The sequence below is a fragment of the Mustela nigripes genome, chromosome 2 (assembly GCF_022355385.1).
Source record: "Mustela nigripes isolate SB6536 chromosome 2, MUSNIG.SB6536, whole genome shotgun sequence".
Classification (NCBI taxonomy): Eukaryota; Metazoa; Chordata; class Mammalia; order Carnivora; family Mustelidae; genus Mustela; species Mustela nigripes.
Window position 1 is genome coordinate 196516265 of NC_081558.1, and position 72089 is coordinate 196588353.

Genomic DNA, 72089 nt, shown 5'->3' on the forward strand with positions numbered 1-72089 from the left:
ATAAACATTCGGGTGCATGTGTCCCTTTGGATCACTACATTTGTATCTTTAGGGTAAATACCCAATAGTGCAATTGTGACTGGATTTGATCTTATATTAGACACACAAATTAAAGATAAGGATAAAGGTATGATTTGTTTACCACATGCAAGTATTTAAATGGCAGTGGATTTTACTGAGTATATATGGAAGATAAAGGCTAAATTGATGTCAGAAAAAATCTAATTGCTTATATAAAATGGTTGGTATTTCAGCATTGCTCCACGAAGTTAAGCAAGAGTTCATCTTGTTCTCTGGAAAACAGCATGGAGGTTCCTTAAAAATTTGAAAATAGAGCTACCTTTTGACCCAGCAATTGCACTACTGAGTATTTACCCTAAAGATATAAATGTAGTGCTCCAAAGGGGCATGTGCATCTGAATGTTTATAGCATCAATGTCCACAATAGCCAAACTATGGAAAGAACCTAGATGTCCATCCACAGATGAATGGATAAAGAAGATGTGATATATATATACAATGGAATACTATGCAGCCATCAAAAGAAAAGAAATCTTGGGGCACCTCGGTGGCTCAGTGGGTTAAAGCCTCTGCCTTTGGTTCAGGTCATGATCCCAGGGTCCTGGGATTGAGCCCCACATTGGGATCTCTGCTCAGCAGGGAGCCTGCTCTCCCTCCTCTCTCTCTCTCTGCCTCTCTGCCTACTTGTGATCTCTGTGAATTAAATAAATAAAATCTTAAAAAAGAAATGAAATCTTGCCATTTGCGATGACATGGATGGAACTGGATGGTATTATGCGTAGCGAAGTAAGTCAGTCAGAGAAAGACAACTATCATATGCTCTCCCTGGTATGAGGAAGTGGAGATGCAATGTAGGGGTTTGGTGGGTAGGAAAAGAATAAATGAAACAAGATGGGATCGGGAGGGAGACAAACCATAAGAGACTCATACTGTCACAAAACAAACTGAAGGTGACTGAGGGGAAGGGGGTAGGTAGGGCTATGAACACTGGGGAGGGTATGTGATATGGTGAGTGCTGTGAAGTGTGTAAACCTGGCGATTCACAGACCTGTACCTCTGGGGCTAATAATATATTATATGTTTATAAAAATATAAAAAAATTAAAAAATAAAAGAGTTCAGCTTGTTGCTCTCCATCATGTAGGCCATGATCTTCTTCTGCATCAGTAAGAATGAGTCTTTCATCTTCTTGTGCCAGCCCACAGTAAGGAAATAAAAGAGAGAATGGGTTATGTCATTAATATTCTGTTTCCATTTCCAATGTGTGGGTTTTTTCTTCCCAAACTACCAAGCAATTCTCAGACACTGGGTGGATGTCTTACAATTCAACTCAATTCTGATTCTATCTTCTTGGAGATATCATCAGATTCCAAAGCAGGGGCTCAGTCCTACAAGATGTCCCACACACTCTCAGACAACAATCATAAGTCCAGACTGCCACCTGTGTTTCTGACCAACTGGCTACAGATTTCAGTTTTGCATGGCCCCATCCTTAGGTTTGTTTAATTTGCTAGAGTGGCTCAAAGAACTCAAGGGAACATTTTTCTTACTAGATTACCAGATTATTTTAAAGGATATAGCTCAGGAACAGCCAGATAGAAGAGATACATAGAACAATGTCTGGGGAAAGGGTACAGAGTTTCATGTCCTGTCCAAGTGCGCCACTCTCCCAGCACCTCTACATCTTTACCAGCCTGGAAGTCTCCAAATGTCACACTTTGGGGCTTTATAGATACTTCCTTACAAGGGCATGATTGAATAAATCATTGGTAGTTGATTCAACTTCCATCTCCTTCCCTGGAGGTCTAGGGACGGACTGAAATTTCTAACCCTCTAATCATATGTTTGGGCTCTGGACAACCAACCCACAAACTTGGGTGGAATCTGTTTCTAATGTTAATATTATTAACATAATAAAGGACAACTTTGCCCCTTTTCTCACTTAGGAAATTCCAAGAGTTTTTGAAGCTGGTGCTGGGGACTGGAATGAAGACCAAATATATATTTCTTATTATAAGTCACAATATCATGCTCATAATATGACACTTCAATGCCAAGGCCTGGAAATGAAATGACCATTTTGGTCCACCCCCAGTTGGCCTGAACTCATTTATGTGACCATTCTTAACAGCAAGGAAAGTTGTGAAGTGCCCAGTTTAAACTCTGGATGGGAGGTTCATTGATTAAAAGGAAGAAATGGAGAATGCATGCTGGAAGGAATGTCATTATATCTGTCACTGTAATGTCTGGCAGTTTTAAAAGTCTCTGGTTTTTATATGTGTGGGTTTTATTTTGTTTTGTTTTGTTGCACTTTTTAGCCTGTAGTCTGTTCCCACTTAGAATTACTTGGAAGAGATTAAAAAATATTACTCCAAATCGAATTCAGAATGTTATTATCTGATTATGCTACAGTCAGTCTAAAACAGTTTCTAACTGTACTTCCGTTGTCTTGTGTGACTCAAGTCTTAGAGACTTAACTCTAATTGCCTTTTCAGAGTTACCAGTTACAATGTTAAACATATTATCCAGAATGAACTTGTTATACTTCCTATTATGTTTGGACAGTTAGTATTAGTATTATAATCAGGATTTGTAGAAAAGATAAACTGGTATAGAGGATATACTGTTTCTAATATATTATACAATTGGATACACTATTTCTAATATGTTTGTTTTGTTTTGTTTTTAGATTTTATCATTTATTTGACAGACAGAGATCACAAGTAGGCAGAGAGGCAGGCAGAGAGAGAGGAGGAAGCAGGCTTCCTGCTGAGCAGAGAGCCTGATGCGAGGCTCGATCCCAGGACCCTGAGATCATGACCTGAGCCAAAGGCAGAGGCTTTAACACACTGAGCCGCCTAGGCACCCCTATTTCTAATATATTACATGTAATATATAAAAATATATATGTAATATCTATATCTAGTACATAGAGAAATAGTGTGTTCTCTACATCAGTTTATCTCTTCTGCAAATCCTCAATGTAATGTTATTATATATAATTAATGTTTATAATATTAATATTAACTAATAATTAAATATCAATGCATTAATAATTATGCAATTAAATGATATATAATAATTGTAAATATAATATGATTATATTAGACAAAGAATGAGAGAGAGAGAGACAAAAAGATAGATTCTGGGAGATTGAGAGAGAGACCATCATAGATGCAGACATAGAAATAGACATATCTGTGAAATTGAAGTCAGGTTAAAAATATCCCACTTAACTCTAAATAACTTACAAACACCACTTTGCAAATATTCTGTTAAAAGCTACTTGTTTACTCAAATGTAGCCACTAATTAGTGTTACCCTATGTTACTTTTATAGTGATTTATTTTTCTACATCCTTAAACCCCCAAGTGTCTGTGTTTTGTGTTCAAACATTTTAATTAGTTTTAGCTAAAAACATCAAGTGTCCTAGAAAGCTAGAGTTTGAAGAAGGCCTTATGAATGTGTTTGGCAGAACAAGATTTAAAGCCCAAGGACCCTCAAGGAGACTGGAACCATAATGGTATTACCTGAACTAAGCCAATAAAGAATGATAATCATGGCAAGAAAAGAAGAAAAAAACGAAAGAAAGGAATGGAGCTAGTGGGGTTCAATACAAATCCAAACCATTTGCAATGCTCCTTGCTGTGACAGAAGAGTCTTCTTTAACTTAAATTATAAGAAAAATTTCCTATTCCTAGAAGTGCAGCTGTATGTGTTGGGATAATTTGGGTTTTGAGGATGACACATTCAGTCCTATAGTGACTCTAGTTCTACTCCTCTAAGATCCTCTTCATGAGGCTACTTTATTTTTAGGTGGAACAACAACAACAAAATAACAGCTTTTAAAAGTTCTACATGGGGTGTGGGAAGATCCTGTCCAAAGTAGGACTTCCTTAAAACCCCCAGAAAATACCTTCACAACACACTGCCACAAACTGAACCATGAGCTCATTCTTGAACCAAACATGCCCAACTGTGACCTTACATCGCAGTTTCCCCCAAAATGTTACCTGTTTTCTTTCATAATTAAATAGCATCCCCTTTCATTCTTAAAAATGTCTTATTTTGGATAATAAATTATGTTGCTGTTCTACCTAAAGTCATACTGGTCAAATCCTGAAATTTGCGATGTGATCAGCTTTTATTGGGGCATAGGTGCCAGATGCAGAAGGGAGGGATACGCTGTGAAATCAAGGTTCTTGATGAAAGAGGAAAAATATGAGAGTCTGCAAGAAATCCACAGTGTCCTACCAGGTATCTTTTTCTGGATTATGGACTGAATTGTGTCCCTCCTAAACCACAGATTGATATGTTGAAGCCCCAACTCCCAATGTGACTGTTTTGGAAATTGGGGCACTAAGGAGGTAATAAAGGTGAAGTGAGGTCTTGAAGATGGGACCTTAATTCAAAAAGACTAGTGTTATTGTAAGAAGAGGAATAGACACCAGGAATCCCTCTCTGCTCACCATAGTAGAAGCTCTTTGAGAATGAGAAGTTGGCTGTCTACAAGCCAGGAAGAGTTCACCAGAAACCAACCCTGATGGCAACTTGATCTTAGACTCCAGAACTGAGAGAAAACAAATTGTTGTTGTTTAAGCTACCCAGTCTGTTGTGTTTTGTTAGGGAAATCTAAGCTGGCTAATGTATCTGCTATGTCTTTTTTTCTCTACTAAGAATATGGAAATTTACCTATGGTGCTGGGCACTTTCAACTGTGAATGCTTAGGGGGAACATGGGTTCTTCTTTTCTACTTTTCCCCCTTTGTCTACCTCTACATTTAGAATTCTTTGGTTCTTTAATTACAGAGCTAAACCCTCAATTCTGGATGAAAAGGCTGAATGTACACTTGGCCCACAGTCCCCAAACTTATAAAATGCCATATGCTGTGTATATATTCTGGAATAATTGTGACCCATTTTCGATTTCCCCTATGGCCCACTTATGAGTTGACTGAGGTGTGGTAACTTGGATGGGCTCAGCATAAATTTCATCTGACTTATAACAACAAAATTAAAACAAGCAAACAAAAAAAAAAATCCAAGAAAAGGAAAGTGGGTTTTTTGTTTGTTTGTTTGTTTGTTTTGGAGGAAAGCTTCTAATATGAGATCAAAGAATAAGAAGGAGAGTTAAAAGAGGTATATTTAATCAGAATTGTAGTGAAATTCATGGTGCACATTTTAGAGAGAGTTTTTTTTTTTAAGATTTTATTTATTCATTTGACAGACAGAGATCACAAGTAGGCAGAGAGTTCTGCACCCTGAGATCATGACCTGAGCCAAAGGCAGAGGCTTTAACCCACTGAGCAACCCAGGCGCCCTAGAGAGAGTTGTTTTTTTTTTTTTAAACCTAACCTTAACTTGGATCTTCTTCATGTTTGTTCAAATGTACCTACTTCTCTCATTTTTTTCCCTTCCTAGTTGAAAATCCTTTTTGATAAAGAAGAGGATTTCCTATATGCTGTATTTGTCCTTAAATAAATAGAACTTCAGGTTAAATTCCCTTAAAGCTGTATTAGATTTGCTCTTCATCAAGTTTGTTATTAAGACACATTTACCAAGGTAGTGACTATCTAATCTAGGCATTCATTTTAAATTTAATGTACAAGTTTTAAAAAATGCCAGTCATGAGGGGGTGGACAATTAGACTGGACTGGGACCGTCACCATCTAATTTTTAAGACAGCAGTTCATTGGTTTCTAAACATTCTGTTTACACACCGCTATTGAGGATACATTATTTTTAACATGCCCAGGAGGATCTGAGAGAGCAACTTGGAAAAAAATACTTTCTGGAGCAAAATGTGAATATTCACACTAAGTATTATGAAGATCGTAAGGTTAATTCAAGTCAGCTTTAGCTTCGGAAACAACTTGGATCGCTTGAATTTGTAGCTGTCTGAGTTAACAGAAGAATCTTTTACTTTCTGGGGAGTTTTGGATTTCAAAATAGAACGAGAGGTTACAGACCCGTAATATCTTCACAACCCAGTTTTATGAGGAGGAAATTGAAATACAGAGAGTAAAAACAAAAACAAAAACAAAAACAAACAAACAAACCCAGTGTTCCACAGCTGGTCCCTGACAGAGGCACAATTCAAGTCCCTGCATTTCAGATTCTTCAAGTCATCTCTTGAGACAGGTAACAAACCAAGAGAAATCCTACTGTCTCATGGGGTGAGGAAGGTGTATTAGTGGAGGTGGCAGTTGAGCTTTACTGTGTTGGATGTTTTTAAGTGCGTTACTGACTCAGTATTTTTCCTCACCAAGTAAATTAAAAAAAAATTTTTTTTTTAAAGTGAATAAAAACACAGTCAGCATGGGAAAGAAATTCAAACGCGATCTTGACTTTTGCATGAGTTTGGAGGTGACAACAGTTGGAAATGGGATGAGAAAGGATGAAGGACCAAGTCATAAACTCTACACATTCAACTCATGCTTGGAAATCCAACACAACCCTGAAAGTAGCAGAAATATGACTGAATGATGAAAAGGTATGTTTGGAGTTGTGGAGGATTAATGAGTTAACAATACATGGATGGAGAGAAAGGAAGGAATTAATTGAACACCTTCATATACATAATTCCAAAACAAAACAAATGTACAGTCCCATTAAACCCTGTCCCCCCAAATCAATGCATAAGTTTACATGATTTTTTTTTTCTATTCCCTTTAACAAATCCAATCTGTACTAAGCTTCCAAATATTAACTTATGACATGACCTTTTCCACATAAAGCTGGGTACAGTGTGTAGTAGAGATTGTGGTACAAACATGGCGTGTGCTCCTTTAAACTGTAAGGTTGGAGCTAATCTGAAAGAAATTTTTTATAAAATTCTAGTCAGGGGTGCCTGGGTGGCTCAGTGGGTTAAGCTGCTGCCTTCAGCTCAGGTCATGATCTCAGGGTCCTGGGATCGAGCTTCACATCGGGCTCTCTGCTCAACAGGGAGCCTGCTTCCCCCTCTTTCTCTGCCTGATTCTCTGCCTACTTGTGATCTTTCTCTCTGTCAAATAAATAAATAAAATCTTTAAAAATAATAATAATATCAGAAAAAAATTCTAGTCAATGTTTGGTATTTAGTTAATACTTTGGTTAGTTTAAGAATTCACTATTAAAGATTTTAGAAATGGTATTATGGGGAAGTGTCTTGAGATAACTGGTTATTTTATAAGCTCCAGGTTGTAATCATAGGGCATAAACACAACCAGTTGGATTGATTGGAGGATTTTATGTAAAGCTATCACTCACTGAGTCAAAACAATACACTGAGTTACCTAAAAATGTAGTGTTTATTTATATTTACAAAGTAAATAGTAAATATCCTTTCTCAATATATTGAAGTAAATCAAGATTGAGTACAGAAAGGGAGTCAGGCAAAATAACGTGCCAAAATCTATAATAAAATATCAAAATTGTAGAAAGAGTTAATAAAAATGTGTTAGCTGCAGGTTACAAGTCACTGTTGCTTTTGTTATCAGTATATGAGAGAATTAAGTATAGTAGCACTCAAATAACACCAGGATAATTAAAGTTCTGTCAGGATCCCTATTATAAAGCCCCGTCTTTCATGCTCAACTATGTAACTTGCCCCAAAGATGAAATTTAGGGCACAGCTGAAGGCTAAGAAAGCTTCTAAATGGATACCTTGGGTAAAAGTGCACACATTACATATGTTGTGTGTGCATTTATGTATATATATATATATATATGAATATCTGTGTGTGCATATCTATGAGTGTATATACATATATTCTAAAAAATTAATTTATTTAATATAATATTTTTGAAAGTTAATTTACTGTGGAAACTTCAGGAAGTTTAGTCAGTTAACTAGTAGTCATCCATTTGTCTATGAGCTACTGATTCTAATTTTTTGTTTTTTTCCTAGAAATCTTTATTTTTTCGTGTGACATCACTTCCCTTAACTATTAAGTTTATTTGCAGAAATTCATCTTCCCTAGTTTGTAATTATGCTTTATCCAATTCTACACTTAGCTTCTACTTGTCTCTTACTTTCCCCACCAACTCTAAAGAGTGTTTTGAATTTAAATATTAAATTGCAAGGGCTGTTCAACATTTGAAAGGTGCAGAAAACATTTCAATCATCCACAAAGGCTAACAGACCTTTGTTAAACCTAGAACTGACCCATCTCATAAGTCATGCTTATGTATAACTCATTAAAGGATTTTTTTCTAAGCCTCAAGTTTATTTTCATGTTTCTGCTCTTCATTATTGTTTTTTATTTTACTGATTAAAAAAAGAAATGCCTGGAGTATAAAAAGTATAAATTTTGTGATAAAAATTGATATGGACATACAAGGTAAAAGGCAAGATATAGGCTGATTTTTTTTTTGAAACTTTTTTTATCTTCTGTCTCAGCCTTTACAAGAGAATAATTGGAAAGGGAAGAGTAGGAGATTCTTCTTGCAACGTCTTAGAGTCATAATGTGTTTTTGCAAAGCTAAACTGTTTGACTATGTTGAAATTTAAGTGCTACCTAAGTATAATTTCCAAATGAGCATATTTATACATACTATCCTTTACTAACTTATGTGCATTATTAAATAAAAAGCATTTCCAGGCACCCTGGCATGAATTAAAAATATGAATGCTACCCTACTATTTGTTATTGTTCTAAATGGTTACATAAATACACTAAGAATCTTTCAATGATACACCTTGTTCTTCTGAAAATGTTTCAATTTTGTACAAAATTCATAAACTATGTCTACTGTTAGAAGAATAAGCGTTTGTAAAACGCTATTTCAAAGATGGTTCTCTATCACAATAGTAACAAGATTCTGTTATAGAGAATGCATCTCACTACTATTAATAATAACAGTCTCTACTGTAAATCACATTCCTGTGTGAGAATTTAACGTTTGCCGTCTCTAATTTTCACAGAAGTGTCCTGTTTGCTAAGCAAGTTCAATAATTTCAATCGTGATACTATTATTGAAAATACATTAATAAGCAAGCTATTGTGCCAGGTGCAGGAGAAACTAAGTGATAGCACAAATATTTCAGAACTCTGACCTCAAAGAACCTATCAACTAATTAAAGGAGATAGAGAGAAATGATGTCTACCAATTCAAAACACTCTCCTTATGATGCATTAAATAGTTTAGTATCCTCCTAGCTAATTATTTCACTTTTATATATCAAAAAATGCAGTTTACACAATATATATGTATAAATGTGTCCAAATTTATACACAAACTTAAAAGTAATTACTTTTAATATAATCAACAGATGGATCTATATTACCCTAAAAATGGGAATTGAATTATATTTAATATCCAAGTTTAAAAATTCCATATGATTTTCTTAGAGAAAACAGGGCACCAACATTCATGGTCTATAATTAGGGTTGCTAAGATAAAGAATCACTATTGAAAAGGAACTATATCAAATATAATGGCCCTTATTTCCACTCAGAAAGTAATCATTATTTCCAAGCTACATTGGGCTGAATTTCTTGCTAACAAATGTGATAATATAGAACTCTATGAAAATTAATGTTGCAATGAGAGCTTCAAAAATGATCTCCTCAAAAAATAATATTAGTGCATTAAAATAAAAAAATTACACATTAAGTTCCAAGTTAAGCCCTCATAGAATTAATACAAAAATAGGCTGTGATATACAATTTTTTCCTTTTAGACCTTTTTTAAAGTGTTGGAAGATGTTTAGAGTAATGTATCTATATACCAAGATTAAGATCATAATGAAGCTCATTTATCAGAAATGTTTAGAGGGATTTTAAACAAGTAAAGCAAAGAATTTCAGAAATAATATTTAATTTCCATTACTAATATAAGACATCCTTTTTTACTGTTATTGATTATTTCACTTCTTTTTTTTTTTTAAATTTGAGTATTCAGACCATTACGGTACTCAGTTTGATTTTACTTGAGCCATCATGTGCTGGTAACTTACTTTTCTTTGTCTTAGAACCACTGTTTTCTTGTTCTTACTTTCTTTTTTAAAATTTTACTTTAGGGGTGACTGGGTGGTTCAGTGGTTCAAGCCTCTGCCTTTGGCTTGGGTCATGATTTCAGGGTTCTCGGATCAAGCCCCTCATCAGGCTCTCTGCTCAGCGGGGAACCTGCTTCCCCCTCTCTCTCTGCCTGCCTCTCTGCCTACTTGTGATCTCTCTCTGTCAGATAAATAAATAAGAAATCTTTAAAAATTTTATTTTACTTTAAATACTTATTAGATTTCATTTGGAACATTCTGTTTGATTTGGAAATGAGCCAGAAAGATACCACTCTGGAAAACAAATACCTTTCCCTATTCTTTACTACATAACTTCCCACCTGTACACATAAACTTCTGTACAAGTGGTTCCTGCTCTTAGATTATTCTAGAATAAATGAAGTATAAAGTAGTGAAAGTTTTGCATTAAAGACACCAGTTCTATTTATAAATATGCAGAAAAGAGGGAGGCAGAGAAGAGGCCATGGTGATGCATAATCAGCAGCATCATGAGCTTTTGGGATATGATAGTCTCTGCTGAAAGGTCTGTATTTACTCTCCATGCACTAGCATAGCTGTGCTCAGTGACCAGTGTTCATTCTGATTTATTGATGCTCCATTTTAACTGGTTGGTACCCAGCTGTACAAGTCGTTAAATATTTTAAATATCACCCTTCCTCTGCTGGTGAACTTGGGCAAACTTATCCTTTCTCAGCTTCAACTGTGAAACAAGAAATTTGAACTGATTAGTCCTCCAAATCCCTTTCTGTCATTACAGTCTATCACTTGGAACTTAACTCCACATGATGAGCAGAAGTCACAATGCAAAGTGAGAATGCCATAGAACAAAATTTTGAGAACACTGCAACTTGACCACTGGGTTGAAATATATAATATCAGTTGTTAAAATAGAAATTGAGAGTAGGCACTCCAGGGTCTTGTGGAGATGATTTTCTCAATTAGACAACATGGGCCTATATGGAGATGGAAGCCAGCTGGTTTTGTAAAACTAAGCCTCGAGAGTACAAAGACTAATGTTAAATATGCTCTTCTTCTAGAAGCTTGCCTAGCAACTGAAGCTTTCTTGAACAGAACTACAGAGCCAGAAATTTCCAAAATACTAAATCTACACATTTCTCTTTGTGGTTTGTTAAAAATTTTGTTTTAGTTAAAAGGTGGATAATGAGTCTACTGCCTTGATTAATACAGTGGATATAAAAACATTTCAGTAATGTAAGTATACTAAACAAATATTAGTAAGTTATTATTTATCATAAAGTATCATGCTTTTGTTCATACATACATGATACAGCCTTTACAATATCATAAGCATTGTGATAATGAACTACTCGTACTCAAATCTTTTTGGCAAAGTCTGCCTCTGGGAAAATCTAGCCTAAGTCAGGTAAGTGTATGTGTGTGTGTGTGTGTGTGTGCATGTTCTTATGTACATGCTAATATGTTAGAGCAGGTTGGGAGGTGAGATGTAGTACATTCCAGATGGCTGGAATACCATACACAAAATGATGGAGATAGAAAACAGAGAATAATTCTAACAATACCTAATAATTCACAGATTGACAGAAGGACATAACACAGAGTGGTAAGAGAACATCCTGTAGTGGATGTTAGAAGCAAGAATATAAATAGCCTATGAACAGTGAAAGGAATCTGTACTTGCTCATGAAGACCACTGGGAACTTGCTTGGGTACAAGCGAGTGGGTACAAAGGAATTTGTTGGGGTACAAATCCTATTAAATAAGTTTCCTGTATCCTTTTACAATAACAAAGAAGTTTAAATGAGCTAATGAGAAGATGATTAAAGAGTAAGATACAGAAGCAATAGTTACAGAGTTGTTTAATGTCCAGTTATTTTATGCTGATCAAAGCATATTGGTTACCAATGGGAGAAAAGCAAAACTGAACTTCTACTCTTCCATCATGTAACAATAGAGTAACATGACTTATACTGCCCTGTGTTCCATTTAACTGATCCTTTCTTCTGTTTGGTCTAGCGTATTGTTGAACTGCTCTACTGAGCTTTTCCTGTATTATACTGTTGAACTTCTCTATTGAGATTTTCATCTAGCTCTTGTATTCTTCGGCACTATGATTTCTGTTTGAAACTTTTCAATATATTTTTATTTTTTAAAAGATTTTATTTATTTATTTGACAGAGAGATGTCACAAGTAGGCAGAGAGGCAGGCTGAAAGAGAAGGGGAAGCAGGCTCCCTGCTGCGCAGAAAGCCTGATGTGGGGCTCAATTCCAGGACTGTGAGATCATGACCTGAGGCAAAGGCAGAGGCTTTAACCCACTGAGCCACCCAGACACCCTTATATTTTTATTTATTTGATGAAATTATCACTTTCTACGTGTACTGCTCTACTGACCCTAGTGAGCATCTTTATGACTGTTATTTTGAACTCTCTATTGAGTAAATTGTCTATCTCCATTTCATTTAGGTTAGTCTCTGAATATTGATATTGTTCTTTTGTTTGGAACATATTTCCCTAATTATTCTTTTTGACTCTCTATGTTGGTTTCCATGCAGTAGATAAAACAGCTAACTCTCCTAGTCTTGACAGAATGGTCTTATGTAGGAGTTGAATCTTGTCAATTAGCCTGGCCTGAGATTTTGATTGTCTCTCAAACCTTGATGATTTGTCCAAGCCATTTTTTTTGTTTCTTTGTTTGTTCTCAGAAGCTTCTAATAGTTGAGGTGTACCAAAACCCATCATTGTCCCAAAACCCTAAGAAATGCCCATCTGCTTGGTCAAGATTCCAGATATAATTGTCTCATCCTTTGGCTCTCCAATGCAGACAAATTGGAAACCTGACTTTCAAGCAGCAGTGGACGTGAGATAATGCAATCTAGCTCCTTTTCAGGGAGAAACTAAAACTGGGTGTGCGTTCACTAACACTGTGCTGACCCAGAGGGAATAGTTGCGAAAAATTTTTGTGCTCCATAATAGAACCACCTCTTGGTTTGGGTGATCCTGGGAGACTGTGGCTTGCTGAGCCTCATCAGCTTCCAGAGCTCAGTGATCTGGGATCCAGTTTCTCTGACTGAAAGTGAAAATTGGAGTGCTATATATGTGGACAAGCTTCTTCTAGGGAGAAACTGAAGACTTGGTTATTCTGTTGGAGAAATGTGTATGTAGGGTAAGGAAGAGACAATGGGGGACATCCCCACAGCTCATTCAGGCTCCAGGGAAGATCCCAGCCAGGTCCCATGTGCAGGGTGATTAGAAACTGGAACTTTTGCCAGCAGCTGGGAAAGTATTCAGTCAACTCATTTCAAGAAAAATTGTGAGATGGGAGCTTTTGCCTTTGTCCTCTGTGCTGAGCCTGGGTGGGTAGTTGCAGAGTGTTTGTGCACTCATTTAAAAACTGCTTCTTTTTGTTCTGTGTGACTCAGGAATGCATGCCTTACTGCCCATCAGAGATAGATAATTGTGGGGAAGACACCATTTGGGTGGCAATCCTAAATGTTTCATTACTGAATTATTAAATGTTATGAGTGAGATCTTCCTAGGATGAACCTGAAGATTCGGTCTTACTGTTGAGCAAGACAGAGGGAAGATGGGGCCAACTGGCTCCTTTGGGTTCCTGGAAGGATATCAATCAGCACTAGATTCAGGCTAATTAGAAATTTAACCTTCAAACAATAGCTAGTAAGGTATGCACTCAAATGCTTCCATGGAAAAACTGAGAGATGGCTTTTTCCGTCAGCTCCCTCTGCACGGAGTCTAGAAGCAATAGCCAGAGGTAGTGCTGTGTGTCCCTTTAACAACTGCTTATGTGTTTGTCATTTTCCTGTGACACTCATGAATATAATCCTCACTGACTAGGAGAGCTGGGTGATTTGGGGACCTGTCCCTTAATTGGCAGCCTTAAAAGTTGGGGAGTTATATGTGTGGTCCAAACCCTTTGCTTGTCAGGGAAAACCTGGGAGTTGGGAAGGCCGGTTGTAAGGCACTGTGCTGGCGTAGGGTTTATGGTGAGAATGTCTTATTTATTTCTACTTCTTTCAGTGTGGGCATTTTCTCAGTGTCAGTGTGTAGGAGCCATTCAGATCTGGCTTCTGGATTTCTCTCTGTGGAAATTGCACCATGTGTATCTGTGTATTCTGTGCATCCATGGGAGGAGGGAAATTCAGGAACCTCCTATGTTACCAACTTAATGGCATCACTCTCTTCCCCTTTTATTGAATACATTTGGAAAACTGTGGAATATTGTTTCCTTTATTTAAGTAGATTTTCCAGGGAAATATGAAAAGAAAGGGAAGAAAATCCTCACCCTACTAGGATGCACAATGTTATTAACAGTCTCCCTAATTGCAGCCTTGTAGTCTGTACTGTAATTATTGTTCATAACTCTCCCCTGCATCATCAAGATAGGTTCATGGCAATTCTTATCTACCTAGTTTGCCATGGCCACAGGTCAGCCTCCATTCTGCATATTTTACTACTTTTCCAACAAACTGTAAACTAAAGTGCAGTAAGCTTTTAATATTTCTTTTTTTTAATGTTGTGCATATTTTGTCAGTGTAAAGATGTACATGAGCATGGCTTTTCTCCAGAAACCAAGAAAGAACACCCTTCAGCTTATATCAGCTACACCACACTGTCCCCTTCGAATTAGGACTCATCAAAGAGTACTGGATGGAGATCCTTGTTATAAAATGTCTAGTTGAAATTCAGATATCTACTTAGTTCTGAAAAATTACTGGGACAGAGCTGACACTTAAATTTTTGTGAACAATTCCATTGTATCATTTAGATATTTTTAGGCTGAGATTATTTTTTTCTTAAATGAGGCAGTAAGCAAAAATCTCAGTGTGCCATGTAAAAATGTATTAATTTTAACATGGCCCTTTGTCTCTATTTAAATATTATATCCATTTATAAATGGGTTACTGAACTGATGAGAGAATAAGAAATGGTCTCCCAGATATTCAGACATATAACCAAGAATGAAAATTTTCAGCAGTCTTGGTTTAAAAAAATATGATATGGTGAAATCAGGGGTGCCTGGGTGGCTCAGTGGGTTAAAGCCTCTGTATTCAGCTCAGGTCATGATCTCAGGGTCCTGGAATCAAGCCCTGCATGGGGCTCTCTGCTCAGCAGGGAGCCTGCTTCCTCCTCTCTCTTTGCCTGCCTCTCTGTCTTCTTGTGATCTCTCTCTCTCTCTGTGTCAAATAAATAAATAAAATCTTTAAAAAAAATATATGGTGAAATCAAAATAATTTCAAAATTTAGCGTGTAAAAGAATTGTTTTAAGATTTTGAATCAAATATTCAAAGTCTTTGGAGTCATATCGGTCTTTGGAGTCCTATTGAACTCATATTTTGGGTAAGCCTAAAATTATAATGTAGCAGATATAGTATTACTGGATTTTTTTTTTCTTCAGTGTCTCTCTGCCACACCCTTAAATCTCCAGGTCTGACATTTCTGCAGGGAGAATACATTAAAGTCCCAGAGTAAGGGGCGCCTGGGTGGCTCAGTGGGTTAAAGCCGCTGCCTTCGGCTCAGGTCATGGTCTCAGGGTCCTGGGATTGAGTCCCACATCGGGCTCTCTGCGCAGCAGGGAGCCTGCTTCCCCACCCCCACCCCCACCCCCGCCTGCCTCTCCATCTACTTGTGATCTCTCTCTGTCAAATAAATAAATAAAATCTTAAAAAAAAAAAAAGTCCCAGAGTAACAATTATATAAAGAGAGCCTGCTTGGAACACAACGCTAATAAACTCGACATTTCGCTTATCCATCTTTCCGGCACACTCCATTCCTAAATCTCTTGTTCATAGTGTCTTCATGCTAAAATAGTTGATACTCCACTTCTGCGATTCACTTCCCACTTTTTTCTTAGTTATCTACCCATTAAAAATTTGATTGAACAATTATGCATGACTTCAAGGGAAGTGCACATGCGTGCGCGCGTGCACGCACACATGCACGCACATAACAGCACCCTTAGATAAAACAAACATTTGAAGTAATTATGTTACTCTCTCAGGTTGTAAAACTGAAATTAAAACTCTATTGGTTTGCTACTTTTTCTCAGTTTTTTTTTCCCCCAGAGTGATTAGCATCTTATTCAAATTTATGAGCCCAATATTATTTATGTTATAAGAATTATGCTAAATATCAGTCATTGAAGGTACCGTAGTCAGTGTTGGAATTCTGCTATAATATCCTGTCAAGTTATCATAAAGGAACTCATGATATTAAGAAAATCCATCCTATTTTTATTTGTATACTTCTCAGAAAGATCTTATAAAGAATCCAAAACTACGACTATTATCTTTCACTTATTGCTATTATTTCTACCTATGGGCCACACAAAACAAGTCTCCTTCTGAAAAATGTTATCTGTTTAGATATTTTCAAGGTACTATGATTTCTTAAATTAACATTTTCTTTTCAAGATGATATCCATAATTCCGTGAACTATTCTTATGAAATACTTTCCATACAGCTCAACAAATCTGTGATCCCTTATGCCACGTTCATGCTTTATGGTCTCATATTTTTCCCCCTAACATTACAGTACCTACAATCATGTTAGTTTTCTTACCACTTATTCATTGTCTGTTTTCAAACATTGAAATAAGTTCCCTGGTAAATGAAACCTATCTGCCCTCTTCATTATTAAAGTCTTAAAATATACTACAATTCTTAGCACATATTATATTCAATAAATATCTTTTATATGAATAAATAAAAGGATGAGTCTTGTAGCTCTAAATGATCTTAGAAAATAAGCACTGAGTTTAAGCCTGTTGCTTGAGATATGGTTCTAAGCTACAAGAAGATGTGTGAATTGCTTTAAATCATACAGTTTGCAGCCAGGTTTGTAATAAAATGCTGGTCAGTTAATTCATTCCAGGGCTTATTGCTATTTTAACAGATGTCTTTACCCTGACAACTGGAATCTGCATAATCTCACTTATATTGTGACATTTCTAATTAGACATGATTTTTACATATTATTCCATGCAGCCTGGATAGGAATTATAGAATAGTTCTCATGATTGAAATATTTTAAATGTAGTCCTCTAAAATTATGTCAATTTTTAAAGCAATTGATGTCCTTGTTGCCTCATACTTGTGACTAGCAAGCGCTCCATGATTTTTAACATCAATTGGAGTCTGTGCATTTTCACACTTCATTTATCCCCATTAAGATGATAGCTGTTGGTTTCATCCCATGTTTCCAGAGTATTGAGATAATTCTAAATCTTTAATGCTGACATCTATGATATTAACTAGCAATTTCACATTTATGTTTACCACAAATTTGATTAAAGTGCATCTATGCTTAAGGATGCAAAACAAAGTCCCCAGGGCTGAATTTGATTCATGTAAGTATCTTCATTAGCCAGTACAGTTATTTTTTAAATGCACAGGAAGGTATATTAGTTTTCTAGGGCTGTTGAACGAAAATGTCAAAAAGCTGGGAAGCTTAAAACAACAGAAATTTCTTCTCTCCTAGTTCTAGGTGCTGAAAGTCTGAAATCAAGATGCTGGCAGGGTAGTGCTCTCTCTGATGACTCTAGGGGAGAATCCTTACTTATTTCTTCTAACTTCTGCTATTTGTCTGTGTAGAAGCAAAGGACAGATTGCCCTAAGTGCATCACTTTGGCATATTGATTGTTTTAAATAAAAGTTATCTAAGAGACATCTGTGAAGAAGGAATACTCAGCCTGTCCTCAATACCCCTGAAAGCAGGAAATAAATCTCCCATGTGAAGCTACCCTCCCTGAACCAGGAGGTACGGAAGAAATGAATCCCTTATCACTAGAGATAGGGACTTCAAAACAGAGAAGACTATATACGCACTTTTCACTTTTACCCATTTTCTTCCACAGCCCAAATTCTGTTTAGAATTCCTTACTAATTGAAATCCAAAGTTAAGTTTTTATTATCCTGTCTATTCCTCACAGATTTAGTGTCTCTGTTTAAAAAGCATAAGAACTGTCTGTCTTGGTCCATTTCTTTAGGTCTTGATGTCATTGTTGGGCTTCCATGGACACATAGAAAACTTTGATTTCTTTCTCCTATTAATCTGCCCCATGTAAATGTGATTCTTAATCCAGCTAGAGGAACCATGGACAGCATAACTTTTATCCTCCCCTGACATCTGCAATCCTTGTTGTCTCATGGCTCATTAAAGGCATCTCTCTAGTCACATGGCCATCTTTTCCCTGTGTGGCTTTACTTTGTCTTTCCTCATGGTGTGTCTGTCCCTGTGCACAAATTTCTCCTTTTGAAAAGTATGTAGGACATATTGGGTTGGGGCCAAATCTAATGACTTCCTTTTAATGTAACTACCTCTGTAAACCCTATTTCCAAATAAAGTCACACCATGAAGTACTAGAATTAAGGACTTTAACATATTTTCATGAGGGAGACACAATTCAACTTATAACAGAAAGCATTTAGATTTGTGATATCTATTCATAGTTGTGGGTATATATTATGCTATTCATCATATTATACAGATTATATCATGCAAAACATACATGTCATACATGAAAGTCCTAAGTGGATATATGTCCAAACATAGACTATGTATGGTGTGTTCTTGTATATGTGTATGTGTGTGTGTGTGTGTGTGTGTGTATAGAAGCATCAAGTTACAAACTTTTTAGTCTGCATAAAAAAAATTCTGCTTTGACAAAAGCTAGTGGTTAGAAATTTAAGGTAGTTTTTCAGTACATAGGATTTTTATCTGATTGACGTAATTGTAAAGTTAGTTTATATGACTTCATTTTACACACAATAATATCACAAGTCCTCATTCTTCTTTTCCATATGATAGCAGATTTTAAAATGGAGCAAAAAGAGGAACCTGTTTTCATCACCATGCTGAAGTGCTGAGATGACGCAATACCTAGCAATATTTCTATAGATCTAATAACTTCCAAGAGAAAACACAAATTTCCTTTAAACGTCTCTGAGGTTGACAGAAAATAGTTCATACATGAATGTGACTGAATTCAGATATTTTCCAGATAAAATAAGTAAGTAAGTCATTTTCTTATTTCTCTTATTTATAGCTTAATATTCAAAATAGCAGAGGTCATCAACTTGCATATATGTCACAGCTAAAAAGATAGAACGACAGTATATTCAATTAAGAGATTTATATTCTTACCAATGATAGACATGGGAAAATAGAGCAAAATGGATCATCAAATTCTAATTTTTTTAAACAGAACTATACATTTGTCTAATCAATCTGTAGAAAGTATTTTAAATAACATATGGGTTACCTGGGATTTGTTATGATGGGATGAGATATAATATATAGTGGAATTCTTACTTGCGAAAATCTTAGTTTAAATTCCAGACTTAGTTTCTTACCTCATGATCCATTAAAATCAAAGTGTCAATCTGATTTTACTCCTAGAAAATGCTTCCCAATTCACATTGTTCAACAGGAGCATCTGCTGGCTGTAAAGGTCACCACTAACTTCATGTTGGTTGGATTTCTACCATCTTGTAGGATCTAATCATCATTCTAGAGTGTGGTGTTCAGATGGAGGGTTGGATATTATGGGGAGAAATAATAGATAATCTAAAGGGCTTGAGTGAAGATTTCTTTAATAGTTCTAGTTTAATTTCACACCTAGAGAAAAATGAGGTCTTTCCATTCAGGGTTTCTATAGTCTTATTTCTTATGTCACATACAGTAACCAGCTTGTGGATGACTGTATGTTAGAAAGACATTTATGACCATTGTCTCAGAAATGGCTACATTATTTATAGATATGAAACATAGTTTTATATGATGAAATAACAGTCTTCATAAAAATGATTATAAATAAGAAAGAAAAATGTTCTATTGTGTACATCAGTATTTAAAAGGTACACTTTACAACATAATGGTGGTTATCACAGGAAGAGTAGAAAATTTGAAAAGAAGTCTTGAATCTCTTTCTTATTATTTTCAACATATTAATATTGAATTCCAAATACAAACTCTAAATATTATCCTAAGGCACAAATGATGTTTTTGATGTGGTATCTCTCAATGTAAGTAATAACTATACAGCTCACTGATAGGGATTCCTTGCCAACATTCTCTGACATAGACGATTGGTTTTCTAATAGGGATGTTCAGCTTGCCATATTTAAAATTTTGCCTCAGTAACACTTTTTCTACAATGAAGTTAAATTTACTTTAAGGAAGCTGAACTTGAAGATTTACTTTAGTCTTGGGATTTTTATTTAAGAAAAACAAATTTAAACATTCAGTATTCAGGAAAAGAATTTCTTCCTAATGCAGCATAGTATTCATACTGCAGAGATTAAAACTTTTCTAACTCTATCAAGTTATCATCTGGTTAGTTACTTCTGATAGTTTGAAGAGTTATAGCAGTAGAATCATTGTTTCTTTTTGTACCAGGGAGATATATACATATATATATATTTTGTTCAGCAAATAGTCATTCTCTCTTCCAGTGAAGTATGATTTGGACTTGAGCCTTACTTTTGCCAATGGATGGGTTTATATGCCTACAAAAATGTGAATACGTTTGATCAGAGCAGAGTTCTTCAGTATGCTCACATATTTGGGTTTACTTTTTATGCTATTAGGATGTATTAGGCACTGTTCCTTTAGCCAAAATAACACATTTTGAGGACCTGAACCCCATCTCCAACTTCAGAACCTAGCCAAGCAAAACTTCCCAGACAAACCCTTTCTAGGTCAACTGAATTTTTCTTAGGGTTTCACTAAATCTATCTTTACTGGTGCTGTTTGGTCATTTCCTATCCACCTGACAGCAAATCAGTAAGCACCATTCCGAGTTAATATTCTTACAGGGGTAATTGATTCTGGTTTTCATGGAAGGGTGGGTAGTTGCAACACAGTAGGAACAGGAAGGTGTATGGCTGGACCTGAGCTGACTCTTTGGGTCTCTTCTTGGCATATTTACATTGGGTAACAATCATAGTAACCATAGATTGATAATGGTATGGAAACCAGGGTCTCAATCCCTTGGTTTATCCCATGCAGTGAGCAAACTACACCTGACCAAATGGTAGAAGAGAACATGATGAGTATTATTTGTAGCCTCGGTACCAACTGCAACAGCGACTACTATGGATTTTCTATTATTTTTTCTCTTATAAGGTTTTTTTTCTCCTAAATAAATTGTGCTTTGCTGCCATCATGAAAAAGAAGCATTGGTACACAGAGAGAATTTATTATGAGAAACAGGTGGATCTGAGTGGCACAAAGGATGAACTTCTACAAACACTGTCAGCACCATTCCACTAGTGTGGTGCATTTATCATAACTGATGAACAAATAGTGATATATTTTTAGCCCCAGAGTCCACATTATATTTGTCTTGTACATTCTTTGGGTTTTGACAAATGTATAATGACATGTGTTCACCATTACAGTATCATACAGAATAGTTCCCCTGCCTAAAAATCCCCTCTTCTCCATCTATTCATCGCCACCCCCCATTACTGACAACTGATCTTCTTATTGTCTCATAGTTTTGTTTCTTTCCAGAATGTCATGTAGTGGGACCCACATTCCCCTTTTATTAAATGCTGAGGCTGTTATCACAACGAGATCAGAGACGTGAGGAGTGCTGCATTTTATCTTGAGCTGTAGAGTTAGCTCCTCAGTCTGAGTCTTTGGGTTCTTGGTATGAACCTTTGTTGAAAACTACAAAAGGTAGGAGAACCTTTCTCTTACTTCCAGAAAGTAAGTTATTCATAGATTTTCAACTGTTCTATTTACCTTCAATAGATACTTCAGCAGCAGTTGAAAACTGAGCGGCTTGCCCCAGAGAGAACAAAAATTGGAAAAAAAAAATATATATAGCCATAAATCTACCAAAAATTATGTGTAGAAAATCACAGTTGAGAGTTAGAGTTAAGTAGTAGGCATAGGAGCCATAAGTAAACAGGCTTTTAGGTTTGCTTTCAAATTCAACCTTTTCATGACTCTGCAAGTTAAATATTGTCATTAACCATACTATTTCTCCTAAAAAGTATTCTCCATTAATCTTTCTGGAGTGGTTTTCCAATATACCCTGTAGCCACCAACTTGAATTGGCCATAGTTGTTCTGCTACATGCGAGGCACTTCAATTTTTTAAGGGATTACATGTTGCACTACTTCAAAACATGATCACTATTTTTCTTATTACTTCATCTTTGCACTTGGAAAAATATAACCACCAAATTGCTATCTCTGTCTCACTTCTTTCTCTTGGTATTATAACCACAAGCAAAGCAAACAGATGTTTAGCTCACAAAAAAATGTAGAAAATATGCTAGGCCAAGAGAAACAACAACAAACTTAAAGTGCAGTTAACATTATTTTCTCTAATCCATTAAAGGTGATTACCCCAAAGGGTCCTGTTAATGCTACCCCTACATTTCTAGGAAGTTGCTGATTGATTACTTATTATATAGAACAATTGTTTTTCTTTGGTCATTCTGAATCTAGCATAATACTAGTTATAGATCGATGACCGACTTTCTGTGATACCCTAGCTACTATAGAATAGTGTGTGATTTGAAATTCAGTTATTTATAACATAATCATCAGTATTATCTGTTATTCCAGCAAGAAAAATATATACTGCATTTAATACTACTAATTTATGAAATAAGTCAAGTTTAAAATAATTCTGAACACAGTTAAAAAAAAAAGTAGAGGTAGTCACAAAAATGAACAATTTTATACACTCTGATCTTGTTAGGGGATTAATATTGTCTATCTCATTTAGATTGCATTTGGGTGATTATTGCATGTTAGCATACAAGACCTAAAGTCTAAGTTTAGAAGGTCTAAGTTATTGATAAAGGGAAATGTTGTGAAGTAATTATTTGAATAAAAACTTAAAGTATGAATATCAGCTATTTTTAAAGATTTTATTTATTTATTTATTTGGCAGAGAAACAGAAAGAGAGATACAGCACAAGTAGGGGGAACAGCAGGCAGAGGGAGAGGGAGAAGCAGGCTTCCCACTGAGCAAGAAGCCCGATGTGGGGCTCGATTCCAGGACCCTGAGATCATGACCTGAGCCAAAGGCAGACGCTTAACCCACTGAACCACCCAGGAGCCCCAAGTTTTGCATTTGTTTAAATAATACTTTCTTCCATTAGTATTGCTTTCAGTGTCTTTTTCTTATGATTATAAGAAATCCATGTACATATGTATGTATATATCATCTTCATTGCAAATTGCATGGTCTTAAGTCCTTCTCACTCATATGTTGAAGTATTCATTTTTTACTACTGATTTAAATTAACCTCTTTAGTAATGATTAAAGCTTTGTACATTATAAACCCTGACTGTTTTCTCCATTTTTATTTACTTTTCAATTTTGCTCATTCATCAGTATTTAAAGCACAGAAGTTAAAATGTTTGTGTGGTCCAGTCAATCAATCTTTTCCTTTATGGTTTCCGTGTTTGGTGGTAAAAAGTGGTTTTGAGGCAAGAGTTTTCATTTTCAATAAACTTTTATTGAGCACTTGTCCTAGCTTACAGGCAGAGAGAGTCAATTAAGTGCTTGTCCTGTTTGAAATTTCAATCCAGTTGTGGAGATAAAAAAATAAATGTACATTCACACAACATTAAGAAATGTTTTACCAACAGCAATCTACAAATAAATGCAAATTGATACAGTGCAAATTGAGAACATATGTGCTAAGAATAAAGGAATGGGTAATTGAATAGAATTTTACAAGAGAGGGAAATTGGAGATAATAAAAGGCACAGGGCTTTCAAAATTTTCATGACATCTTTTTCAGTGGTTTTTCTATGCATGTATGAATTATTCCACTTTGCCTATCTTGAAACAAGCTGGACATTGTTGAACAAATTTTGTATACTTTCTGCTAGGACACGAAGAGTTGCAATGCTATAAATACTTAAGTAGAAATGTTATTTTCAGCATCCTTCTATGAGAAATTGAGAGAGCTGAATATGGATGGAAAAGAAAAATTATTTCTCTTACCAACCATGAACACACTCCACACCACCTAGCTGCCATTCACCACTCTAGAAGCTTAGTTTCAAAGGTAAATATATAAGAGAGAAAAGTGTGAAGGTGATGATAGTATTATGAAATCACCAAAGGAATAAAAGCCACAAAATAAGAAAACAGAACTGCTTACTTTTATATCCAAAAATATACATCATAATCTAGTTGTCATCATTGGTGTCTGATGCCCATTTGACTGGGAAAAAAAGAATTGCAATTTTGGAGAAATATGTTAGTGAAATCTTCTCAGTACTTTCTAGTTATCACTTGATTTTGTTCTAACGTTTTCCAATGATTTCCTGGGGGCTGTCCGTGCTCTGCCTCCCTCCAGCAGTCTCCATCGCCCACTGCTGATGCCAAATGAAGCAGGAAGAGGTGATGGCATTGTTGACAGTGGCTTATTTTCAGTTCCTATGCCTGCTGTATACTTTACCTTTTAATTTTCCTACACTTGCACTTTGAATGATTCTATTCAGAGCCATAATTTTTATTCTTGATTAGAGCATCTGCCATGAAAACCTAAATTCCATAAGGTGAGCAGGACAGGGCCAACCTGGGGGAAAAAATCTCATGATGGTGCATTCACGTTATTTCTTTAAACCAGAGAAATTAAAATTATGCTTCTTCTTCTTATTAGCTAATTAGATCACTTGATACTGAATTGAACCCACCAATCATAGTCTTCTCAAGATAAAAATTCGTCTGGGCACCCAGGTGGCTCTGTTGGTTAAGCGAATGCCTTTGGCTCAGAACATGATCCTTGAGTCCCACACTGGGGTCTCTGATCACCAAGGAATATGCTTCTCCCGCTGACCTCTCTCCTCTCATACTCTCTCTCTCTTTCTCTCAAATAAGGAAAATCTTATTTAAAAAAAAAATAATAAAAATTCTCCTAAACCACAATATACAGTTTTGTTGTATCCTTCCCAAAAGCAGGATGGGAAACAGAGTATGAAAGGACATCTGCTTTCTTTCTTAGAGTAACATGTTTTGGTTCCACTGATTGTCCATTTCTTTTTTTTTTAAGATTTTATTTATTTATTTCACAGACAGAGATCACAAGTAGGCAGAGAGGCAGGCAGAGAAAAGGGGGTTGGGGAAGCAGGCTCTCTGATGAGCAGAGAGCCCTATGCAGGGCTCAATCCCAGGACCCTAAGATCATGACCTGAGCTGAAGCCAGAGGTTTAACCCACTGAACCACCCCCTGATTGTCCATTTCTAAGATGTGTAACTATTATATTAGAGTTCAGGGTTTCTGACAATTCCATGAAAGCTGCTTATTTCTTTCTTTATAATCCTTCTTCATACAGTATATATGATTTTTATGACCCCACCCCTACCCCTTGACAGAACTGCACTTAAAGCCTCTGCCTTCAGCTCCGGTCGTGATCCCAGGGTCCTGGGATCGAGCCCCGCATCAGGCTCTCTGCTCAGCGGGGAGCCTGCTTCCTCCTCTCTCTCTCTCTGCCTGCCTCTCTGCCTACTTGTGATCTCTACCTGTCGAATAAATAAATAAAATCTTTAAAAAAAAAAAAAAGAACTGCATTTAAAAGGGAAATATGGATCCACCAAAATCTCTTACAGTCATGTAAGGTGATAACTTACTTTCAAGAAGCAACATACCATAAAATTTGTCTCATTGTCTTGTGTGTTCAATTAGAAATGTGTCATTTTAGAATAAAAAAAAAGTGTACTGTGTTTGTTTTTGCAAAATTATATTTTGACTCATACTGTTTATTTAATTTAACCATGTATGTTTTAAGATTATGTTCTCTTACTCATTTTGACTCAGGAATTTCTTCTGAAAAATGTTTCCCATTTTAATAATGTCAATGAGAGCATAATATCTTACTACATTGTGATAGGATAAAAATGAAGGAAGAAGGGAAAATCTTTTTGGACAGAATATTTCATGTAGTTAATACTCATGAAAATAAACCTCAGAGGATCTTAATGTTGCTAAACCGTTCTGAAAGTATGATTGGTCACAATTCTTTATTCTTAAAAATCTTCCATGCCGTCTTGTTTGTTGTAGCCGTGCAATGTGACTCCAAGTAAAGAAAATCAGAAACTCAAAACAAATGCTTGGTAAATTTAAAAAAAAAAAAAAAAATTCTCCTTAAGGGCCTTGGAAATATTTGGAAGAGGAAGAAACATGAACTATTAAATAGAGGTAACAAAACCATCACGTTACAAATTTCTTAAAAAACTTCTAAACTACTATCCTTTCCAACATTTCTGTTTTGTCATGATTAATATACACCATCCCCTCATTACCCATAAGCATTGGTCTCACCTTGAACCAAGTCTCACATAGGACACTATGGAATAATAAAAAGTTATTCACCATTAAGGGGTCAGAAGACTGAAATAAATATAAATAAACTATAACAGTAACTCCAAATTTTGAAATTCATGTTAGTATAGGAGAGTCATTGTATGGAGTTAAAGAATCAGTTGTGCTGGAATTGTTATTTGGAATCAGATACAAAGAGAGCCCTTAGGAAATTTAAACATTCTTATACTTGATTCTTTGTGATTAAACTTAACCTGTCCCTTTGGTCTTATTTCTGGAAACTATACTCTTGAAATCAAAGTTCCATTTAAATTGAAGTCCCCTTTATTCCTAGAAAAACTCTATGCCTGCCCCCACCATTTTCCTGTGCTGTATTTTCTACCGGCAACTCTTCCTTTCACTCTCTTCAACCATGTAGTTCCTACTTAACCTACCAGTCTGGGATTTCAGAATGTTTCTTGAGCCTCCAAAGCCAGGAAGTTGCCATTCCCACTGCACCCTCTGGTGGTCATTTCCATTCCACCTTAGTTGATTAATTTAAGCCAACCCCAGTAAATCCCAAACTCTACACCCTGTGCAGTTTCAGAAAAAGACATGTGATCCGATTCTAGACAACAGAACCAGAAGTAATTCCATTGAAAGACTTCTAATAAAAGTTTCCTCATTCACAAAAGAAAGTCACAGGAAAATAACAGTATCTCTTCTATTTTTAAAACTCCACTATTTTTGCTTCTGCCATTCCTATTGTTGATGTTATTTTTTTTTAACATGATTTCTGGGACTGCTGCACTATCTTTTTTAACAGCTTGAAGTTGGAATCAACCAAAATGGTGGAATAATGAAGACATGAGAAGAAATTAAGTTTCTGTCCACATCGTGGTGCCAATACATCAGTCACATTTTAGTTCATTTTTAGAAGTTATTATTCCTCTTGTTTATCCAGCATCTGACTTGCTCTGTATATTTGCAGAATCTTCCACTTTTTTTAAAGAAGAACCCCAAAACTCACTACCAAATCCAAAAATGCCTTATGTTCTTTTCCTTAGCCTGCCTTGTATTGGAAGATTTTTCCCATGGATTTCATCCCTGTGCAGCTGGAGTCCCTTGAGCCAAAGTATGTAGTCAATTTTTGTGTATGGAAACAGTCCAGGATTTTAATTTTTTTTCCCCTTTTTTGGAGGAGATTTTCTTATATCCCAAGATAATATATGTAGATATGTTTTCTCTCTCACTCTCATGTCTCCTTATATTCTGCAATAAAGATAATATTTCTGTTGCTCTTTCTTTCTCTGGAGGGGAGGATAGACAGGTCATGAGCTGTCCTACATAAGATCAGAGTTTTCTCATTCTGACATTTCCTTCCTGTGAGGCACCTCACAGCATATGCAGATAACTTCTGGCTCTCATATTTCCCTGTGGGAACTGATGTGTAGGGAACAAATATGAGTGATAAATGGTGTTTGTCTCTGACCAAGGAGTCATCTGCATTTTATTAGCCTACCATAGGTATGAATTCAACATTCTGTCCCAACACTCAACAAAAAGAATGGACTCGGCATGGCAGCATGGTCCTTGACATTTTTTCTTTAATATTTATTTATTTATTTGAGAGAGCGTGAGTTACCTTCCACCCCCAGAAGTGGCAGAGGGAGAAACAGAATCTCAAGCAGACTCACAGCTGAGTGTAGAGCCTAATGTGGGGCTCTATCCCAGGAGCCTGAGATCATGACCTGAGCTGAAATCAAGAGTCTAATGCTTAATCCACTGAGCCACCCAGCCACACCCTGGTTCTTGACTTTCTATGGCAGCCTAACCTGTTAGTTGGCAAATGGGGTAAAAGTACAGACTCTTTATTGTTTTCCACATTTTTGACATCTTCTGGTTAGAGTTTAGTCACATGACTAAATCCAACAATTGGATACCTTATCCATTTTCAACTGGAAATGTTCATATGAAAAATCAGGTACCATGCTGAATTTCTAGACACAGCAGTTGCATTTTCCAGCATCTGTTGGTAGTTGTGTCAACAATGTGAGGTGCCAGAACTCTGCCTGTTGGTGCTGGCAGCCTTGGGATCCTACTAAAATGTAAGTCAGCTCATGTCACACAGAAATTTTCTCCTCCTGCCAGAGGATTTTTTATTCTCCATGATACTCACCAAAGTCTGGTTTACTTCATCGTTTACTTCCTATGTCCCCACTCTGGAATGTAATCTACATGAGGGAAAGCCTTTTATATGTTATTACCTCCATCTGCACATGATAGACTCTCAAAATATTTCTGAGGGAATGAATACCAAGAATTTGGAAGAAATTAACATTGACTCACTATTTTTCTCTTGAGGAAATCAGCCATTGTGTGGAGTGAGTAGTTTTTTTTTTTTTTTTTTCTAACATCTATAAATGTAAAATAAAATTTAAATATCTGGAGAACAAGTGGAAAGTGACCATAAAGAATAAAATGTACTGATACATACAATTTATAAATGAATTTTAGTATGCAAATTGCCACTATGATTAGCAATTGTGTTAGTTACCTAGCTGCACAATGAATTATCCAAAAACTTAATGGTTTAAAATGATAAACATCATCTCACACGTTGTCTGCGGGTGGGGAATCCTGGAGTAGCTTAGTGCATGGTTCTAGTTTTGAATCTCTCACAAGGTTCCTATTAGGATTGTGGCTGTGGCTGCGGAGATCTGAAGGCTTGACATGGCTGGAGGATCTGTTTTTGTGATGGGCTCATTTCTAGAACTGGCAAACTGATCAGGCTGTCGGCAGTTTTCAGTTTTTCACCACTCAGTGCTATCCTTAGGGGTGTTAGGGATGACTTAAAATGGAGCAGCTGAATTCTCCCAAAGAGAGGGATGCAATAAGTAAAGACATCAACATCCTTTTTATGATTTAGCATTAAAGTCATATTCTGAGCATTACTGGGGCAATACTGGAGGCTGGCTTCCACAGCAATAATGAGGTCCTACAAAAGTCTTACCTTCCTGCAAGGAAAGTATAGACATTCAGAACATTTGTAAGATCTGTAAAACATTTTTATTAATAGACAAAGGAAATGACCAGGCAGGCGAAATAAAATAAAGTGTGTAGCTTTGTGATGTTATAATGGATTCTTAATTTCTCTAGGCATCATTTTTAGTTTAGGCACAATTTAACCAACAGAGAGATTGAATTAGTGATCTAGTCCTGCCGCTATTGGTGGATGCTGGGAGGTTATATAACAAACTGACCGAAACTCGAGACTTCCTCACACACAGAGAGTGCTTATGTTATTATTTACTAATTTCAGTCCCTGGCAGATGCTTTTTTATTTTTTTTTAAAAGGAATTGTAAGCTTTAGTGGAGCCTAAATATATGACCATTTATTAGATGGCATCTGTCATGTCTTTACACTTTGATGTGTCCAAAGAATTATGTAGATCCTTAGAGAACGCATTGAAGAGACCTTAAAGTGTTGTGTAAAGTAAGATATATTATGAAAGTAATAAATGCTCTAAATTGTATTTAGTAAATTATGAAAGTACTTTTCTTCTCAATATATAGAAGGACTGTGAAGAAAGAATATGTTGACTAGAGCAGCATTTGTTTTGGCCCGCCCTCTATCCGACCAATATTTATCTGCCATTTTTACCTCTTATATATTGTATTACTTAGCATCTGCTAACCTGAAGATAAAGAACCACACAATGAGAGGTAAAGGAAGGTTTCCCTGGGATCAGAGAACTGCATTTCAGGGAGCACAGATTCAGGTAGAAACCCAGTGTCCAGCTGACAGAAAGAAAGTAAGGGGTTTTTATGAGGAAAAAGAAGGGGGACAATTCTAGGAGCTGAAGAAATGGGGAAATTTTTTCTATTGGTGTTAACAAGCTTAATTACTCTGCATTATACATTGATTGACTACCGATTCTCTCTTTAGAAAGTACACAAACATCACCCTTGTGATCAGGATGTCCCTCTTCCCTCTGACTTCTTCAGCAGTTGCTTTAGACAATTGTCATTTTGCCCAATCCAGAGATTTTGGCCCAATTCAAACAAAGATGGCTATGGCTACAGAAATTTCTCGGCAGGTGCAGCTCTGACTCTGTCTGAAAATGGCTTGTCATGTCAGTATTTCACACTCTACCTAGTGCCTACTGAGACTATTACAAAACCTTGTATGCATTCCCATTAATTAATTAGTTAATTAACTTGTACCACACCCACCAAGGGGCTTAAACTCAAGACCCTGAGATCAAGAGTCCCACGCTCTACCAACTGAGCCAGGCAAATGCCTCTGCATTTCCTTTTAATTTTCTGTTGTCAGACTTCTTTTTTTTTTTTTCTTGCTTTGTTAATTCCTTTTTTATTAAATTATAATGTATTATTTGCCCCAGAGGTACAGGTCTGAGAATCATGTCAGACTTCTTAAAACTTGAATTTGTTACTATCATTCTGAATTTTTACTGAGAGAATAACTCTACATGGTTAACCAAAATTTAAATTTGTACCCTAGTTTATGTTAAGTATAGTAGATATTGTTCTCTAAGCTATTCTCACTTGTGTCCTAATGCGCTTACGTGTTCCAAAATATTATAAATATTTTTAAAACAATTGAATGTCTTTAATTTTACTATTATTAAAAATGTGGTTCTTGTGTTTTTCAATAATAAGAACAATTTTTAAGTTGCTATGATATTATGATTTGTGATAAGAAATATATGTTGAGTCTTTATCCTTTCTGGCATAGAGCTCCAAAAATCCTTGGAATTTCTGAATTTGTGAGAGAGACCAAAATAGTCTTTTGTTATGTTAATGAGACAACTTTTAGGTCTCCCAAGGATGAGGGCTTTGAGGAAGCAACCAACTGATTAAATGGCTGGAACTTTGAGTGCCATTCTCCTAACCTCTGGGGAGGAGAGAGGGACTGGGCGATGAGTCACTGGCCAATGGCCAATGATTTAATTAATCATGCCAATGTGATGAAGCCTTTATAAAAACCCCAAGGTATGGAATTTGGAGGGCTTCCAGGTTGATGAGCATGTGAAGATTTGGGGACAGTGGCACTACCAGAGAACACAGAAGCTCTGTGCCCTTTCACCATACCTTGCACTATGCATTTCTTCCATCTGGCTGTTCCCAAGATATATCTTTTTGTAATAAATCAGTAATATAGTAAGCAAAATGTTGAAGTTGTGTGATCGTCTCTAGCAAATTAATAGAATCCAAAGAGGAAATGATGATGGAAATTTGCAATCTATAGTTAGTTGGTCAGAAATACCAAGCAGCAACTTGGACTTGCGACTAGTATTTGAAATTGGAGAGAGGGGAGCCTTGTGGGGCTCTGCCCTCTGTGGAATCTGATGCTATCCCTGGGTAGATAGTGTCAGAGTTGAGCTGAACTGCAGGACACCTAGCCAATATCTTGAGCACTGCTTGTTGATGTGGGGAAACCCTTCCCCTACCATACACACACACACATTGAAATTTGTGATGAAAATCCAAGCCAGCTGTCTTAAAATAAAACAGATAATCTGGACTTTTTGTGTCATTTTCCCTCCTCAATTTGAATGGGTACCTTCATTTGAGTCAACAGTCTATGCCAATGAACAGTATTTTACAGATTTATGACTTCTCTTAGCCCTACACAAATTCATGCATTTGAATTGAAAATTCTACATGCTTCAAAATAAAGTGAATAGAAAATTCAAAACTTTAAGGCTTTAAAAAATAATAAAAAACATTCACATTAGAGGGGCACCTGTGTGGCTCAGTTGGTTAAACGTGGCTCTTGATTCTGGCTCAGTTCATAATCTCAAGACCTGAGATCAAGCCCTGCTATGGGCTCTGTACTCAGTGAGGAATCTGCTTGAGGATTCTTTCTCTTCCTGTCCGTTCGCCCCTCCCCCTGCTTGTGCACCTGCTCTCTCTCTCTCTAAAATAAACAAATCTTAATTTTTTTTTACATTATATTTGATGTCTAATCCACTGCCTGTGACTATTAGATATCTTCTGGCAGTACAATAGTCCAGGTTGTTCTTCCCACTGGAAATCTATTCTTAGATTATTTCCCCAAGATTGTATTTTTCAAAGTTTAATCTTGTTAAATTTTTCCCAAACATTTTTAAATAAAATTTACTCATGTTATAAAATTACTTAATATTTTATTAAGTCTGTTTTATAATATTAATCAAAATAAAATTTGACTGGAATTAACAAGAAAGGGGCCAAATATTTTCCTTTTCTCAGAAACAAATAGAAGATATGATGTTTATGTCATTCCCTACATACTCATGAAATGCTTCCTTACACAACTAATCCTACAGTTCACACCACACCCTTTCTTTTTGGATTGAATCCATATACTTGGAGATTAAACTGGTCAAGCATTCAAAGGCGTTTGGAAAAAACATAACATTAAGCTATGATTGTCCACACAAATAAGCAATTCATGAAACCAAATAAAGAAATAAATCTACTTTATAAAACACATTGTTTAAAAAGATCTTCTTAGTTTTATATAATAGATATTTATTTGGGGTTCTAATTTAGGTTGACTTGGAAGTTCTCAATATCCTGAATATAATTCTGGTTTTAAAGTTTTGCATACAAAGAGCCAACATCTATTTTTTGAAACCATTAAGTTGTTTGTTTGTTTTTTTAAGATTTATTTAGTTATTTATTTTGAGAGAGAGAGAGAGCATGAGCAGGAAAGGCAGGGGGAAAGATAGAGAGAATCCCCAGAAGACATTCTGCAGACAGGGAATCTGATGCAGGACTCAGCCCCACCACCCTGAAATCATGACTTGAGGGGAAACCAAGAGTTGGTCGCTCAACTGACTGCACCACCTAGGTGCCCCTAAAGCCAACATCTGTTTTAAAAAGATAGTAAATATGCTTTATATGATATTCTTATATTCCATGCTCTTTCATTTATAAAATATATTGCAATTATCTATTTTCTTTTCCCTCAGCTAAATGTTCAGCTCCATGATGTCCGGTATATATAGCTATTCATTTGTTATCTCTGTATTAAAAGTGCAAAGTAGTTATAAGTAGTTGGTAACGTTATAGTATTCTAAACTTTCTACAGAGTGATTTCCAAGCATTTGAGGTTATGAAAGAATAGTAGACATTTGGGACTAGAAATGGATTATGAGATTCAATGGACTTTCTAACTTTTACACAGGAGGCCAATTGTATCAGATATTTTCTGAGGTCATACAGCTTATTAATAAAAGGCAAGGTAAAATGCAGCTCACTTATTCAACAAATGTGCATAAAGTACTATGCAACAGGTACCCTGAATTGGTAGCACTCATGGGATGTAGTTATAAATTAACATCATTCTTTCTTCTATCTTTTTTAAACCTTCCAAAAGTGAATATCCTCCCCTCAATCCTGTTTGAAAAGCTAGAATGATTCCATGACATTTTTTTATCACTATTAAAGAGCAGAAAGTCAGTCACTTTATAATGAAAATACACCTTCAATTAACTAATTAAAACCATCCAATACATAGATCAATACTGTAAGCATCATTCAATGATGATTTTTTTTTCCCCAGCTAAAGCCAGCTGTGGTGGGTTTCCAGCTGCCTTGAAGTAGAACTATGGTTCTTCAACTGCCAGTTACCAATTTCCCTTTCTTTTTCTGCTATTTTAATACCTTCAAGAACAGAGAGGTTGGAGAGATAGGAGGTAAAGAAATCAAAAATAGTTAATTCATTGGTACTATGAAGGATGGCTTTGTATTCTCATGAATAAATGTTTAAGCTTCTCCTTCATAGGTATTATCTGAGTTCTCTTCTAGTTCCCTCAGTTTTTGTGATATGGGCTTGGTTTTTCTTTTAACCAGCCACCCAGATGTACACACTTTAGCATCTTCTCCCTGTGAAGCAGGCTACAACCTCCTACTGTTGATACCCTATCATCCTGTAGACTATATCTTGTGCTGACTTCCTTATGGTGGCTGCCTTAAGGCAAATATGTGGCTCCAGAAATCACATATTTGTTTTGCTGCTGGTGTGTAGTTATTTTCAAGGTTTAGATGGTCTTCCTATTGCCATTGGTCCCTACTTTCCTCAAGTATGAGTCAGAATCTCATTCTCTGTGCCTTTCCAATGACATAAAGTATATAATAAGCTCTAGGAAGGACCTAGTTGAAACCCCTTCTAACTAAGCGTGAAGTTAGAAAAAGAATCCCATCCTTATATCACTCCTTACTTTGGTAGAGAACAGATTAAGACTCAAAACAATTCCCATCAATCTGGCTCAAAAATCTTCCCTCAATATGTACTCCCTCAAATACACCACAGATAGGAGTAATCAACAACAACTACCAGTAACCCATTTTAAAGATCCATATGAACCAGCAAATATTTCAAGATACAAAAAATGTACTTACTGTAAGTTTGAGTTTAACTCTTTGTTATAGCAGTTGTACGTTAAACATTGCCATGGAGAGGTAATGGTGAACTAAAAGATTTCTGGTCCCTGTACCCATGGAGCTTAGTTTGTAGAAGGGGAATTACCATTATTCAAATGATAGTAGTAACAACGGCAAAAATAAAGTGTGAAATTACAACTGTGTAAGTGCTTGGAAGGGGAGGTAAATCCTGCTCTAAGCCACCCCCTAAAGACTGTTTGGACCAATAAAGAGGTTGGTTGAGGCTTCTGTAAGTAAGAGACCATTTAGTTGAGGTCTGAAAGTTGAGTACAAATGAACTTGATGAGAGAGAGTGGAGTTTGGGGAGAATTAGGAAAAACATCTTGGGCAGAGAGAATTTCTCATTCAATGGTTTAGTGCTGGGACAGACAGAAACAGGTCAGTGGGCCTGGTTTTGGGGTGAGGATTCCTGGGAACAAAACTTGAGGTGGGAGATTCTTACAGGGAACAGAATATGCAAGGCCTGAGAGGCTATGTTAAACATTAATTTTTAATTTTAAATGTAATGTTAATCCATTAAAGAGTTCTAAACTGAGGGTAGAAGTGGAGGATAAAACTGCTGTTTTAAAAAGAGTATTTTTTTTTAAGATTTTATTTATTTATTTGACAGAGAGAGAGATCACAAGTAGGCAGAGAGAGAGGGGAAAGCAGGTTCCCTGCCAAGCAGAGAGCCCAATGTGGAACTCGATCCCAGGATCCCAAGACTGACCTGAGCCGAAGGCAGAGGCTTAACCCACTGAGCCACCCAGGTGCCCTAAAAAGAGTATTTTAGACTACAGTTTCAAAAAGGTCTTGTGGGGAAAAGCATACAGACATAGATGACACATTAAGGAGGTAATCTCCATGTGAGATATGTTTCAATGAGAGTGAGTTAGAAAGATCTTCCAAAAAAAAAAAAAAAAAGTGGGGGAGTGCGGGAGAAAGAAAGAAAGATCTTCCAACTTTATGGTAAAGCTTATACCCTCATTTTTCCAGCATTAATTTCCAGACTGCCTGGTGGCATGAATGCTAGACTGGTTATAATTTTGGCCAAGTTCAGACCTGTACCCCTGGGGATAAAAATATATGTTTATAAAAAATAAAAATAAAAAAATCAAGAGCGGGAAAAAAAAAAAAGACACATTTTATTTTTATTTTATTTTTTTTTTAAGATTTTATTTATTTATTTGACAGAGAGAGATCACAAGTAGGCAGAGAGGCAAGCAGAGAGAGAGAGGAGGAAGCAGGCTCCCTGCTGAGCAGAGAGCCCGATGTGGGACTCGATCCCAGGACCCTGAGATCATGACCTGAGCTAAAGGCAGCGGCTTAACCCACTGAGCCACCCAGGCGCCCAAAAGACACATTTTATAAAATAATAGGATACAAATGTAACCCACCAGTGAAACTTGCTTAATGACAATGCAGAAATTTCCACTGATTCTACATTTTTCAGGTTCAAGTATTATCTATAATACTTATTAAATTCAATGTTACTTAAATATGGAAGGAGGCTCACCTTAGACAACTATTTAAAAACAAACTAAAAGTGTTCTACTTTATGTCTTTATTGCTAAATGTTTGCACAGCATATGATAAGGCAATAACATGCATAGAACATCTTTGTGCAAAACACTGTTTCTACAGTGATATTTTAGGAAGCCTCAGCTACCCACTCTTAATCCTTACAGACAAGGACCTCCATGACATGGATGCTTTCTCTCACTGAAAAAAGATGTAATCTTCCACTGGTCCCCATCTCAAAATTTATATTCCAACCTTGATGATCTGCTTTTGGTTCCCAGACTCACCAATTAGTTTCAAGCTTCTGCAACTTCACAAGTCCGTTGGTTTGAAAAAAAGACTGTTTCCTTTTCATTCTCTTGGATTCAGGCTGCTCATTCTTCAGCATGTGGTGTAGATCTACCTTAACCAGAAAGTCTCCGTATTTCTTATCGCTATCCCAACTCCAATCTTCAAGGCAGGATTATAGATCTCCCTCTTTTCTTCCCTAAAGTCCTTTTTATTCCCTAAAGCACTTGTCATATGTAATTACAACTTTATTATTGAATATCTAATTTTCCAACTATAAACTCTTTGATGAGATTGTTTTTAATTTATTTCTGTCTGCCTAGAACTTATTACATTGTGTACATGATAAATTCTCAGAAAATATTTGTTGGAGTGAACTAAACTGACATCCCATAACATCTTTCCAGGAATCCTCACAATGAAAACATTTCTTTGAAAAACATTTCTTATTATGTGTATTTTGGTCCTAATGGCTACTGTTGAATGCAATCTTGTATTCAGGACCTGTAACTTCCTTTGACACTAATTAGATTAAATCAGTTAATAAGGCTGCCATGGCATATTTATGGCAAAACACTGGAAATAAGTTATTATAAGTAAGGATATTTCAAATTAATCTTATATTTTCTTTAGCTCGTTCTTCTTTGGAAATGCCAAATAAGGCAATTGAGTGTTCACATTTTTCAGAATGCATTTTAGGAGCAATTCTAAAGTGTGAAGTGCTGAAATAATATACATTTATCTTTTTTCTCTTATCTCAGAGCTCAAAATGATAATTTACCATATTGAGTTCTTGGGAGCTAGCACTATGGAAATGTATAAAAAATAAAGAATATAAAAATTTTTCTAATAATTTGCTCCTTGGCAAACACAGTTGAAATTATCTTGAAATCCTGAAAGTATGTTTTGAACAACAAACCTCACAATATCAATATCCTGTATTAGTGTACATTTTATAACTGGCAAAGTCCCTTCAAATATATTATTATTTCTTTCATAATAATATTTTGGGTGCTTTGGGAACTTGCTCTGTGTTATGCTAAGAACAGAGACTACAAAGATAAATGTGACACAGTCTCTACATTTCTGGAGCTTTCACTCTCATTGGAAGAACAGATAATGGATGATTAGAATTAAGGACAGTAAGTGTATTGGGTAAAGGGAGGTGACACTAAGTTTTCTGTAAGAAATTCAAGGTAAGGTAAACAACATTACTTTCTGAGTGATAAATGAATTCAAGAAGAAAACAATAGTCTCAAAGCCTGAAGACATAAGCAATATATTTACTGAATGTAAGTATCAGACCTGAAGAAAGAAAATGTTACTCAGAAGAAAGTTCAGCCAATGGAAAAAATTAAGATACAAGGAAATCATAGAAGCTAATGCAGACAGGTTTTTATTTTTGTTTTTTAGAGAGAGACAGTGAGACCAAACAGGGCTCTATATAGGGTTCAATCTCACGACTCATATCATGACCCTTAGATCATGACCTGAACCAAAATCAAGAGTCATATGCTTAACCGACTGAGCCACCCAGACACCCCAAATGTAGACAGTTTTAATCAAATACCTATCTATAGGAGTGGGCTTACCTAAATTAAAAACAAATTACTCTAGTTCTATTGTTAAAATTGATTATATCATTAGGAGTTGTACAAGAAGTTAAAGTCAAATAACTTCCAAGAATCCACTCCCATATATAAGACCACACCTCTTATGGGTATGGATATGGAAGCCATTATATATATTTTTTATATATAATTTTTTATTTTTTATAAACATATATTTTTATCCCCAGGGGTACAGGTCTGTGAATCACCAGGTTTACACACTTCACAGCACTCACCAAAGCACATACCCTCCCCAATGTCCATAATCCCACCCCCTTCTCCCAAACCCCCTCCCCCCAGCAACCCTCAGTTTGTTTTGTGAGATTAAGAGTCACTTATGGTTTGTCTCCCTCCCAATCCCATCTTGTTTCATTTATTCTTCTCCTACCCACTGAAGCCCCCATGTTGCATCACCACTTCCTCATATCAGGGAGATCATATGATAGTTGTCTTTCTCCGCTTGGAAGCCATTATATATTTTATTCCTTTAATTTTTTTCATTATTATTTGAAGATTACCAAGCAAACTTTAATTATGATGTTGTTTCCCTCATAGATCTCCCACAGGACAGAAAAAATAGTGCTAGTTAGGCTGAATTAAACATTTCCATCTATGTGAAAAGGACATCTCTTTTTGTGTTAACAGATGGCATTCTGATGTGACTTCCTTTAATGTAGATCTACCACTAGGAATGGAATTCCAAAATGTTCTCAAGAAATCAATTTCCAATGCCTGCAAGACAGGACTGTGGCAAATTTTGCAATATAGAAGAAAATGTAGATGTAGAAGTTTGGGCAGAATTCAGGAGAGAATGCAGGAGTTCATGTTCTGGATTCACTGACTGCTGTCTGTGTAACCTTGGAAGATTTACTATCTGGAGCACAGTCTCTTTATCTATGAAATGAAAACAATTATGTTATTTACCTGATAGAATTGTTGTGAAGATATTCAGCTGCTTAAGTAGAATGGGACTTAAGATAGGGATCAGTGCATTTCACAATCACTGATAAATCCAAAGCAGAGTATTCTAAGGTCTGGTTACAACCTCCAGAAAAATTTTAATAATGGGTGCCTCTGTGTCACAATCAGGATGTTGGGGAATCAATAAACCATCAGTGTAAATATTAGGTACAGATGGCCCTTCTTTTCACTACATCTGTATCTTTGGGATAAATACCCAGGAGTGCAATTGCAGGGTCATAGGGAAGCTCTATTTTTAATTTCTTGAGGAATCTCCGTACTGTTCTCCAAAGTGGCTGCATCAACTTGCATTCCCACAAACAGTGTAAGAGTGTTCCCCTTTCTCCACATCCTCTCTAACACACGTTGTTTCCTGACTTGCTAATTTTGGCCATTCTAACTGGTGTAAGGTGGTATCTCAATGTGGTTTTTTTTTTTTTTTTTTTAATTTGGGAAATTTAATATCTTTCCCCCCCCTCTTTTTTTAATTTTTATTTATTTTATTTTATTTTTTTATAAACATATAATATATTTTTATCCCCAGGGGTACAGGTCTGTGAATCGCCAGGTTTACACACTTCACAGCACTCACCATAGCACATACCCTCCCCAATGTCCATAACCCCACACCCTTCACCCAAACCCCCTCCCCCCAGCAACCCTCAGTTTGTTTTGTGAGATTAAGAGTCACTTATTGTAGGAGAAGAATAAATGAAACAAGATGGGAGTGGGAGGGAGACAAACCATAAGTGAATCTCAATGTGGTTTTAATTTGAATCTCCCTGATAGCTAGTGATGATGAACATTTTTTCATGTGTCTGATAGCCATTTGTATGTCTTCATTGGAGAAGTGTCTGTTCATATCTTCTGCCCATTTTTTTTTATAGGATTGTCTGTTTGTGTGTGTTGAGTTTGAGGAATTCTTTTTTTTTTTTTTTAAAGATTTTATTTATTTATTTATTTGTCAAGCATAGAGGGAGAGTGAGCGAGTGAGCACAGGCAGACAGAGGCAGAGGGAGAAGCAGGCTCCCTGCCGAGCAAGGAGCCCGATGCGGGACTCAATCCCAGGACGCTGGGATCATGACCTGAGCCGAAGGCAGCCGCTTAACCAACTGAGCCACCCAGGCGTCCCGAGTTTGAGGAATTCTTTATAGATCCTGGATATCAACCTTTTGTCTGTACTGTCATTTGTAAATATCTTCTCCCATTCCGTGGGTTGCCTGTTTGTTTTGTTGACTGTTTCCTTTGCTTTGCAGAAGCTTTTGATCTTGGTGAAGTCCCAAAAGTTCATCTTCACTTTTGTTTCCTTTGCCTTTGGAGACATATCTTGAAAGAAGTTGCTGTGGCTGATATTGAAGAGATTACTGCCTATGCTCTCCACTAGGATTCTGATGGATTCCTGTCTCACGTTGAGGTCTTTTATCCATTTTGAGTTTATATTTGTGTATGGTGTAAGAGAATGGTCAAGTTTCATTCTTCTATATATAGCTGTCCAGTTTTCCCAGCACCATTTATTGAAGAGACTGTCTTTTTTCCACTGTATATTTTTTCCTGTTTTGTCGAAGATTATTTGACCATAGAGTTGAAGGTTCATATCTGGGCTCTCTACTCTGTTCCACTGGTCTATGTGTCTATTTTTATGCCAGTACCATGCTGTCTTGGTGATCACAGCTTTGTAGTAAAGCTTGAAATCAGGTAACGTGATGCCCCCAGTTTTATTTTTGTTTTTCAACATTTCCTTAGCTATTCAGGGTCTCTTCTGATTCCATACAAATTTTAGCATTATTTGCCCCAGCTCTTTGAAAAATACCAGTGGAATTTTGATCAGAATGGCATTAAATGTATAGATTGCTCTAGGCAGTATAGACATTTTAACAATGTTTATTCTTCCGATCCAAGAGCATGGAATGGTCTTCCATCTTTTTGTGTCTTCTTCAATTTCTTTCATGAGTGTTCTGTAGTTCCTTGAGTACAGTTCCTTTACCTCTTTCGTTAGGTTTATTCCCAGGTATCTTATGGTTCTTGGTGCTATAGTAAATGGAATCGATTCTCTAATTTCCCTTTCTGTATTTTCATTGTTAGTATATAAGAAAGCCACTGATTTCTGTACATTGACTTTGTATCCTGCCACGTTGCTGAATTGCTGTATGAGTTCTAGTAGTTTGGGGGTGAAGTCTTTTGGGTTTTCCATATAAAGAATCATGTCATCTGCGAAGACTGAGAGTTTGACTTCTTCCTTGCCAGTTTGGATACCTTTTATTTCTCTTTGTTGTCTGATTGCTGTTGCTAGGACTTCTAATACTATGTTGAACAAGAGTGGTGAGAGGGGGCATCCTTGTTGTTTTCCTGATCTCAACGGGAAGGCTGCAAGCTTTTTCCCATTGAGGATGATATAGCAGCAATGGCCACGGTCGCCAAACTGTGGAAAGAACGAAGATGCTCTTCAATGGATGAATGGATAAGAAAGATGTGGTTCATATACACTATGTACATATATATACACCATCAGAAAAGATGAATACCCAACTTTTGTAGCAACATGGACAGGACTGGAAGAGATTATGTTGAGTGAAATAAGTCAAGCAGAGAGTTAATTATTGTATGATTTCACTTATTTGTGGAGTGTAACAAACAGCATGGAGGACAAGGGGAGATGGAAAGAAGGGAGTTGAGGGAAACTGGAAGGGGAGGTGAACCATGAGAGACTATGGACTCTGAAAAACAACCTGAGGGTTTTGAAGGGGCAGGGGATGGGAGGTTGGGGGAACCAGGTGGTGGGTATTAGAGAGGGCACTGATTGCATGGAGCACTGGGTGTGGTGCAAAAACAATGAATACTGTTATGCGAAAAGAAATAAAAAATTAAAAAATAAAAATTAAAAATAAATAAACCATCAGTGTAGCTCTTGTCTCCAGAAATATACAATTGTCACTTCTGTCAATGGATTAGGGATACACTACTTCCACATTCCATTCTAGAACCACACCTTCTCTGTTAGATCATTAATTGTGAATGGATAGTCCATGTAGTACCAAGGTGTGGCATTCTGTCTTTTCATAAATAAACTAAATTTAGATTTTATGAGATTGCATCTGATTGACAGAACCTCAATATATCAACAACCCCAGTTACAATGTGGTCTGGGGAAGGCAATTTAGCAAGACATAGGTTATTGCTATAGAGTAGGCCAATCTAATGTAGTAGATGACACTGTTCTATCTTCTTTTAATTTAAAAAATTTATACATATTAGGTAAGCAAAAGAGGCCTCCTAACAGTGGATGCATACAAATGGATTTTTAAAAAACACATGAACAGACAAACAAAAATACTGATTGGAGCTAGTAGCAATAACAACAAAAAAAGTTGTTAGGAGATCCCCAACAGTGAGGTGAACTGTAATTAAATTACTGAATGGAGATCTTATGGCATATTTATTTATTCCCAAGCTACTTCTGTTTTCTAGAAGCTACTTCTCTTTGCTACTTCTGTTTGTATAGCTAGAGGGCAGAATTTAAAACATGAAATGATGAACTAGAATTTCTGTGAAGAAATCAAGGCACAGTGAATCTTATAACCAAGTAAGAACATGAATTTTATTCTGTGCTTTTATTGAGTTACTGGAATTATTTTAAGTACAGAGAACTAATCATGTCTGTGTTTATAGAAGGACAGTCTACAACTATATGAAACATGATAATGGTGCTCCAAGCAGAAGGCAGACAAGGCAATGAACAGGAAAATGAGGTGGGTATTTGTAAATCACTAAATAAAAATGATGAGAATATGAGGAAATTTTATAGCAATGTTAATGGAAAGAAGATAGTTTATGTATTTAGATTGTATATCTAAAAATACTTAGAGTATTGGGAGTAGATAATTTAGATTTAGAAAACTATTTTGCATTATAGAACAATTCATAGCTATAGGGACAGGTTTGGGGAGAACATGATGAGTTTAAGTCCACATATTTAATATACTGACCTGCCTGAAGGTCTTCCTCTAGCAGATATTTCACATATAGTTAATTATATGGACAAGTGGTACCTGAAGAAAAGATCTGCTTCAGACATAAATATTTTGTAAATCTTTACACATAGGCAATAAATAATGCTATAACTGTAGCTATTATTTAGATAATTTAAGTAAGGTCTTACATATCAAGCTGTGTAGAGGCAGTAAAATACAGGATAGAAACTTCCAGAAAACCAACTTTTCAATCCACTAAAGGAGCCTGCAAAAAGACATAAGTTATGACCAAATAATTCCAGCCATCCAGGGCGCCTCCTTGCCTGCCCTGACTACACAGCCCAGCCCTTTGGTGAGCGGGGGGGTTTCTACCAGCCGAGGAGGAGACACACAGTCAGCCTGTCAACCCACACAGCCTGCACCACCTGCACGCTGCCTACCGTGTTGAAATGCTGGCACTGGAAATGCTGGGTCACCGAACACCCCAACAACTTCTCCCGCTCCCCTCCACCTACACTGATGAAGTCAAATGGTTGTTGGGCTGGCAGCAAAGTTGGGAGATCATCATGGAGACGCTGCAGCAGCTGAGCCCTTCTCATGCCCACAACCACCTGCATGCCCCAGCCTTCCACCAACTGGTGCAGCACTGCCAGCAGGCTTACATGCAGTACATCCAACACCACCTGATTCTCCTGACCCCTACCAAGTACGAGACTTTGTGAACGCGATCTGCAGTGCCCGCAGCGCCTTCTGCCTGACACCCATGAGCATGATGCAGTTCAACGACATCCTGCAGAACCTCAAGCGCAGCAAACAGACAAAGGAGCTGTGGCAGCAGGTCTCACTCGAGATGACCACCTTCTCCCCATGAATCTGGCCCCTCTAGGGTCCTATACGGGGACACAGGCCTGTGGCTATAGGGGCCCCTCACACAGAGGGAGTGAATCTTGGCTGGACAGATCATCCCCACTCAGTTCTCTGGTAGCCCAGACTGGCAGCTGCTCCTGGGCTGTAGCTTGGGGCCAAGATATCTCAGACCCTAGAAGCCTAGGGTTGGGGGAGACAGCCCTGTCTGGGAGGGGGCATTGGGTGGCCTTTGGTATTTATTTGGCATTTATAAGTCTATAAACTCCTTTCTTACTCTAGTCTGCCTGGGACTTCACCTTCCTTCCCTCCATGTGCAGATGAACTTTGAACCGATGTGGGGGAAAGACTGTTATTTGCTTTAGTCTTAAGTTTCTCCCACTCCAGTGAGGCAGACAAAACAGAAAAAATAAGGACATTTCTAGCCCACAGCTAGGGCTCATACTTAGCTCTATGAGCCACTGTCCAGCCATATATATATATATATATATATATATATATATATATATATATATATATGAAAATATAAGAAAAACCAGAAAATATAAGAAAATATATATATTTATATATATATTTAATATATAAGAAAAACCCCCAGTTCAGTGACTGAGAATACTAAACATATAGAAAGGTCAAAGAAGATCATATTGACAAGCTATTTATAGGAATACTAACTAAGTCATTGGAAACATTGATAAGAGTATTTAGAATAAAATGACAAGTGAAAAAAACTGGAATTTATTGAGTTGAGGATGGAATAATTGATAAGGGAGTAAGAACAGTGAAAATAAATCACTTTCCCAGAAAGTTTGGGAGTAAAGCAAGAGATATTTGGTGACATCTGGTTAAAATCCAGGATCATAGAAGCAAAAGTAAAAGAGCTGTCTGGTCGTGTGTGTGTGTGTGTGTGTGTTTTCTGTGCCCGTTTGTTGATTTACTTGTTTGTTACGCTGGGAGGTAATGAGTATACTTACACAATTACACTATAGGGACAAAAATGGTAAAGTATATTTGTCATGGTGTGTTTTGCTGGGTTGATGCTGCTTTGTTTCTGGATTCATACTTGGGATGATCATGGGTTGGAGGAAAAAAAACTTAGAAGGAGGAGGAGAATCTAAGCATTTTCATTGGAGAATGGATTGAGCAAACGGTAAAATCACCAGAAAGACCAAGAGAAAGGGAAAAGAGAATAAGTTGCTTCAATTTTGAGAATTATTTTTGCAGACAGAAGCCAGCAGCCAGGTTACATAGTAGAAATTATGAAGTGAAATATCAAAAGGATATATTAATAAAACCTCTTTGTGGTATAATCCTTTTTTTTTTTTTGCCAAATTTTAAACATTTGGGGGTAAGATTTTATTCACATTTTAAAAGCATGACATAATGAGATTTCTCTAAGGGAGGGCAAAATTTAGTTAAGTTATAACAATATGATGATGAGAAAAAGACAAGAAAGGAGTGAGATTGAAAGAGCAACTCACATTTAATTTTTACATGAAATTTCAAGTGGGATATGGCCCTGTCTGAACTACAGATGAGAAAGTGGTGACTAGCACAGTTGTAAAAAAGCACAACTAGAATGAAAACACAGATTTTTAAAACCTGTAAAAACTCCCACATGTTAACTCATTCATCACTGTAAAAGAGAAAAAAAGTACCTCTTTTTAGAAGTAACAGAGCAAAGACTATAATTGGGCCCAGAAAATCTGTTCTGTTCTTTTTATTTAATTTTGAAAAATAAAACAAAATTTTTCAAGCTTTACTCTAAATCTTTGGTTTTCAGAAACAATAATTTATCAAAAAGAGAACTAATAACAAATAATAAAGAGCTTGAGTAGAGCAACTTTAAAGTGTGTATAAAGTAAATCTTCTGTGAAATGAAGAAGTTGCACAAAGGTCTTTCATAGAATGAGGAAATATTGTTCATTTATTAAAACACATGCACGGTACTTATTATGCTATGTTCTCCTGACTTTGCAAACATTGATTCATTTACTCCTTATCTGTATCTATTTATTTTTTTCTTTTATTGGAAAGGAGATTCAGCTGTATTTGAAACTAAGAAAATTTAATCGAGGGAATTGATCAAGAGCAGAACAACTAAACAAGGGAAGGTAGAATATCCCAATTAACAACAACAGAAACGTGTACCAGTTTTCAAGTGGAGGGAAAAATGAGAGAAACTGGGATTGTCAGAGCACCTGGCCCAAGTGACCAATAGAAGCTGGAAAAACAGATCCCTCCAGTGGTAGCTAGTGTCCCTGGAGAGCTGTAGACATCCAGGAAGCAACGAACTCAGGGCGGATATACATGGTTCTTAGGGAAAACATAGAGGCAGAGGGAGTGTTGTGAGCTCACTTATGTCCCCAGCCCCCCCATTCATATGTTGAAGTCCTAGGCCTCGGTTCCTCAGAATATGACAGTATTTGAAGATAGGGCCTTAAAAGCAGTAATTAGATAAATGACATCATACAGGTGAGCCCTAAACCATCTGTCTGGTGTCCATATAAGAAGAGAAGATTGGGACACACAAAAGAGATACAACGAGTGTGTGCATATGGAGGAGAGTTCATATATGACACTGTGCAAAGGCAGCCATCTACACGCCAGGAGAAAGGCCTCAGAGAAAATAAACCTGCTGACACCTTGATCTTAGACTTCTCACCTCCAGAACTGTGAGAAAAACCTGTTGTTTAAACGGCCCAGCCTGTGGTATTTCGTTATAGTAACCCTGGCTGACTAATATAGAAGGCCTAGGCGTGTACTCTGACGACTTCTTTCCTCTAGCTGGAAGGCCCCCGTCCCTTCTTCCCATGGGCCAATGTTGCTGGAGAATGAATGTGAGGCCTTCAGGAACAGCGCACTTGTGATATAAAGCAGAACAGCTGAAAGCACAGGGACAGCATGTGTTGAAGCAACCCTAAGTATTATGCTAGCTTCTTAGCCCATTTTAAAGGGAAGACAGCTCTTCAAAGGCTCAAATGCACCAACCTACTCACCTGAGATCACATCTCACTATGGTTCCAAAGCCCCTGCTGTAGCCAGTCGCTATGCTGACTCTTGGTTGATTTATGGGGTAAAAACCTTCCTTTGCTATCCATTTCACCATTTTCAGTGAGAACTTGGGCTGTGGCGAGGAATATAGTAATTGCACAACACTAATGGTGACACAGAGAGAGCGTCAGGGTTGTGTGTGTGTGTGTGTGTGTGTGTGTGTGAGAGAGAGAGAGAGAGAGAGAGAGAAATAAACCCTTTGGAAGGTAGTCCTAAACTGACTCAATTAAGCTAAGTGTTTCCAAGTGTTTGCAATTATAGTATCACATTGAATGTTATACTTTGTTTCTTTCTATTCCTTTTTTTGTAAGTACCCTGGTAGTATGCATTTATTTAAATTGAAACTGTGTGGGGAGGGCTGAGCAACAGCATATGAGACTATTGCAATCAGACATCCTGTGGGGATAAAAATTATATCGTTTAAATTGTATTGAAAGACATTTTATCATTCCTTTGATTGGCTAACCAGATATCCATTCTTTTGCTTCGGTAGACACATCTGACTGAAATTCATCAACCTCAGTTTTGCCAAAATAATTTAAGGGAAAAACTAATAAACTGGAGAGGATTATATATATATTAAAGAAACACTGACAACCTAGTTTCGCTACATCTGGTCCAAGAATTTGGATGGCTTACAAACAAGGCACCTGTTCTAAGTGTTAAATCCATTATCTTGCTCATAACAGACCATCTGAACCCACTCTTCTGTGATTTCTCAGAATTAATCAGTCTCCTAAGTCATGCTTGAGTGGCAGTGTTATTATCAATAACACCAATAATTTGGCAATCATACTTTAAAGTATTAAAAGACACATCTAAACTATGCTAAATTTTTCCAGACAAGTAAATATAAATTTTCATTGGAAGGTACGTTGTGCATACGAATGGAGACTTCTTCAAAACCCACGTTCCAACCAGTGACATCACTGTGGGCATCGGGCTTTTGCTTTATAAATTGTGCTCTTGAGCAAATCAGTAGCCTACTAAATAAATGATTTTTATTACTTCATCAAAAATCATTTTTTTCTGCAGTGTTTCTCTTCTCCCAGCATATAATTTGCAATATATTCTTACTTCCATTTAAAACTTTCAGACTCTGAGGATTTCTGATAACTCTGTAATAACCTTGAGAGTAAAGCTCAAATGGTCTTTCATGTCTTAGGATCCTGAAGATGTATCGCCTTTTTAATAGGATCTCTTGGTTGTTTTGCATAATTCATGGCTCACATAAGACTTTAACAAGGAAAAATGCATAGTTTATATGATGTTTTGCTGGCATCCTGCATATTGATTGTCTATTATATTTCATGTCTTGATTGCAATATTTTTCTGAAATAATTCACTTTTAAGTGGTAGAACTGTAATACCAAGAGTGACTCAGCAATCTGTATGCTAGAGGCTTTCCTATTTGCATACTCTTATCCTTTTTTATTTTGGATTACAAGGTAGAGGCATTTCTAGATGCTATACCAATATAAGACATTAAGGGAGTCCCCTTTCAACAGAGTTTCATGGTCTTCTGTTACCAATACTAGAAAATCAATGCTTTTACTAAATCTTATTCAAGAACCTCCCTGGAATATAAACATCATTTAAAGCAAAGCTCGGACTTAGTGAATTATTAATCATGTTTAGTAAACCATTGTTACCTCCCCTTAAATTTTAATCACAGTGTGATGCAAAAATAAAAAAATAAATAAATAGAATAAAAACATGCAACAAAAGTCAAGATAGAGAAATAATTTTTTCACTGATAGTTTAAAAGTGTATCATTTCTCGTTTTTAATTTAAGCAATCAATAAGTAAAAATACAAGTAGAAAAAAAAATTTAAATAAACTTAAAGTTTTCTATAATCTAACTTTACTTGTTTAAAAACTTAAGCTTACTAGTTTGTGGTTGAAGTAACTATTCTTTCCTAATCATTTTATTTATTTCCATTGGTAGAAAATATGTAAAAACAATGTTAAATCCACAATTGTCTGTCCTGCTCTAGCTCTTTGAGTTCTGTGGAATTCTGTTTTCAGAAAAATTTATCCTGAGTGACAGAAAATAGGGAGATGTTAAGTAAAGGCTAATTATTAGGAGATTTTTTTTAAATAAGGAAATTAACTGTGTAGATGTATGTAATTCAGTCTTCATTGAAATATATCTAAGTATATTTTCTAGGTCAGCCAATGGAATTGAATCAATCCTAACGGCCAGTTAATTCATCCTTTATCTATACTCTTCAAGTACAACAGTGCGATTGCTTCATCCTTTGGAGATAAAGACAATCATAAACATAAGAGATCCAGGGAATCTGTGCAAGGAGACTGTTAAAAAAAAATCACTTAAAACAGTTATGGGTTCATCTTTTATGCAGCTGTTTGATTTTCTTCTTTGTTCAAATGGTTGTATTGTTAAGTAGAAACAGCCTGAGATGACATGATTATATGAAAATGTGTGAGAAGTGAACAAATGTTCAGCTCCAAAGACAATGCGGCCTTTCTTCCCCTGTTTTGGCATATAAGAAGAGCACATTTTGACCTCAGTACAATTTGTGAGATTAGTACAATGACAGTGGAGGTAATATGCAAGCTTAACATGTCGAGAAACAATTCCAGGCCAATCATTTTAAAAGTAACTCTTTTTAAATTTAATATAAAAAAAAAATAAAAACAGTCATCAGATTGGGAAGATTTGTTATTATATCAATATAATAGAATCTCTATTTCATTTGTCTAATATGCTTTCTTAAGGTAGCTTTATGGATTATCACATGAAAATTCACTGAGCTCCTTTGGGAAGTATAAAGGGAAATTCAGCCTGAAAATCTGATATAGTTATTTTAGATCTGTTTTAAAGCTGTGGTTCTCCACCAGGGGTGATTTTTCCCTCCAGGGGACATTTTACCATGTCTACAAATATTTTTGGTTTTTGCACCTGGGAAGGTGTTACTGCCATTAGTAGGTAACAGAGCCAGAGATGCTAATCTACATCCCACAGTGCACAGAAGAGCCTTCCCATGATTATTCAGCACAAGAGGTTGAGAAGCCCTGTTTAAATGAATTAAAAGTGGAGGCGCTGCCTACCTTTACAGAAGGAAAAGTTGCTCTGCGGAATGTGAAAAACCTGTCTCCCCTCAAAAACCTTGTTATAGAATGTGCTCCGGTGTCTATAGTATCTCTGAGGGGCACCTGGGTGGCTCAGTGGGTTAAGCCTCTGCCTTCAGCTCAGGTCATGGTCTCAGGGTCCTGGGATCGAGCCTGCCTCTCTGCCTACTTGTGATCTCTGTCTGTCAAATAAATAAAATCTTTAAAACAAACAAACAAACAAAAAAACGGTATCTCTGAAAAATGTCTATGGACATGGACTTGAGAAAACAAATGATTATATGACTTTTTCTTTCATCTGTGACCAAATTATGATTTAGAGGTAAGGTTGGAAATTTCTGAATTATTGCTGCCAACCAAATATAAAGAAAGCATACTTGTCCAAAGGACACTATGATTAGATAAGGTCGGGTGGGTTAATGTAAGTGGGAGAAGGAAAAAACAGTAGATAAAACAAGACAGTTGAGAAGTATGTCCCTAACATTTTGAAATAAATGACAATGATGACAAGCATGCCCTTTGACAATGCCGGGTCTGGAAATACCGTGAAGAATTTTTTTTTTCTTTTTTTACAGAAGTTGATGTTACCTCGATCCAGTATCTTAAGCCTTGATGTTTGAAGTGGTAATGTAGATATGCTTTGGCATGTGAAGGAGAACAACTATATTAATTTTTTCTAACTTTCAGTATTCTAGCAACATGTTGGTGGAGCCCTAATGTAAATGTCGCCAAAGGATATACTTAACAGTCTACATGACGTGCTCTAACTTTGATGGACCAGAGCAGATAACGAAGCAAGGGTGTATTTGTACATTAGGCAATTTTTAGGCTAAATATCATTATGGGTTTTCCCTCTCCTTAAAAGTAGAAGGACATTTTAACAATATCAATTCCTCCAATCTATGAACATCGAATATCTTTTTCTATTTGTTTGTGTCATGTTTAATTTCTTTCATCGGTGTTTTATAGCTTTCAGAGTACAGGACTTTCACCTCCTTGGCTAAGTTTATCCTTAGGTATTTTATTCTTTTTGGTGAGGTTGTAAATGGAATTATTTTCTTAATTTCTCTTTCTGCAACTTCATTATTAGTGTACAGATACGCTACAAATTTCTGGGCATGAACCTTGCATCCTGAAACTTTGAGGGATTCATTTACTACTTCTATGTTTACCATCATGTTAACTGCAAATAGTGACAGTTTAATGTCTTTATCAGTAGGGATGTCTCTTATTTCTTTTTCTCATTTGATTTTTGTGCCTGGGACTTCCAGTACTATGTTGAATAAAACTGATAAATGTGGACATCCTTGTTCAAAAGTCCACAGGACACAAAGCAATCCACAGAGTCAGTGTAATTCTTTGTCAAAGCACTAGCATCATTTTTCACAAAACTAGAAAAAATAATACTAAAATTTGTATGGGACCACAAAAGACCTGAAATAGCGAAAGCAATTATGAGAAAGGAAAACAAACCTGATTAGAGATAAACTACAAAACTGTAGTAATCAAAACAGTATAGTACCAGTACAAAAATAGACACTTAGATCATTGAAACAGAATACAGAGCACAGAAACAAACTCATGCATATATGTCCAATTAATCTATGAAAAAGGAGGCAAGAATATACAATGGAGAGAAGGCAGTCTCTTCAACAAATGGTGCTAGGGAAACATTTGCATGCAAAGGAGTGAAGCTGGACCACTTTCTAATGCCATACAAAAAAACAAACTCAAAATGAATTAAAGACCTAAATGGGAGACCATAAAAATCCTATAACACAGGCAATAATTTTTTGTCACATTGGCTGTGGCAACATTTTTCTAGATATGTCTTCTAAGACAAACAAAGCTAAAGCAAAGTTAAACAATTGGAACTAGATCAAAATTTTTTTAAAAATGTTTGCACAATGAAAGAAACCATTAATGACAAAAAGGGCAAATTAATGACATATCCAACAAAAGGTTAATATCCAAAATTTATATAGAACTCAGATAACTCAAAAAAACAAGCAATCCGATTTTAAAATGAGCAGGAGATATTTTTCCAAAGAAGATCTACAGATCAACCTACAGGTGTCAGAGTGGCTAAAATTAAAAAATAAATAAATAAAAATACAAGACAAAAACAAGTGAGGTGAGGATGTGGAGAAAAAAAAAACTCATACTGTTGGTGGGTATGTAAATTGGGGCAACCACTAAACATTAAAAATAAAATACTATATGATCCAATAACTTTGTTATCAGGTATCTATCTACCTAAAGAAAATGAAAACACTAATTCAAAAAAATATATATGTAACCCTATGTTTCTTGAAGCACTATTTATAGTAGCAACCAAAATCTGGAAGTAACCCAAGTCTTCATTGATAGATGAATGTGTATACACACACACACACACACACACACACATATACACATGTATCTCAACATATATATATCATCTATGTAAATATATATGTGTATATACATATATATGTATATATAATGGAATATTATGCAGCCATATATTATGCAGCCATAAAAAGTACAAAATTCTGCTATCAGTGACAACATGGATGGACCTGGAAGATACTATGCTAAGTAAATGCTAAGCAAAATAAGTCAGACTAAGAAAGATAAATACCATATTATTTCACTCATATGTGGGATCTTAAAACAAAAACAAAAACAAACAAAAAAAAAAACAAAAAAACTCAAAATGAATAATGAAGCAAAAAGCAGAACCAGACCTGTAAATATCGAGAAGAAACTGAAGGTTATCAGAAGTGAGTTAGGGTAGTTAGAGAGGAGAAGGGAGTTGGGGGAAATTGGAAGGGGAGGTGAACCATGAGAGACTATGGACTCTGAAAAACAATCTGAGGGGTTTGAAGGGGTGGGGGGGTGGGAGGTCGGGCTACCAGGTGGTGGGTATTAGAGAGGGCATGGATTGCATGGAGCACTGGGTGTGGTGAAAAAATAATGAATACTGTTATGCTGAAAATAAAAATAAATAAATAAGAAGTGAGTTAGGTGGGAATATTGGCAAAATGGGTGAAGAAGAGTGGAAGATAGAAGTTTCCGTTTATGGAATGAGTAAGTTACAGGAATACAAGGCACAGCATAGAGAACATAGCCGATGATATTGTAATACCGCTGCATACTAACAGACGGTACTACACTTGCGCTGAGCATAGCATAAGGTATAGAGAAGCTGAACCACTATGTTGTACACCAATGTAACATTGTATCAACTATACTCAAATAAAAAAAAATTAAGACATAAGGAGAAAGAAGAAAGCCCACATTATTGCGTTCAGTTTTCAAAAATGTTTCAGCCTTTTTTTAAGGAGGCTCCACACCCAGTGTGAGGCTTGAATTCACAACCCCGAGATCGAGAGTCACATCCTTTACTGATTGAACTTGCCAGTCACCCCTCAGCAATGGTTTTATTTTAAAAAAATAATAATATGTAACTGTCCAAGTTAACCCAATTGGCAGAATGTTTTAAATTTACAAAGTCATCTTTTTAAATAACACTATTGTTGAATCAAATATAGTTAGACATTCAACCTTGTGATTGCTTCTTCATAAAATTAATTCATTAGAAATTAACTTTTGGGGCGCCTGGGTGGCTCAGTGGGTTAAAGCCTCTGCCTTTGGCTCAGGTCATGATCTCAGGGTCCTTGGATCAAGCCCCGCATCGGGCTCTCCGCTCCGCGGGGAGCCTGCTTCCTCCTCTCTCTCTGCTTACCTCTCTGCCACTTGTGATCTCTGTCTGTCAAATAAATAAATAAAATCTTTAAAAAAAAAAAAGAAATTAACTTTCTACTGCTGATGGGCATCAGCACCCAAATCATGTGTGTGTAATCTCTGCCATCCCTCAGGATTAAGCCTGGCTTAGTATGTTACTGTTACTGTCTTGAAGTTTGTAACAATTGATTTCAAACAAGCGGCCCTGCATTTTCACTTTCCATCAGACCCTACACACTTATATAGCCGGTCCTAAGGGTTACCCTGGGAGAAAGGAGCCAGGAAAGAGCTGCCTTTCCTGTAAAGGACACTAGCAGAGAAGCATCCATAAGGAGAGGTCCTCATCCTGGTGCCAGAGAGGGACTACCATTGATGGCTTAACATTCATCCCGTTAAAACATAACCTCCACATGATTGTAAATTTAGGTCAGAAAATTCCCTGTTAAGGAAACTGTCCTGAACACTGAAGGATGTTTAGAAACATTCATGGCCAGGGCGTCTGGGTGGCTCAGTCGGTTAAGCACCTGCCTTCAGGTCAGGTCATTATCTTAGGGTCCTGGGATCGATCGAGCCCTGTGTTGGGATCTCTGCTCAGTGGGCAGTCTGCCTGTCCTTCTCCCTCTGCCCCTCTCCACTGCTCATGCTCTCTCTCAAATAATTTAGTAAGATTTTTTTAAAAAGAAACATTCATGTCCTTTTCTGATTTGATTCAAGTAACAACAGCCTCACCTCCTATTCTTAATTTGTAACCACCAAAAAATTCTATCATCCATCTATCTATCTATCTATCTATCTATCTATCTATCATCTATCTTCAGGCATTGCCAAATGTCCCTTGGGAAGCAAAATGCTGTTAACTGTGAAGTAGTGTCTTCTATGTTGCAAGAACATTTTATTCCTCATCCTATCCCCAGATAGGAAAGAAAGTGAGGTGCATAGCAGACTCCTGATATTCTTTTCAATTTATTATTCAAACCAAACCAGTTCCAGAGTTAGAAGGATGCTGGTAATAATTACACTGGGAAAACAGATTTAAATCAACACTGTGTAGGTCAGTGGGGAAAATCAGTCACATGACCTATAAGCCACACATAACCGAAGATGACCAGAGAAAGCCTTTTACCTGAGCTGAGTGCAAAGGACAATTTACAACTTTTTTTTTTCTTTTTATGCTCATATATTAAGTAACTGGATCCAGTTTCAATTCCAAAGTGTTAAGAGTACTTACTTGAACTGTAGTGTGTTAGAGAGTTGGACAGCATAACAGGAAGTAATCTTCAAAATCTTGGCATTAGCTTGTAGAAGCCATTCTAGTACAACAGGATCTGAGGTTTTCACAGGACTTAACCAGAAGTCATTTGATTCCCAGGTTCATGCATACGGGCCACATGCTTCTCTGGCAACACATTTACTTTAATTTCTCTCAGACCATCTAGAAGTTGGTAACAACTTTGGACATACTATTTTCTTGTAATTCTCTTTACCTCTTCATATTGGCAAATATATTTATTGTTGATTTGTTTTGTTTTCCTAAAGACTCATTTCTAGGGCTTAATTATCCCTTTTCCCACCCCACATCTCTTTAGGGGCTAAATAGTATTGCCAGCAGAGGTGAAATATTATGTTGCAGGAAAACGTTATTGCTTTACACAATATCCAATGAATAAAATATAGTATTTGACAAAGCAGATGTCTGCATAAAGTTAGAGCAGTGACAAAGCAGTGAGAATTTTATCAAAAATATGATACTATGGGTGCCTGGGTGGCTTAGACTGTTGGGCTTCTGCCTTCAGCTCAGATCATGATCCCAGAGTCCTGGGATCAAGCCCCACATCCAGGTCCCTCTTTAATGGGGAGTCTGTTTCTTCCTCTGCCCCTCACCCTTCTTGGACTCTCTCTCTCTCCCACGCTCTCTCAAATAAATAAAATATTTTTAAAAAAATACAATACTAGACATCAGTTTCTTTTATTTGCATATCTTCTTTTGCCTCAATAATTTAAAGCATGAATAGAATTGTTTTCTACTCAAATAGTTCTTTATCTTGGTCCGCAGAAAGTGATGTCAGAAGTTCAGAAGTAAGAAAATAATAGTGTAATATTGTTCTTTTGTATAAAATTATCTTGGTAATTTTGTATTTCAAGTAGTGAAAAAAATATTTCTTAAAACATTGTGATTTTAGTGTAATTAGAATTCTTTATCACAGTAATAAAATTATTTTTAGTTTACTATAATTTTAACTTATTTCTTTCAGCTTTACCTTATTATAGTTTATACTAAAAATAAATTACTCATTCTAATTACTATCATATTTGTTTTTTAGGGCAATGGGTTTTTTACATGTTGAAACTTCAAAAATAAAATTAAATCTTGACAATATCCCTTTTTATTTTATTGTTTTTTATCTAATTGTAAATGGTAACTATCAAATGGCTTGAAAAGGCTTTGTTTAATATTTTAAAGAAAACTTGATTCCTTTAACAAGAGAGGTTACAGGAAGTAATGTGCAATATTTTTAATCAATCAGCAGACTTGAAAAAAATCACATTTTTAGCCCAAATTAGGTGATTGATCTCCTTTCCAGTTATAGGTATCCCCTGCTTTCCGAGAGTTTGCTTTTTGCCACTTGCCTTTTACGAAGTACCCAAATTAGTATAATAATAGCTATTTTTTTCCCAAAAGCAGAAATCCTTTTTGGATTTCTTTTGATTAGTAAAAAATAAGGATTCATAAAAATGAAGCAGCATAATGTGAACTTCCAGAAAGTGGGGGTCATCTTTCAGTTTAGGAACATTTCCTTGGATCACTCTACTTTGCTCAACTTTCAGATAACGTGAGAAACCTGTTAAAGCTACAAAACTCAAGTGAGCTTATCCTAACCCCCACAAACTCTATTTTATTCACTCTAGTCTATTCCTACTCTTACTCCTCAAGTGACAATTTCTAACTCTCCCAAGTTCCACTTCAATATGTTCGAACTCTACCTATGCCTAAATTTACCTTTATTTCTTCTTCTTCCTCTACTTCTCTTTCTTCTCTTTTTTAGCTTTGTTGTTATTGTTTCTCTTGTGGACAAGTTTGGCTCTCCCCACCCTCAAACTTTTTATGGTACATTTATATGGTAGATTTGACAATTCCTTTGAAAAATTTCATGTTTAGTTGGATTTTACCTGTCCTATTTGCAGGATATTTAGAGAAGGGGACATTAGAAGGGGTCAGGTAGACCTGGGGATTTTCCAGTTAATGCCTCCTTCCTTTCTGTTGCTACACTGATGGACTGTTTCAGTAAACCATGATGCACTCATGTAGTCCTCCTGCCTCTCTTCCCACCTCCCCTGGTTTAAGGACAGCTTCTTGTGCAGTTCAGAGTTAACTATGATTCTCCTTGCTCCTGACTCCAAGGCACAGACCACGCTTATCTTTAGGGTGGAAAGATGTGCTGGTATAAGCTGGGATTTTCCACCTCTAGGCTACATGTGTCCTTCTCACTCTACCTTGTCCAGTGTTTGTACTCTGGTTGACCTTGGCCCCATTCAAAATGATTTCCACTTTGGGTGAGATACTTCCCTTCTGGGAATATGTTTTTACTAACTTTTTCTGAGATCTGCCACTGCTAACTAAGATCTCCTGACCGTTCCTATTCTCCCTTGCTGCTTTCGTCATAGTTTTGAAAGTCTTCCCACAAGGGTTCTACTACTCTGGGTTGATATGGGATGACTCAAAATTAATGTGAAATTATGAGGATAATCTCAGTCTTCTAGTTTTGCTGAAAAGAAGCTCGGCTTATAAGGCTTTGATTTTCTGTATTTTTTTTAATTATTCTGTTCAGTTTAAAGGAAGAAAATTAAGAAGCATCAGAAATGAAATTTCTCTGTACTTACACCCTTAGTGGCTTTTTAAAGTCAATCACATAATAAATTCAATTTTTATATCAATAAATGTAAAGATCGTGTTCACTGTGAAAGTGAATGTAATCTCTCTTTCTTTCTCTTTTTCCCTCTCTGCGTGTGTCTCTCCTTCTCACTACCTCTCTGTTTCTTAAGGATGGCTTGTATATTGCAAAGAATGATAAACAACGAGATAATAAATACTGAAGATTTGGATATCCGAACAACAACAACAAAAAAACCCCGAGAATGTTAAAAATGCAATAGATTTAAATGTCATTGAGCATTATTAAACTAGAAAAATCTAAACATTCACATTTTAGCTATGGAAAAAAGAATATTTTTCAATATTCTCTGTTTTATAAGTATTATATAATTATTTTTATTGTGTGTATCTTTTAAAATGTTTTCTAATTTGGTTTAATTTAAAATGTCATTTAAATTTACTTCTCAAACATATTTTCAAGTCAATGTGCAAAGCATTGAGTTAGATGCACTAAATATTAAAAAACTGTGCCAAACCTCAAAATGAATTACCAATATGAGAACATATACAGGATGTAGGAGATAGTATATGGATTATTTTTTCACTGTATATTTTCTCTGCTCCACAGAAACAGACTCTACATAATCTGAATTATTTAGAAGAAGATTTTTATTGTTAGAATTCTTATTAAACTACTGAATTTGAAAAATTCTTTTATGTTTTCTAAAAAAGAGGCTCAGATTCACCATGCTAGGAATTATTTTGGTCCAATTTACTGAAGATTTTATTTGCTTCTATTTTTTTTTTTTATCAATTGCTTGCATATGCACACTTCTGAGAAAGTGTGGCCTACAGTATGTGGTCAATAAATAGTAGAGATTTGCAATCCCTTACTCAAAATCTATGGGGCTGAATGTGTTTCAAAATTCAGGGTTTCTATATTTTAGTAAGATAGATTGTCAGAGATATGATATTTACTGCTTGACACATCAGTAGGGTCTTGGCAGTACACAGTAATGTTTCTGAAAGGAAGTGGGTGAAACATACCCACATTAATTGGAATTAAAAATAGCAAGACAACACAAAGAAAACCTTCTAAATAGCTTCGTTATAATTCCAACCATATTTTTTCATTCCAATGAGTTATAGGAAAATTCTGATTGCAAAGGTTTTGGATTTCAGAATGGCAGATGAAAGTTCAGACCTGAGGTGGGAGACCATCTTTGCAGCTCAAAACACCTTTTGACACAAGACTAAAGAGTTTTTAAGTGCCACCCATATGTCAGGAGAGAGTACTTCGCTATAGATGTGATAAGAATCTAATAATTCTATCTATGAGATTTGGGCTGTTTAAGCTCTGCCTTGGACTTGGGAATTTGCTTTTCTTGAAACTGCAAGTCTTCTAAGCAGCCAAAACTGTGTACCCACTAAGTATAAAGTGGTGTTTCATCCCTTGCAATTAGGTTTATTTTTTGCAAAGGAAGTCTGGTTAATAGAAATAAAACAATTTACACCAGCATGAAGCTGTATATATTTGAAGTGTCAAATGAATGGTAAGGATGATGAATTTTAGAAGAGCTTAGAGATTTAGAAATGAGAGAGACACCAGTTCTTCCAGTCGCCTTCTCTGCTCCCTCATAGCCGCCAAGGAATGTTTAAGTCTGAGGTAGAGAAGCATTTGGTTGTGGTAATAGTACTCAAAGTTCTGTAGTTATAGCAATATTTGTCTTCGCTGATTTTATAAGGGTGTATATGGGGTGAGTGTGTTTCACACAAATATATGTGAGAGAAAGAGAAAGAAAGAGGACAGAGAGAGAGAGAAGATCGCGAGTCTTTTGTACACATCCTAGGAGATTTAAGAAATAATACTATGTTAAATGATTATGATATACATTGTGGACATATTGAAAATTTTCCTCTCTTCCATTTATTAATTCATTAATGCATTATTCATTTATCATTTAATTGCTTATTATGTGTCAGATATGATGCTAGGCACACAATAAATCCTGGAAAAATATGCTGACTTTTTTTTGGAATATCCCACATGCCTTTTAGATCAAATTGCTGTGTAACAGCAAATAGCATTTGAGTAGTATATCCAGAAAGAGTCAAATTAAGTTCAATTTATGGCAGAAGGAATATTCAATACAAGACAGTTATTTGTCATTTTTATGCTTTCCAATTTTCTCATAAGACATAAGTTCAAGAAGTCTATGTCCATTAATATTGCAATTCCTAATTATCTATTCTTTTCTTGCCAGAAAAACAACTAACTTTTCCTTATGGAATGTACTTGACAGCAAGTTAGGTGTTTATGCTGAAAAACAGCATCTGTTCATTTTTCCAAACGAAAGCTATAGCTAAATTTCCTTTAATTACAGACATCCATGTTAATTTATTTTATACACTATTTCCTGTGTGATACCTTTTATGCTGTGATTATATGTTACATGTTTTGTTTATTATATACATTCTGATTCAAACAAAAAAGTTAGCTTAAAAAACTCTTCTTAAAATTAAAATACTGCCCACATAGTATGTGTTTCAAAAATACCTATATCTCATACTTTAGGACTTTCTGTATTTTGAGCCCCAAATGAACAACCTACTTAAGAGGATTTAAAGAACAATGCTGGTGCTATGTTACTCAAAAGTCTATAATTTTCAGCAAAAGATCTGCAGGAACCCAGAGGTTCCATCAATACTCCTCCAGGGCTTCAGTTGAATAAAGGGCTCTCCTAGCTGGGCTTACTTAGAAAAGTTTTCAAACATTACTAATATAATAGCATAATCCTCTAAAAACAACTATATCTGCATATTTTAAAACATATATATATTTTTTACTTTCTCTACTTACTGTTTTGACTGAGGACAATATACCGTGAATATGTATCATTTTTCTAAAGATACCTGGTACAATTGTGATTTGCCATCTCTACTAGTCCAGTAATCCTTCAGCAGTATCATTGGAGCAGGATTAGAATTCCTGTGGAAAATGGCTAGCTCTTTATCCTCCATTCTGAGCTTTCAACTTGCTTCATTTCAAAATCATAAGTAGGCACACACGCCATGTATGCATGTATGTACACAAGCATACTTGTATTTTATGTTTTGCATAAATATTAAAAAGATTACAATGTTAATAAAAGTTTAAATATACATTGCAATGTATTTCAAATTGAGTCATTATATGAATATTTTAAATTGTTTCAAGTCAATCCAAAATCACTAGAGATAATTGGTTTTCCAGCCAATACTATAATAAATAAAGCTGCTACAAACTGGACTCCTGAATTCTTGACTGTATACATGATAACCTTGAAGTTGAATTAGTGAATATTAAGCATTTATATGCAATGCTGAATAATCTTCCTGTAACATTGTGCAAAACTCACAGTTACGGACACTTTTTTTTTTTTTTTTAAAGAATAGAGTGTACAACACTGAGTTGAATTCTGAAGAATGGACTTTGGTGATAATGACGTCAATGGAGCTTCATCAACAGTCACAAATGGTAGGTAATGTTAACGAAGGAGGCTATTTATGTATCAGGGCCAGAGGTATATGGGAAACCACTGCATCTCCTGCTCAACTTTGTTATGAACCTAAAATTGTTCTGAAAATAAAGTCTATTTAAAAATAGCAAAAGTGAAAATATTACCAATAAAAAAATTAAGAGTGTAACCAAGCCATGTGAAAATAAGAACCATTATCCTTAAAATATCTTATTTTAAAAAAAGGAAAACTGAAGGCATCAATCTCAAGAAAGTAAAACAAATAATAAAATTAATAGTAGAGAAGAATCAATGAAACAAGATGGGATTGGGAGGGAGACAAACCATAAGTGACTCTTAATCTCACAAAACAAACTGAGGGTTGCTGGGGGGAGGGGTTTTGGGAGAAGGGGGTGGGAATATGGACATTGGGGAGGGTATGTGCTTTGGAGAGTGCTGTGAAGTGTGTAAACCTGGTGATTCACAGACCTGTACCCCTGGGGATAAAAATATATGTTTATAAAAAATAAAAAATTTAAAAAGAAAAAGAAAAAAAATTAATAGTAGAAAGCCAGTGGTTAGGATGCAACTTTTAAAAATGTGTAATTTTTTTTTAAATTTATTTATTTGACAGAGATCACAAGTAGGCAGAGAGACAGGCAGAGACAAAGAGAGGAGGAAGCAGACTTCCTGCTTAGCAGAGAGCCTGATGCAGGGCTCCATCCCAGGACCCTGAGATCATGACCTGAGCCTAAGGCAGAGGCCTTTATCCACTGAGCCACCCAGGCACCCCTAAAAATGTGTAATTTAATGAAATTGCAAACTGAAAAAATGGAGGAATGACACTATCCTTAATTTCCTAAACTCTTCTCAGTGTCAGACCTTGTTCAGTGTTCTGAATACCTTATTGCTTTGAATCCTCAAAACAGCTCTATGAGGCTGACACTTACTTCCATTTTACATAAAGAACTAAGACTTAGAGAAAGGAGGAGCGTCAAGGTCAAACAGAAAGTAAATAGTGGATGTGGAATTTCAACCAGTTCTACTTGAGCACATGCTCTTAATAATTAAATCATAATGTCTATAATATACAAATCTAGTGCCAATTTTTTTACTTTTTTTACTTATTTTCAGTGTCCCAGAATTCATTTTTATGCATCACACCTAGTGCTCCATGCAATACACACCTTCTGTAGTACCCACCACCAAGCTGACCCAAACTCCTACCCCTCACCCCTCTAAAACCCTCAGATTGTTTTTCAAAGTCTACAGTCTCTCATGGTTTGTCTCCCCCTCCATTTTCCCCCAACTAATGCCAATTCTTAAGGAAATTAGTGAAATAGAATAGTTTCTGGATAGGTAGATGGGAAAAGTGTATAAATCTTTTCTGTGAAGGATTATATAACTCCAAAGTATAGACAAAAATTTGACATAATAGGAAAGGGAAAATGGATACACTTCACCATTTTAAAAATATATTTCTCTCTGATTAAGCAGATTAAAAAAAACTAACAAAGGAAAGTATAATAAATTCAACATAATTAGAAAACAATTCAGTTATCTAATAAATATAAGTAGACTATTACACCCAACAATTTAAGACTCATATTATTCTCAAGCAAAGTTAGAATAATTTTTTTAAAGATCTATTTATTTATTTATTCAAGAGGGAGCACAGAGGGAGTGGGACAGAGAGAATCTCAAGCAGGCTCCCTTCTGAGTGCAGAGCCCAGCAGTCAATACCGGGGACTCAATTCCACCACTCTGAGACCATGACCTCAGCTGAAATCAAGAGTCCAATGCTTAACAAATTGAGTCACCAAGGCACCCCAGAAAAATTATTTTTTTAAAAATGTATTTTTACATTTTTACATTTTACATTCTACTTTAGAAACAAAAATATATGAAGTACATATATATTAAAAAGAATATGTCAATGGTTAGATATAGCACATTCTTAAATTAGAACTACAAAAATCAAATTAAGTCGCATAGTTCATCATAATACTGGACAAGATAATTCTAAACTTTATATGGGACAATGACAACAGCTAAAGGCCATGAAAAGACAGAGTGCTCCTGAAGGGGCAGAAACAGCATGGCTGGCTTCTTTGAAAGTTTTTTTGGTTCATCGTGGAAATAAAGGTCCAATTTATTAGAGACACATTAGGATGTCAAAAAGGTAACCTAGAGTTTGACTGTCTAATCAACATAGGAAACCTAGAAGCTATACTAGGAAAAAGAAAAAAAAAACATATTTATCTATGTAAAATATAAAACTTTTGTAAGACAAAAATATATGACAGACAAACCCAGGATATAAAAATAAGAGGAATGTTTTACATTCAGCAAATAAAGGGTTAACAGTTCTTTTGTACATAGGTGTGTGTATCTTGATAACAAAATTAAATCCAATATAATATAAACAAAATATCATATAAAAAATTACTAATAGGAAAACCAAATAACCAATTAACATATTATGGCAAATAGTGCATAATATTCTTAATGGGTCAAGGAAATAAAAATTAAATTCACAATGAAATACACCTGTGCATCCAGCTGATTACTAAAAAACAGTGCAATAGCTTCTACATTTGAAAGAGCTGGTGGGGGTGGAGTTGTCAACTCTTCTAAATAACTGTAAAGCAACAAACTTTATACCCAAATGCTTAAAATTTGTATCAAAGCACTACACAAATCTCTATGCAACTCATAACACAGCATTTGTATTCATAACAACCACAGTGGACAAAACAGAAAGACAAATGGGGACAGAAGGTAGGAAGAAAACACTTTACCACACCTCCATAAGTCTATGGTAAACCAAAGGAGATAATAATGTAAAGACTTAACAGCAAGTCAGATCTAATTCTAATGTATTGTATTATATTTCTCAAATACATAAATTAGACATTCTTTTCACTTATACACAGAACATTTAAATAATGTTATCTATTTCTACAAAGAAATGTTCAACAAATTCTGAAAAGAAGAAATAGTACAGAGAACATTCTTTAATCTCAATAAAATAAAACTACTCACATATAACAAATCAGAATTTTAAAAGCCGACCACACATAAAAACTAAAAAAAAAAAAAAAAAAAAGCAACAACAACAAAACTTGTCTTCAAACAACTCCTAGTTCAAAAAGAAATCAAAAGTGCATTTTTACCTGGGATATAGCTAAGGTAATTATTATGAGAACAATGAATAATTCTAAATTTTATATTAAATTAAAAAGAAAGTTTAATATTTTAACATATAACACAAAAGCTTAAGGAAAAACCATAAAATAAAGAAAGAAGATGGAAGAAAAATATTAAATTGCAGAAAATAACACATAAGAGGTAGAATAGTGTTACACCTAGTAATTAAATCTTTAAGCCAATTCTCTAGATAAAATATTAAAATATGTAAACAACAATAATCAGAAATAAGGAGGAACACGTATAGTACACATATAGAATTAAAAAGGGAAAATAACCACTGGTACTTTGAAAATTTGAAGAAACTGAGGAACGATTTTGCTCAGAACTATGAAAATAAATGAGATTAGGAATGAGACAGACAATTGAGTGTGAACATTTATTACTATAAACATTACCAGTGCAGATAAAACACCAAATAAACAAGTAGTCCATTGGAAAAACAATTAAATTTGTTCCCAAATCTTCAAAAACCCCAAAGGCCATAGAGTATTAATGGGGAATTCAAATTTTAGAGCACAGAAATTTTCACAGATATTAAAATTATTTCTGAACAGAAAAAGGAAAGTTTGTTTCATTTTTTTCTGAAATCTGCATGGTGCCATGCCTCAACTCTTCATACATGTTGCATAAAAGGAAGACAACAAGCCAATCTAATTTGTTAACAGCCAAGGAAAAATACCGTGTATTAGCAAACATAATCCTGAAATATATGAAAATAATAATGATGAAACATGACAAAAAGCAGTTTTTCCATCTTTGGGAAGGCAAAATCATCTATTTAGTGAGGAGTACATATATTATTCTATAAGTATTATTCACAGATATATGTAATATATACATACATACATGAATACTCATTTGATATATAATTTAATATTTATATCATGAATAGATGTTAAATATATAACATGTTAAATAAGTAAACAAAATTGTTAATAGGAAATCAGGAAAAATTATTAACAAAATATGAAAAGATAAATATTCCTGCAACAAAATAAAATTAGAAAAATATGATAGTAGTGTGGGGGCAGATAAGTATAAAACAATGGAAGGTCCAGAAATGTGCTTAAACAGCTATAAAAATTTAGTATGTGTAGGTCAGGAAGTAGTCATTTGTTATATATAGTGACAGTTGTCTGGGGAAAAAATGTTTGAATCCACATTCATTGCAAATGGAAAATAAGTTTAAAGACAGAAAATAGATTCATAAAAGTGACAGAAGAAGCCATATGATGACTGTTTTAAAATGACGTAGTGGGGCGCCTCGGTGGCTCAGTGGGTTAAGCCGCTACTTTCGGCTCAGGTCATGATCTCAGGGTCCTGGGATCGAGTCCTACATTGGGCTCTCTGCTCAGGGCTCTCTGCTCAGCGGGGAGCCTGCTTCCTCCTCTCTCTCTCTCTGCCTGCCTCTATGCCTACTTGTGATCTCTCTCTGTCAAATAGATAAATAGAATCTTTAAAATATATATATATATAAAATGACATAGTGGATGAGATCTTACTATGACCAAAACTGAAAAAAAACTTTCTTTTTTTATTATTTGCTTACATGCAAAGAAAATATTTTTGAACTAACAAAAATCAAAAAATCTCCTAGATCGGAAAACAAATACCATAAGAAAGACAATCTGTCAAATGGGGAAAAGCATTTACAACACATAGCTAAAACAATGTATAGTTGTCAAAATGTCCTTCAAATTACCAAGAAAAAAACTTGGTAGAAGAACTAGACAAACTGGTAAAGAGTTCTGAAAAAAGGAGCTACAATACATTTAGTAACAATTGACTGGAACAAAAATCACTGAGGTATGGTTTTCCACTGGTCACGTGGGCCAAGATGCTAATGTTGGGTAATATGGGTCAGCAGGATGGGAAATAAGAGTCACCCCTGCCCCCATGCTGCTGGGGAGATTGCAAAGTATCAAAAGTGCATGGGCAATTCTCTTTCAAAATAACAAATATACACTTTCAATCAGGAAGATCCAACTGTGGAGTGTTTAGTTCCAATATATTTACACATTTTGAAATGATATATAAGCAAATAAACAAAAATCAGGACAAAGTGATAAGGATTTAGGGATATGCTGTGCATAGTCCCGGAAAAGACAGAGGAAAGTGAAGAGAAAATCGGAAGAAAGGAGTTCTAAAAATATCACTAAAGAATATAGTAAAGTGAAAACTACTCTGTTATGCCTGTTTTCATAACAAAAAGAAAGAAAGAAATATCTAGCTAGGTTATCAGTTCTTCTTGCATGCACATAAAAAATCTCTGAAAAAAATATGAAAGAATAATAGTATGGGTTCAGTAGTTAGTGTGGGGAAAACGGAGTAGGTAGAGTCTGAGATGGGACTACCCCACCTAAGGTAGGCAGAACTGCCAAGATAGATTTTTTTTAATCTTTTAATTTAATGTGTTACCTCATTAAAAAGGGGGGGCAAGTAGTTGTCAAAAGATTTATCTGTCATCGATTCTTTATTTTTCTAGATTGATGGCTAATGAAATGTAATAGAGAGGATCCCCATTTCGGTGACATTGAAGATTAATTATCGTTTAATGATATGTTATGCATTCATTTTAATAAGAATATGTTCCTAGTATTTCAATTGCTTTATTTTCAAAAAATAACATGCAGATTGGAGAAAAGGGAGAAAACAGCACCTGCAGACGTTGGGTCCACGTAAGGAGAACCAAAGTCACTTGGAGACACATGAGCCCAAGGGTAGGCATGCTGACCTCCAGACCTCAAAGCCTACTCACCACATGGAGGACACACCCAAGCTCACGGAGCTGTACCTCCATGAACTGCAGCAGCCAGAGGACCTGAGTAAGGAGGCAGAGAAGAGCATAGCAGAGCTGAACCTGAAAGCTAGGAACTCTTCGGGCAGTAGAAGCTGAAGAAATTTAGAGCCAGAGTCAGGAAAACAATCTGAAATTCCTGATCAACTGACAGGCATATAATAATCAGATCTAAAAGTCGTATTTCTTAAGGAACGATGTTCGTAATGACCAACCATCCACTCATTCATTCTTTTGAGCAAAGACTTGTATGCCAATAAGACTTTACATTCTGGCTAATTAAGTAAAAAATGACTTTTTAAAAATATTTTATTTATTTGACAGACGGAGATCACAAATAAGCAGAGAGATAGGCAGAGAGAGAGGGGGAGGCAGGCTCCCTACTGAGCAGAGAGCATGATGCCCGACTGCATTCCAAGACCCTGAGATCATGACATGAGCTGAAGGCAGAGGCTCATCCCACTGCACCACCCAGATGCCCCTAAAAAAATGACTTTAAAAAAATATTTTTAAAACTCTTTTTTAATAACTTAATATTTCGTAGCTTTTCAGACTTGGCCTCTAATATAGATTCCCCTGTGATTTTAGCTATGAGTTCCCTAAGTTGATATTATTATTTTTTAATACTCAGGTGGAAGAAAAATCACTAAATCTTTCTTATATCATGTGACTATTTTTTTCAATGCATATTTTTTCACTGTTTATTTTTTGTTTTTGAAATAAATATACTGTTCTATAGTAAGCTGTTAGTTGTTTGGGGGGATATTTGAAGGCTATCTTCTTTGTTTTCTCTATCATGTGAATTAATACAACATATACCAATGTGGAATGTAATATGTTAAAAGAATTACATTTATTACCTAAGAAATGTTTTTTGACTATGTGCATATGTGAGCCCCATATTTTGTATATTGAGAAGCAAGTATTAATTCCTGAAAGGCAGACAGCTGTGAAAAATTTCCTTGCTGTGATCAAGTTCTCTTCACATCACTGATTTATCTGTAAAGATAAAAAGGAATTCCAAATCTATAGCAGATAGGAATTAAATGGATAGGTTTAAAGCTAAAAACAACAAAACAAACCAAAAACAACAACAAAAAAACCCAAAAACTTTATAAATACATTGTTTCAAGTGCGCACTTGAAAGAAACAGAAGTAACTTCCCTAAGACTTCCTCCTCTGCTTCATTTGATAAACTGCTTCTCAGCATATCCTTTCCTCAGGAAAGAGCAGTTTGGTTTTTCCAAGTTCCTTTTATTTGTCCCAAGTTGCTCATTGTTTGTTTGTTTGTTTTTACTTTTATTTTTATGAAATGCTCTTTATCATAAGCAGTTGATAGAGTGTTCACAGACATATTTGCAAGGTCACAAAGTTTCCATTCTCTTCTGAAGAACCTATCCAAATAGAAAGGAAGGGGTTTTTTTGTTTGTTTTTGTTTTTGTTTTAATACAAACATTTCTAACCTGTTTATTTGTAATAACAAAACAAGCCATGGTGAAATAACATTTCTTACCCATAGTTTTGATTATAAAAATTGTGACATTATAATAGTCTAGCATCCACTTTGAATTGCTATACAATTTAGAAATAAACTTGCCTTTCCCAGTTCTCTTAATACTTCTTTTTTGAGCTAAAATATCCCCTAAAATCTGTGATTCAAAGATGCTGACTACTAAATTTTAGTTGAAAGTTTTTAAGAAAATTATGAAAATCTTCTTAAAGAGATTTAATAAATTCAATAGCCAAAATTAATAAGATTGCAAAACAAAGAATTGAAATGTTCATTTACTGGCTAATTTTAGCTACTTCTGCTTAGTTATATTTCAAGCATCATTTTGTGATACTCCGCATTTCATTTTGGTGTAGTTTTTATTGGTAATTATTTATTGATTTAGCAAAGTGGAAATCCAGGTTGGTTCTTCACTTATAAAGAATTTGACTAAGTCACAAAATAGTATTCTCACAGTATAATTATTATCAGCTGTATTATCCTGATGCATTTATGGAAAACTCTGTCTCATGTCTGAAGTTTTACAGATGATCATTCTCACATAGGAGATTCTATGAAACATGCAGTGGCTAAGCACGGTATAAGGGCACGACTTGAGTTCTGGGAACAGGTATAGGGATATTAGCTATTTTAATGAATCACCACAAATTATCTGGTGTATTTCCACATGTTTTACTGAAAAAATTTTTACATATGGTATGAAATAACAAACCAATATACATTTCTGATTTTTTTAAAGGTTTAGGTATTTATTTGAGAGAGAAAGAGAGAGAGAGAGAGTTGAGGGAAGGAAAGAGGGAGAGGGAGAAACTGAAGCAGACTCTACACTGAGCGGGGGGCCCAACCCAGATGTGGATCCATCCCACAACCACAAGATCATGACCTGGTTTGAATAAGATAATTCTTGGATTACTAAAAAAAAATATGTACTGATATAAAATAAGAAGTGCAATACTGTCAAAGACTTTCCAAAATGATTTTTCCCCAGATGTGATATATTCAGGAAGATATTTTCTCCCTAAAATCCAGGTATATTGAATTTCCCTCACACATTTACCATTTGTAAGGATCTCTTTATCCTACTTACTTCCAAAGATGATATTTATGAAGATAACTGGAACATCAATATATTCATCCTAACAAAACACATCCTTTTGAGTAAAATAAGAATCTATGAGTCTACACTGATTTAAATAAACAAGTTAATTATAAATGGAAAGAGGAAAGTTATTTCTTAAGATAAAATAAGTAATAAGCATAGAAGGAATGACTGAAATAGCAAATCCCCATTTGGCAATTGTCATAGTTATAATTAGCTACTATGTGAAAGTTAGATGAGCATTGGGATACTTGAGTAGTCTAAAAGTACTTTTCGACAGATTTCTTATTAATTATAAGAAGGAAGAGTAGATAAAGCTAACACACAAACTTAACATAGTGATAACAGTTAATATTCCCAGGAACGTTCTAGATGGCCATACAATGAGAGTAACACATCATCAGTTCTATGATATTCCTGCCAAAAATGCATAACCTGCATCTACTCGTGAGGAAATATCAGACAAATTCAAATTCAGGAACATTTCTACAAAATGAATGACCTATATTCTTCAAGAATTTAAGGCTATGATGATCAAAGTAGCCCTGAGGACATATTTTAAGATGAGAGAAACTAAAGAAACATGGTGATCAATGCAAGGACTGATCAAGGATTAGATTTTTTTCCCCAAACAGCATTGATGAGAAAGCTGGTGAACGTGAGTGGGATGTCTTGGCGAAGGGTTTATAGGATTGTTTTCATACTATACTTGCAATGTTTTATTTACTTTTTAAAAGATTTATGTATTTATATATTTATTTATTTTAGAGAGAGAGTTGAGGGGAGGGAGAGAACCTCAAGCAGACTCCCTGCTGGGCATGGAGCCCATGTGGGGCTCCATGAAATGACTCATGAAATGATGACCTGAACCAAAATCACTAGTCAGCCACTTAACTGACTGAGCCACCTGGGCAGACCCCAGTGTTTTATTAAATCTGAAATTTCACCAAGACAAAAAGAAAAACATTGAACTGATAACTGCTGGTAATATATAAAGTTACTCCTAGCCCTTTGGAGAATATATTATTAAAATAAAATTAGAATATTAGGGTTCAATTGTTATTTATCTATCAATTTTTTGTCATACATACTTGTGTTCTAAATAAAATATGTATTCTAATTTCTTGACTAGATTAACAGACACTCTTATTGGGGAAAATTAGAATTTTTCTGTGATGAACCACAAAGCCAAGAATCCAAAGGAAAATGTATTAAATTCATTTTTGCCAAGTACTTTTTAATGAACTATGAACTGTATCACAATGCTACCAGACTGTATGTCTACTATACATGAAATATACTTAATTATTTTTTCTTTAAAATTATGAAAGATTCAAGCATCATTGGCCAAATAATTATCTATCATGACAACATTCTTTTAAAAAGCTTGAAGTAGATTTTATTGCATCACATATAAAACAGATTTTGAGACAGATGACATAATACATAGTGTCATTGCTCTAATTTTGATGATGAGATAAGAGAGGTCATCCAACACAAACTTAAATTATCTCTTATGCCAAATAAATGACCCTTACTTTTCCAAAGGTCATCAGTATTAACTTTAAGATAAATATAAAATTATAGGAGATTTGTCATACTACTGTCTTATGTACAACCTCAAGTATAGAGACCTGTAACAACTTTAAAAGCACACAACAACATTTAAGTGTGTGTGTTTATTGTATAATAAGCTTCACCCCATGAAATTTTACTCAGATCACAATGAAATGTATTTTATTCACCATATCAGGAAAAGAAATCACCACTAAACAGCTTGAATGTTATGTTCATTCAAATTTGTTATGGCTGAAAAGAAAAGGAAAGAGGTTTTCTATGCAGTCGTGTTTTTCAATTTTAGTAAAAGAGAATGAGATTATATTAGTTTTATAAAAACACCTGAGTTCTGGGGTACAGGTCTTGTTTTCAAGCTTAAGCATAGTCATTTACAGAATATCGTTATCATATGCACTCTACCAAAAATTATGAATAAAAGGCTGTGCAACAATTTAGCTTTAGAAATCTGAACTGTCCACTTCTTGCTGATACTTGAGATGAACATCTGGCAAAGGAATTACAAGTCAAAAATTCTGTGATTTCTTCCATTAATTTGTAAATATATAGCAACCAAGTGGAAAGTATTTATTTAGAGAACATCTCAGTTATTGTTAGTGATAAACTGTATGTACTTTTCCAAAAATCCATGTATAGTCATAGTAATGAGCTTCCATGATAAAGGCAAAGCTATAACTTGTTTGGACTATCTCCGTTTCCCCTG

General features: G+C 35.6%; 1 pseudogene; it reads left to right on the top strand.

Annotated features, from left to right (window-relative positions):
• The first annotated feature begins 6337 nt into the window (after positions 1-6337).
• LOC132010623 (zinc finger SWIM domain-containing protein 8-like) lies at positions 6338-44134 on the top strand (annotated as a pseudogene).
• The last annotated feature ends 27955 nt before the right edge of the window (positions 44135-72089 follow it).